At 41.0% G+C, this 72,089-nt stretch overlaps 4 protein-coding genes across 4 annotated transcripts; 2 read left to right on the top strand and 2 right to left on the bottom strand.

Annotated features, from left to right (window-relative positions):
* Positions 1 to 669: 669 nt before the first annotated feature.
* On the top strand, positions 670 to 8,474 carry bpifcl (BPI fold containing family C, like). Its single transcript, XM_034088009.1, has 16 exons — positions 670 to 767; positions 930 to 1,047; positions 1,219 to 1,318; positions 1,426 to 1,557; positions 2,946 to 3,101; positions 3,185 to 3,248; positions 3,380 to 3,440; positions 3,865 to 3,956; positions 4,061 to 4,234; positions 4,319 to 4,378; positions 4,928 to 5,095; positions 5,382 to 5,449; positions 5,533 to 5,575; positions 5,674 to 5,734; positions 7,893 to 7,969; positions 8,074 to 8,474. The coding sequence occupies exons 2-16, from the start codon at positions 948 to 950 to the stop codon at positions 8,125 to 8,127; spliced, it is 1,410 nt and encodes a 469-aa protein (XP_033943900.1). The 5' UTR covers positions 670 to 767; positions 930 to 947; the 3' UTR covers positions 8,128 to 8,474.
* A 10,851-nt stretch (positions 8,475 to 19,325) lies between these two features.
* On the bottom strand, positions 19,326 to 23,339 carry LOC117449755 (PRELI domain containing protein 3B-like). The gene is made up of 6 exons (XM_034087622.2): positions 23,229 to 23,339; positions 21,484 to 21,652; positions 20,766 to 20,855; positions 19,997 to 20,067; positions 19,714 to 19,816; positions 19,326 to 19,611 (listed from the first exon to the last, which is right to left on the bottom strand). Exons 1-6 carry the CDS (start codon positions 23,258 to 23,260, stop codon positions 19,495 to 19,497), a joined length of 582 nt encoding a protein of 193 aa, XP_033943513.1. The 5' UTR covers positions 23,261 to 23,339; the 3' UTR covers positions 19,326 to 19,494.
* A 583-nt stretch (positions 23,340 to 23,922) lies between these two features.
* atp5f1e (ATP synthase F1 subunit epsilon) lies at positions 23,923 to 25,870 on the top strand. The gene is made up of 3 exons (XM_034087454.2): positions 23,923 to 24,033; positions 24,391 to 24,515; positions 25,707 to 25,870. Coding segments are annotated over exons 1-3 (159 nt in total). The 5' UTR covers positions 23,923 to 24,001; the 3' UTR covers positions 25,709 to 25,870.
* Positions 25,871 to 26,547: 677 nt separating this feature from the next.
* On the bottom strand, positions 26,548 to 55,170 carry LOC117449821 (piezo-type mechanosensitive ion channel component 2). The gene is made up of 45 exons (XM_034087710.1): positions 55,150 to 55,170; positions 54,094 to 54,360; positions 53,045 to 53,147; positions 52,725 to 52,846; positions 52,557 to 52,616; positions 51,077 to 51,225; positions 50,799 to 50,963; positions 50,364 to 50,405; positions 50,031 to 50,063; positions 49,663 to 49,775; positions 49,227 to 49,402; positions 48,908 to 49,084; positions 48,666 to 48,830; positions 47,946 to 48,146; positions 47,656 to 47,860; positions 44,314 to 44,415; positions 44,045 to 44,210; positions 42,926 to 43,169; positions 42,716 to 42,812; positions 41,781 to 41,940; positions 41,151 to 41,240; positions 40,920 to 41,002; positions 40,732 to 40,797; positions 40,432 to 40,544; positions 40,165 to 40,285; positions 39,199 to 39,273; positions 38,889 to 39,055; positions 38,238 to 38,437; positions 37,965 to 38,126; positions 36,718 to 37,047; positions 36,342 to 36,600; positions 35,715 to 35,903; positions 35,377 to 35,584; positions 34,134 to 34,266; positions 33,876 to 34,023; positions 33,583 to 33,797; positions 31,441 to 31,599; positions 31,050 to 31,197; positions 30,603 to 30,791; positions 29,954 to 30,046; positions 29,201 to 29,370; positions 28,718 to 28,837; positions 28,465 to 28,544; positions 27,647 to 27,872; positions 26,548 to 26,840 (listed from the first exon to the last, which is right to left on the bottom strand). The coding sequence occupies exons 1-45, from the start codon at positions 55,153 to 55,155 to the stop codon at positions 26,585 to 26,587; spliced, it is 6,753 nt and encodes a 2,250-aa protein (XP_033943601.1). The 5' UTR covers positions 55,156 to 55,170; the 3' UTR covers positions 26,548 to 26,584.
* Between the last annotated feature and the right edge of the window lie 16,919 nt (positions 55,171 to 72,089).

A 72,089-nucleotide genomic window follows, 5' to 3' on the forward strand; every position in this document is an offset into this window, starting at 1 on the left:
AAAAAAAAAAAAACTATTAAAAGCTAGTAAAATAATGAAACTTAATACAAAATATATTCTTTTTAAATAAGGAAAAACTAGTAACACTAGTTTGATTGACATTCCCTTTAATGCACAAAATAAATAAAAAAACAGATATTACCTTTGCACATGAACCCTTCACATAGCACACTGCATGAAAACCTGGCACTGCTCTCTTTATTTGTATTCATCGTCCCAGGGGGATATTTGTTTCCACAGCTGGTAAACAACAGATATTGCAAAACAGCACACCAGGGATTACAGAACATGCAGACATCAACATATTTACAATTGATATCTGTTGATATATCATTGGAAATATTGAAGTCAGATGTGAATTCAGGATGTAATGTCAGCATAGAGAAGATCATTTTCACATCCTTTTTCATGATAGTCCACCATCTGATCACAAAAACAGATGGTGTTTCGGATCACAAAAACATTTACATCAATCTGCTTTTTAAAAAATGGTTATAATATTCTGCTTTTTTCAACATAAAAGCTGAATGATGTTGAGAATACAATATGCTTTTACACACTCAGAGCAGATTCAAAAATAGTTTCCTTTTCTTCACACAGAGACACACCCACACACACTCAAAATAAACAATTCAGCAGTTTGTCAGAGTCTACATGAGTGCAGTAAGTTTCACTTCTCGTGAACCAGGAAGCTGCAGTAGTTGAATCAATGCAGAGAAGCAGTGAAGACGCCTTTCAACTTGGTTAACCATTCTGCAGTAATTCAGGTATGCTACAAAATATAACTTTAACAGCTTGACTGAGGATACTAGTTTGACTTTATTCACATTGCACAGTAACATGTAAAAGTCTCAGTATAGTTCTTTGACTGTGAGGAGTTTTGTGATTACATTCATACTCACAAGTTGTATTTGGTAAATTGCTTGCAGCTCAGTAGACCCAGGAAGATGCTTCCCGCAGTGATTGTGGTGCTGATGCTCATTTCTTTTACCCGTGGTGAAAACCCTGCCATCCAAGTCATCCTGACTAGAAAAGGACTTCAGTACGGTAAGGCAAAATGAGGTGCCATTCACTCAGATGTTCAGTTTATTTAAACCTAAAATAACAGCTTCATGTGGCGTTAGTAGATTGCTTTGACTCTCTTTTTTATAAAGAACCCAATTAAATCGTAAGGAGAAATGTTTCATTCACAGTACACATGCATGCTGTTTGTCTCAGGAAAGCATTTAGGTGCAGGATGGGTTCAGGAGAAGCTGGAGCATATCACTCTCCCTGACTTCAGTGGTGAAGTCTTGGGCATACACTACATTCTAACAGGGTATGATTACATTCCTGAAGACCTCTACATACTTGATACATTTTATTTGACATCTTTACACCCCTAAGACCTGTGTCCTGTCTCTCCCCTCCCCATGTGCTACACAGCATCACCATAACGAAGTGTGACTTTCCAGAGCCGATTGTTGAGTTCAATCCGAACAACACAGGATTCACCACATCCATCTCAGGCCTCAGTGTGGCACTGACCGGCGGCTGGATGACACACTTTGGTTTAATGTGAGTTTCTGTTGCCAGTATACTGGAAGAAGTACCTGGATCTTTCAATTGAGTACACATATCAATACTACACTGCAGAACATTAAAGTCCTGCATTCAAAATCTTAAATTAAAGTGTACAAAAATATTAGCAAAGTATATCTAATCTAAAATACCTAAATCAAAAGTATAGTCATTATGCAAAATGTTCCATTTCAGAATAATGCACTTTAATATTGCAGCTGGTAAAGTTGAAGCTCTTTTAAATGACTTTAAACCTATGCTTTAAACACTGCCACACCTTAATCCATTGTATAATCTTGTAAATCATGTTGAAACATGTTGAAGTAGAAAGTATATTTTCCTCAAATATGTTGTGGAGTAGAAGTTTAAGGTAGATTGAAATGGAAATACGTAAAATGTTACTTAATTGCAGTACTTTATCAAATGTATTTAGTTGCTTTCCAACACGATGTTTGGCAGCTGCTCAGAAACCTGATATAATCTGATCATCCTCTTTACAACTATAGAAAAGTGAGGACAAACAAAGATAACAATTTAAATATATAAATAAAACACTTCTCTTCGCAAAATACATTTACATGAAGGCTAAATGAGGAAATGAGATTAAGATGAAAATTTCCCTTTGTCTGTTCCGTTTATCTGGGGTCAATTAGAAAAGGAAGTGTCTCCTTAAAGGCACCATGTCAATGTCTCAGCTATGGTCATTTTAAGATAATAAATCACGTGTTCACTTATGCTACATCGTCATTACTTTCAAAAATCCAGTACTTGATTCAAGACCAGTTGGACCAGTTAGGCTGTTAGCAGTGTTGATTCTTAAAATTGGCACACAAGTTTGTTGTGCCCATTCACCCAACCAAAAAAAAAAAAAAATCCAGTAAATTCTGTGACTTCCTGTTCCTTAACACCATGATGGCCCTGAGAGTTCATACTGTAATGTCATACATGTTGAATGTTTACTGCAAGCAACAGCCTACTGGGGATTATATAAGACCTTTTTTATCATGCAGTTTAATCAAAGCACATCATTGTTTTAGATAGTGGCCAAGGTCTAAGGACTGCAGAGCTGAGTCCATTCTTAAATTGGCATTTTAATCTGACTTCATACTTTTTCCTAACTCCATATTTACTATTTAGTCGCTTGGTTAAATTGATAGCAAAAAAGTGTAATCAACATGGCCAGGCGAGAAACAAATATTTTAATTTCTTAATTAAGTTAGATTTGCAATCAATACATACGTTCGAATATTGACAAGTCACTGAGGTCAGTCTGCTGATTTTATACATACATATTCACACATGTGTCAAATGGTTTCTGTGACTTTGGGGGAAATAATTCTCACTAACACCAATTTTAACTTACTTTTTTTATTGTATGTTTTAAGCCATGACGGAGGATCCTTCAAAATGGCTATCTTTGGTTTAGATGTGACCTCGGTGGTGGAGCTGGGGAAAGATTCTGACGGGCATCTGTCCGTCACCAGCGTCAGCTGTGATGCTCAGGTTGGAGACGTGGACATTCGATTTGAAGGTGGAGCGAGGTACAGTAGAACAGAGGTAGAGAGAGAGAAAAGGGAGATACATGATGTGGAGATGTAAATTCTGCATTTCCTTTTGTCAATAGTTGGATCTTCCAGCCTTTTGTGGAGCATTTCAAGGGGCGGATTATGGGTGAAATAAGGAGCAAAGTAAGAGTTTGTCTTTATCACATTGAACAGTGGTGGATTTGTCAATGCTGTTTCGTAATCAGATAATTCTCACTGAAAAGATGTTGGTGGTGAGCATGGCAGCACATTGGCCTTGTTTTTTCCCTTTATAGATCTGCCCTAATGTGGAGGAATCCATTGTGAGCTTGGACTACCACCTGCAGGCCATGGAAGGTATTACAGCCAGTTATCTCATAATAAACAGGTTTTAATAGTTTTTTTTTATATTTCCTTTGGGATCAACACCAAAAATATAAAAATATATTGCTCTGGAAAAGGTACAATGATTGTGTATTGTGTTGGTACAGAACTACTTTATATCTGAACTTACTCTTTAACCAAACCATGCATACATTTGGATAATTATATGTGAAATTATTCAATGTATTCCTTAAATCAGTTTGAAACCCTGGGGGGGCTTCCTCCGACTTTTAAAAACTCTGCCCCAATATATAGATGTACTCTTTTTTTGTTACACATTGATACTAGGTGCTTAGTGCAAATAAGACCTTTATTTTAAAGCAATTGTCAAATAAGAGTCAGGAATTTAAATGTATAATGAGATTATTCAGTAACAAATTATTTCTACTCTCATCAGTGTCCATTCAAGTGGATGACAACTTAGTACTCGACATCCCTCTGACTGGCGTACCCGTCATTCATGCATCAAGTATGATTCTGGGTCTTAAGGTAAGCAACACATCATTTATATTGGGTGCCAAAACTTATGAATATAAATAACAAAATGGTAAACAGTGCGGTAATCGGTCATTTTTCCAACGTTCTATTTAAAGGGAGAGTTCTACGATAGAACTCATGAAAGGCCTCCCTTTGAGGCCCAGAATTTCACTGTGCCTGAGCAGCCCGACTACATGCTGTCGATGGGCCTGTCTGAATTCACCGTGAACTCCGCCTCATACGCACTCTACTCTGGGGGATGGCTTCAGGTTCTCATCACTGACAGCATGGTAAGTGCACCTCAAATGTAAGAAGCATATACCCATTATTGACATAAAACATGACTGTTAACAAATGTTGTTTCATCATCTCAGATACCTCCTTACATCCATGTACGCCTCAACACCAGCTCAATGGGGCCTTACGTTCCTCAGGTAAGTGTAACTGAATCAACGTTAAAAGAACACTCAAGAGTTTCATTAATGCGGTCCATGAGCAGGACTGCATGATGATGTCATTGTGGTTCAATCATTATTATTGAAGGAATAACAATCCTTTAGTCGTTTAGTGAAACCACAGCTTGAACACTTAGTTCCGGAAGAAAGTGATTGCATGGACCAGTCACTCACTGTCATGATTTCAAACAAGAACAAATAAATAAAATATATAATTGACCAATTATTGAGAATCCTTAGTTGACATCTTACATTATGTATTTTCTTAAGAATATGTAAGAATATATTATTATTAGCTCTACGTCTACTCACTTAAAACTGGAGTTACCCAGGTCACAGTATCATATTCAATATTCATACAAAGAGGTTGAAAACGATCCTTACCTTAAGCAGTGGAGAAACACACACAGGCACACACACGCATGCACACCATCGGCAGAGAAGGGGGCCGCTGTAAGCTGTCTGTAAAGAAAACTGATGCTGATTATGTACTCTATTATCTCTCTCTCTCCCTCTCTCTCTCTGCAGCTTCCCAAGATGTTTCCTGGTCTTCTGATGAATCTGCAGGTTTATGCCAGTGAGGTGCCGATGTTTTCCTTCCAGCCTGGTGTTGTGAAACTCGACCTTGCGGGCGCAGTGAAGGCATCTGCCATCGAGCCCAACGGCACCCAGATCCCTCTGTTCAAACTCAATGTTGTGAGTACTTCTGCTCTCAGTCCTATGGATATGATGAGTACATTCATGCCACAAACAAACATTTTGCAAGCACATAAGAAATATTTTGTAAAAAAATCGTTATATCTCTAATAATAACTTGATTTGAGCAAACAAATACATGCAGGTGCTTGGACAAAGGGTCACTTTTTAATGTGGAATCGTTTAACCCACTGTGGATAAATTAATTAACAACAAAAAGAACAGATGGATTGATCGTAATAAAATAAATATTGGTTGTTTTGACAGCTGGCACCTTTTCTTTCAGGACTTACAATTTGACGGTAAAGTGTGGGTCGCTGCTGGAAGACTGAAGAGCTCCATGGGACTGCAGAAGTGAGCATCACCATGTCGTAAAACACACGCCTCAGCCTGCAGTTAACTAAAGCAAAGTCATGTTGTGTCTTTCTTTCAAACAGTTTAACACTGACGCTGGCGGGCAGTGAAGTGGGACACTTTGAGGTACATAACTACATCACATAATACGTTAGAGGCAAACTTACGTGTGCACTGAGGAGAATTAAACCCAGACAGTAATATATCACATGTTCTCTCTGCAGACGGATACATTGGAAAGCTTAGTGAAGATGGGAGTGATGGCTGGCCTTGCAAAACTGAACGGTAATCTTTTAAAGTCTTGCTTTGCTCAACAACATTTAAACTTGGCAATGAAAGACTTTTTTTATTTCTTCACTTTTTGTGAAGTTTATCTGGGGAAAATAAGCATAAAAGCTTTGTTATTTTCTATTGAATGTTGTGCCTTTTATCTATGTCTGTGTGCATGTGTATATGTTTTATTATGAATGTGTGTATATATATATATATATATATATATATATATATATATATACAGTGGGGCAAAAAAGTATTTAGTCAGCCACCAATTGTGCAAGTTCTCCCACTTAAAAAGATGAGAGAGGCCTGTAATTTTCATCCTAGGTACACTTCAACTATGAGAGACAGAATGGGGGGAAAGAATCCAGGAAATCACATTGTAGGATTTTTCATGAATTAATTGGTAAATTCCTCGGTAAAATAAGTATTTGGTCACCTACAAACAAACAAGATTTCTGGCTCTCACAGACCTGTAACTTCTTCTTTAAGAGCCTCCTCTGTCCTCCACTTGTTAACTGTATTAATGGCACCTGTTTGAACTCGTTATCAGTATAAAAGACACCTGTCCACAACCTCAAACAGTCACACTCCAAACTCCACTATGGCCAAGACCAAAGAGCTGTCAAAGGACACCAGAAACAAAATTGTAGACCTGCACCAGGCTGGGAAGACTGAATCTGCAATAGGTAAGCAGCTTGGTGTGAAGAAATCAACTGTGGGAGCAATTATTAGAAAATGGAAGACATACAAGACCACTGATAATCTCCCTCGATCTGGGGCTCCACGCAAGATCTCACCCGTGGGGTCAAAATTATCACAAGAACGGTGAGCAAAAATCCCAGAACCACACGGGGGGACCTAGTCAATGACCTGCAGAGAGCTGGGACCAAAGTAACAAAGGCTACCATCAGTAACACACTACGCCGCCAGGGACTCAAATCCTGCAGTGCCAGACGTGTCCCCCTGCTTAAGCCAGTACATGCCCAGGCCCGTCTGAAGTTTGCTAGAGAGCATTTAGATGATCCAGAAGAGGATTGGGAGAATGTCATATGGTCAGATGAAACCAAAATAGAACTTTTTGGCAAAAACTCAACTAGACGTGTTTGGAGGAGAAAGAATGCTGAGTTGCATCCAAAGAACACCATACCTACTGTGAAACATGGGGGTGGAAACATCATGCTTTGGGGCTGTTTTTCTGCAAAGGGACCAGGACGACTGATCCGTGTAAAGGAAAGAATGAATGGGGCCATGTATCATGAGATTTTGAGTGACAACCTCCTTCCATCAGCAAGGGCATCGAAGATGAAACGTGGCTGGGTCTTTCAGCATGACAATGATCCCAAACACACCACCCGGGCAACGAAGGAGTGGCTTCGTAAGAAGCATTTCAAGGTCCTGGAGTGGCATAGCCAGTCTCCAGATCTCAACCCCATAGAAAATCTTTGGAGGGATTTGAAAGTCCGTGTTGCCCAGCGACAGCCCCAAAACATCACTGCTCTAGAGGAGATCTGCATGGAGGAATGGGCCAAAATACAAGCAACAGTGTGTGAAAACCTTGTGAAGACTTACAGAAAACGTTTGACCTCTGTCATTGCCAACAAAGGGTATATAACAAAGTATTGAAATGAACTTTTGTTATTGACCAAATACTTATTTTCCACAATAATTTGCAAATAAATTCTTTCAAAATCAGACAATGTGATTTTCTGGATTTATTTTTTTCTCATTTTGTCTCGCATAGTTGAGGTATACCTAGGATGAAAATTACAGGCCTCTCATCTTTTTAAGTGGGAGAACTTGCACAATTGGTGGCTGACTAAATACTTTTTTGCCCCACTCTATATATATATATATATATATATAGGTGGGGGTACAGTATAATATTTCTTTTTTATTTTATTCCTCTGGATTGTGAGAAACAGCATTACAATCTCTCTTTCTGTGTCATACAAACAGTAGATTGACAATAAAGTTGCTGTTGACTAAATATTTATAATGAATTTAAACGTGAATAGTGCTGCATCTTTAACATCAAGGGAAACAATGCATTTAGTCCTACAGTTGAGAAAAAGCACATTCCATACTGTATTGATCCAACATACTGAACATAATGTATTCAAGTGTGGCTACGTTGTCTTTGTTTCTGTACTTTTATCTGTTTCAGTGGAACTGGGCAAAGGCGTTGTTTTACCCAGAATGAGGAACGTTCAGCTGGTCAACACAGTTCTGGGGGTGGAAGAGGTCAGTGTTAGCAAAGGATCACTGTTTTCTGAGGTTAATGTTTGGCATTTTGAATCAGGGGCAGAAATTGTTGTTGAGCTGACCATTGTCTTTATTTCTCACAGGGATTTATAGCCATGTGTTCAGACGCTGAGGTGTTTACAGACAGCTTCAACTGACATCAAACTGTCTGTTTACTTCATCAAACATGGACGTTCTTCATCTCAGCACACATTCTTTGCACCTGTAAACAAAATGGATTTGTGTCCATATTTAACGACATAAAGCACCTGTGTTTAAAAGGTAATGCCATGCTGATACACAGCATACCTACAAATGTATGCATTGCATTTACAACCGTCATGACATATCAACAATGATTTAGCCTGCAGTTGATTTCTATAAATGCTTCAGCCTGAAACCTCATCTTTTATGTATGTTTTAGCATTTTCTATTTTGTTAATAAGTGCATTCTGTTTCATATATACAAAAAAAAGATGTGGTGAGAATAAAATCATATTTTCTAGTTTGTTTCTATGTCACTGTTGCATCAAAGACATGATCATTGTATCTGTCATTATAACCATTATCATGTGTTGACTCAAGGCTTAAACCTGTTAAGCCCGAGAGACCCCGGTACCGGAGCACTGCGCAACATCTTGCAGGAAACAGTGTCTGAGGGCATGTTCATTTAATAAACTATGAATGTTTTATATCCATGTAACGGGAAGAAACTCATCTAACTGATCATTATTTATTTATTTTTCAAAATAAAACCCACAATGCTAATGCTGAGCCTCTGATTTAGCAACGACCGAAAAATGCTAACAGATTACTGCACCGAAATTCACTCACAAAACCTTATTCTTTATCTTTTGAGTGAGGTGACACAGAATCGAAGGGTACCCTCATTATCACTCAATTATATGAACTCGCGGAGATAATAATAAGAACAGACATCAAAACATGTGGCGTGAGGTAGCTAAAAACGCTAACATGTCGTAGTCTGGTCAAAAGTAGTCTTCAATGGCATTAAAACGATAAAAACGTTGTTGAAGTTAATCCATAGGTTAAAGGTGGGGTAGGTAAATTTCAGAAACCGGCTCGAGATACACTTTTTGTTATATTCCATGGAATGCTCTTAACATCCTGATAGCAATGAATATCTTAAGTGCTTTGACAAAAAATCCATAAAAAAATGTCATCTGTAGAAGCCGTAATACTGTAAAAAGTACAACCTACCTGCCTGTCAGCCTTCCATCGGGACACAAACCTATCTCGTGCCCTCATTGGTCATGTGCGCGTTCGTGTGTGTTGGAGGAGGGGCTCTATAAGGAAGTGGCAGATTTTTTTTCTCCGGTTGTGTATTTTCAAATTCTAGCGATCTCGAGCCGGTTTCTCAAATGTACCTACCCCACCTTTAATCCAATGTGTCTGTGTCCCTTTGAAATGATTTTTGATAATCCATAAGAAATAAACCTGTTTTTCCGTTTCCAGATGTCAGAGCTAGCGCTATAGCTCTATAGCAGAGGTGCCCACTGCCCAGTACGTCGACCGCGGTCGACCGGGCAATGCTGGTAGATCGCGAGTCATTCATAATAAAAAAAAAATCCAGCTCCGTTAAAATAGACCAAACAGGTTTTGATCCCTCCTCCCTTGGCCTCCCTGCCACTTAATTCAGGAGTTTACTTGATTGACAGAAAAAGCGACCTATCGCTTTCCAGTCTGTTAACCCAGAATGCAAAGCGATACAAAATCAGTCAAGTGCCGGGGAAACTCAAATTAAGTTAAAGAGACAAACAACAAAATGAGTGCGGGACCGAGCAAAAAGCTAAAGACATACCACTTCCACCCAGAATGGGAGGAAGAATATTTGTTTGTGATGTCACATTCAAAGGTTATTTGCCTTATTTGTAAAGCAAGCGTCCCTCTGCCAAAGAAAGGTAATGTGGAGAGGCATTATCGAAGTGTTCACAAGGCATATGACAGCGACTTCCCTCCGAGTAGCGAGTTGAGAAAGAGAAAGGTCATGTATTATTGCTACACAAACATTATCTCGCAGTCTTAGTGTCGCCAACTCGTTTCTAATATGCAAAAAGACAAAAAAAATGCGTTTCCAATCCAGACGATGATCTCTCTCTCCCGTCTGTGTGCGAGGGGGCGGGGCAGTTTACACACACGCGGCTGCTACATGCAGCAGCACACGGCGGGGATGGCAGAGAGAAGCGCTCCAAGGTGTGGTTAAACTTTACCCGTCTTGAGGTGGACAATGCTCGTTGCCAAGAGTGTTTAGCATGTAAGGGCGGTAACACGAGCAATTTGTCTAAACATTTAGCAAAAGTGCACCACATTCAGACGGAGGAATGCACCGGGTTCGACTGTCTTTCTCGTAGCTCTGTAGCCCCCCCATCCACGTCAGGTGTTATGTATGCTAGCAGCAACACACGGAGTTAACTCAATTATACAAACATGGGTTAATGATTAGAGGTAACTGAGTTATTTAGTTTGTTAAAGTTTCAGCTATTCTGTTTACAGTTCTGTCATCAGATTATTTAATACGATTTGTTAAAACATGTTGTTTCTTTTGATGTGAAATATTATTTATTTTATTTAAATAAAAAGCAATGTTAGTTTTGTTCAAAATGTGTTTAGTTAATTTAATAATGTGTATTTTTGAATCAAGTATTCATCTTTATTGTCTTCATTGTTAGTTTCCACATGCCTAAAACAACCTCAAGCTAAATCTAAAAATTGATGGCTAAATAAGAGCGTTTGAGAAATTGTGCAAGGCATAGTAATAGTCCGAATAGTCGATTAATCGTTTCATTAATCGATAGATTAATCGATTATCAAATTAGTCGTAAACGTAAAACGTGTTATTCAGCAACCCTTGCAATTTGGGATTTTATTTTTGGTTGGTAGAACTCGGTGAGCTGGTCATTTCAAAAGTAGCTCACCAGCCAAAAAAGTGTGGGCACCCCTGCTCTAGCTTCACTCTCATGCAAAACTGCGTCCGCGAAGCCCCCACCTTTTTGTTTTACCATGTGTGTGTGTGGGGAAATCTCCCTTCGATGCTATTGGCTCTAGTGGTCAGAAAGAGATGTCAATCAGCAAAATCAACAAAGCGTTGCATTCACAATACATACATAAAAAGAGAGAAATTCCACAGGCCAGCAGGCCACTTAACAGGCCAGGCCATCGGGAAACCTCCCGGTCCTCCCGATGGCCAGTCCGGGCCTGCCTAATGCCAAAGTAACTGGCAACTGAATATGTGTCGCCGTCTGACCTATGTCTGGACCGCTGTGTAAAAAGGAGGGTTTCTGCCCGTTACTTCTCCGCTGTTTTCTTGTCGCTCTTGTCTTGTCAGTTAGTTTCAGCCAGGCCCGGACTGGCCATCGGGAGGACCGGGAGGTTTCCCGATGGCCTGGCCTGTTAAGTGGCCTGCTGGCCTGTGGAATTTCTCTCTTTTTATGTATGTATTGTGAACGCAACGCTGCGCAAATGTGGGTCTGACTCTGCCTCACAGAGGGTGACTGACTGTCTACATGATGTGGCCTGCCGACATGGCCACTTTCATACAGATCATACATACACTAATGCCCTCGATTGGTCTCTGTGTGTCATTCAAGTTCGGGAGGGTGTGTGTAATGTGGCGCGAAGCGAGTGAGATAAAGCGCGCGCACCGGTTACGTGTATTGTTGTTGTTAGCATCTGGTGCTAGCTAGCTGCGCTAACGGATATAAGCAGCTTTTTCAACAACAAGGTGGAGGAGAGTCCTCTCCTGTCAGACTGAGAGACTGATAACTACAGCTCAGGTGAGGTAAAGGACTCTGAGTGTTTAGATAGTTAACTTAGTCTAAGTTCTCTGTGGGTCTCAAAGGGTTTGGTCACCATTTATGTAAACACATATTTCCATTTGAGGGGGGAGTGATTAGTAAAATATGCATGAATAATAAAAATAAAATGTTAACTAGGTGAAAAAAGGTAAGATAAACTTGTTGAGACCTAAAACTAGTCTTTGCTGCTGCCTCAAAGAGGAGCAGGAGGGAGAGGAGGGAGACAGGTGAGGCTGGTTCAGGAGTACAGACACACTCGCAACTATAAATGAACCAAAAACAAATAAATAAACAAGTTTCAATGTTTTTTCATATTGGATATGGTATGTTATTGATTATGGCCATGATTTTATGATTATTTAAATGTATACAGTTCTGTTTCATATGGGTGTAGTCTCTTTATTTCCCCCTCAAAATGCACCAGATGGATGCATTTAAGTCCAACATTTAAAAAAATCTTACCGGGGGAGCATGCCCCCGGACCCCCCTATAGGATTTGAGGTCCACCTCCACTTAAAATATGTTCACATAGGTTCCTAAATAGATTTGCACATTTTTTAAAATAGTAACCCATGTCCATATGTTTATTTTTGGGTAGTATATTTAGACGGCTATCACTATGGGCAGCAATGCTGTAAAAATTGACAAATAAATCCAGCAAAATGGCACAAAAAACTAGTAGTGGCCTGGCTGGGTGTATAATTCCCGGCCTGACTTATTGTCCCAGTCCGGCCCTGGTTTCAGCCAAACTGTATACAGTTAAATCGAACTGACTTCTTTGTGTAGATGTGAGCGTCCTTAACAACGGTCAATAAATCCTTGACAGCGGTCTGTCTGTTCTGGATTAAAAACGTGTCACGTGTTTTGAATTGACCAATCAGAATCGAGTATTCAACAAAGCCATGTAATAATGTTTTTTAACGGACGTTGTCTGATTATATAATCATATGCGCGGGCCGCTAGTGTCTGTTGATCTCCAGACAAACAGCAGCATGAGAATAACCTGCCGAAAGTGCCGATGCTCCATGGCGGAGGCTCCGCTAGAAATTGCCGGGATTTGCGTTTGTACCCCCTTAATGTCTGACCAATGGTTGAACAGCATTTCCGAGCACATGACTTGTGTTTAAAGTTTATAGTCCGTTTGAGTTTTGCCCGTGTGAACGCAAACCGAACCTTCTGGAAAATGAAACAATGTAACAAACTGTCATCTGGTGCGCACCAGAGAGCGGACTATTAGGTGTGAATGCACCCTGTCTTTGGGTGCGTTCACACCTGCCTTGTATAGTCCGGTTGAATCGAACCCTGGTGCAGGGCCGGCCCTGACCAATTTGCTGCCCGAGGCAAGATTTCAGCTGGCGCCCCCCCCCCCCCCCCAGATGCAGACACTCACCATGACTCGCGCGCATGTGCACGGTGTGGCATGACCACCAAAACAGAAAGATATGGACACAAGATTAATTTAGTTTCCTATCCATTTGAACATGATTTAAGTGGGGGGTGGACCTCACCTCCTCTAGGGGGGGTCCTCACCTCCTCTAGGGGGGTCCGGTGGGCATGCCCCCCTGGGAAGATTTATTTTTTAATATTGAAGTTGAAAGCATCAACCTGGTGCACTTTGAGAGCAACATGAAGAGATCTATGGAAACATCTCTCAACACCTAGATGAAACAGAACTGTAAGCAGATTTTCTTTTTTTTTATGGATATTTTACAAATCACTCCCCTTTCAAACTGTATTCTTGTTTATTAATAACAACTTTTTTGTACTGTCATATAGTATTTTATACTATAAGAGAATAGATGAAAATCTATTGTCTTATTTTTTTATAACTATAATGATCATATAAAGGTGCAGCCGCTTACACAGTCAATTCCAATGTTAATAGAAGCTGTGTACGTTTTTTGGAAGTTTGATTTATTTTAAATTAACACAAATACAAAAGTTAAACCTATAATTGCACACTAAAACCATTATTTCAAAAAAAGAACTATTTCACATAAACCTCTGGTTTTTACTGGGGCAGGTCAACTTGATTTGGGGGGGGGTGCGCCATAGGTTATGGGCGCTGTACGCAATATAGGCGTAGTTCTGTTAGTATAAGATAATAAGATGTACTTTGTTGATCCAAAATCGGGAAATTGTGTTATGAAAAAAATATATATATATATATTTCGAAGAGGTCGTGAAGTGGTGTGAGGCGCACAACCTGGTGTTAAATGTTAAAAAAACAAAGGAAATGATCTTTGACCCCAAGTCAGTAGGTGATCACAGCCCCGTCCTTATCAACAGGGAGGGAGTTGAGCAGGTTACACGTTTTAAATATTTGGGGATTTATTTTGATGCTCAGTTAGGCTGGGCCCATCAGGTGGATCAGGTATGCTCAAAGATAAGCCAGCGCCTGTATTTCCTGCGTCGGCTCAGGGTTCATGGAGTGGATAAATGCATCATGTTAATGTTCTACAGGGCAGCAATTGAGTCTATTATTCGTTATGGCATCACAACATGGTTTGGTAACTTGTCAGTTAAATCTAAATCACAACTCCAGAGCTTGATAAAAAGGGCTGGAAAAATAATTGGCATGCTTCCACCATCCTCTCTTCAGGAGATATTTGAAGAGATGGTGAGAAAGCAAGGCCGTAAAATCACATGCGACCCCAAACACATCCTGTATAGAGAGTTTGAGTTGCTGCCCTCGGGCAGAAGGTATAGATTACCAAACTCTAAATTGAACAGGTATAAGTTTTCCTTTGTTCCGCTGTCAATCAAGCTGCTGAACAGTCAGAAATAACTGTGATTATGCTGTTAGGAGTTGTTGGGAGGTGCAATGTTTACAGTGTAGTTTGTGCAATCGAGAAGGTTAAATAGGGGAAGTGCATTGTGTGTAAATATGGACACAATAGGGATATGTGCAATTTGACGGACACTATGCATAGGTGAAATAGGGAAAGTGCAATATTGATTTGTGTATGAATACAATAGGGGAAAGTGCAATATTTGATTTATGTATAAATACAATAGGGAAAAGTGCAATATTTGATTATGTACAGTATGAATGCAATAGGGAAAGTGCAATTTGATTATGTATGTGCAATAGGGAAAGTTCGGTACCTGTATGTTTCTTGTTGTTTCTTTGCCATGTGATATATGTGATCTCTGTTCTGTATCTATGACTGATTGACCTGAATGTTTTTTATGTGTATTATCTCGATGCCCAAGACAAATTTCTCCTAAGGGAGACAATAAAACTCTATCTAATATATTTATTTATTTTCGGCACCCCCCCATTGATTGATTCGCCCTTAGCATTCGCCTATACTGCCTGTGCCAAGGGCCGGCCCTGCCCTGGTGCGTTTAGCCACTTGATGCGGTTCATTTGGGTCGGTGTGAACGCGGTCCGAGACCTCTTAAGTGAACTAAACAACCGGACTCTGGTCCGCTAAAATAGGTGGTCTCGGAGCGCTTGCTTGCGAACTCTGGAGCGGTTCATTGCTGGTGTGAACGCAGTCCGCACCAAAACATAGGAAGCGCAGTATTTACGTGTCACAAGAACGTGGATATCTTCAAAAAATCTTTAGCGAAAGAGTCTTTCAAGACATCCGCGGTTGTTTAGTTAAAGAGTAAAGCAGAATTAAGTGTTGAACAGTGTCGTGTAAAGTAAAAATTATCCGTCAGCTACATAAAAGTAAGAACACCTGTCGTCGGTGAAACGCCCCTCCTCTGCAGAACGTCTCATGGATAAGCAGGAAAAGAACACCGACAGGCTGATCAGGAGCCCGACGCGAAGCGGAGGGATCTAGATCGGCATGAAGGTGTTCTTTTCCCCATAATGACCGCGCTGCTGCACATTATCGTAAAAAGGAGGGTTTCTGCCCGTTACTTCTCCGCTGTTTTCTTGTCGCTCTTGTCTTGTCAGTTCGTTTCAGCCAAACTGTATACAGTTAAATCGAACGGACTTCTTTGTGCAGATGTGAGCGTCCTTAACAACGGTCAATAAATCATTGACAGCGGTCTGTCTGTTCTGGATTAAAAACATGTCACGTGTTTTGAATTGACCAATCAGAATCGAGTATTCAACAAAGCCATGTAATAATGTTTTTTAACGGACGTTGTCTGATTATATAATCATATGTCTGTTGATCTCCAGACTAACAGCAGCATGAGAATAACCTGCCGAAAGTGCCGATGCTCCATGGCGGAGGCTCCGCTAGAAATTGCCGGGATTTGCGTTTGTACCCCCTTAATGTCTGACCAATGGTTGAACAGCATTTCCGAGCACATGACTTGTGTTTAAAGGTGACATGTCATGCTTTTCCGGTTATTACCTGTTCCCTTCTGTGTTATGAAGGTTTGTATGCATGTAAACGGTGTGCAGAGTCAAAACCCTCAAAGTACACCCTGTAGCGAGTAAAACTCTAACACAGAGAAGAACTCCCCAAAACGCCTCGTTGGTGAAACGTCATCATCCATTTGATTCTTCCGGGTACATCAGGACGTCATGTTGTAACCGGAACGAAATGGACCAATCCGTGGAGCCGTTACGTTAAGTCCGCGGAGCCGTGTTAAGCCCCCGCTGATTGGTCCAAATTGACCAACCCACGGACTTCCTCACACACACGCAGCTCAGCTGATGTCTCCTCCGGGCTGCTGCTGATAACAGACAGTTGGGATCAAAATTCTCTCTGCAGACCCATTCTCACAGCGTTTATCAACCTTTTTCTTCTCAATATCAAGCCACACTTATTTTTACTTCGGCTGAGACTGTGTGTGTGCTCAGGGTGAGTTTGGCTGTGTATCCTAAACAAGGAAATCACACCTCCACGGAGCTCAGCGCGATTCACAACGTGAAACAATCGGACGTTGTGAATCACCCCGAGCACACACAAAGTCTCAGCCGAAGTAAAAACAATAAGTGTGGCTTGATATTGAGAAGAAAAAGGTTGATAAACGCTGTGAGAATGGGTCTGCAGAGAGAATTTCGCCGCGATCGCAACTGTCTGTTATCAGCAGCAGCCCGGAGGAGACATCAGCTGAGCTGCGTGTGTGTGAGGAAGTCTGTGGATTGGTCAATCGGAGCACACTGGGCTCACAGGGAGGGGGGCAAGAGCTCCAACGAGCCGTTTAGTGGAGAGAGTGAATACACGTAGTTTACAGAGATGCTGTATGCGAAACAATGTGAGTTTGGAAGATTGCACAGTATTTTTCTATTGTAATATCCCTCAATGGTATTATGATCAGTAGAAAGGACCATGACATGTGACCTTTAAAGTTTATAGTCCGTTTGAGTTTTGCCCGTGTGAACCATGGTGTGAAAGCAAACCGAACCTTCTGAAAAATGAAACAATGTAACAAACTGTCGTCTGGTGCGCACCAGGATTAGGTGTGAATGCACCCAAATAATTTCTCTGTATGTATGTATGTATCTCTAAACCAATTTAGTGGTGCATTTTTTTTATTGAAGTAAAAAAAACACTGAGACACTACACGACAACAAGATACGAGGCAACAGACTGATGTGACCAACTGAACCTAATGCAAGAACTGGACAGGTGAAGTTAGATGGTAAAGGGATTTGTTTGGGGGGCGATACACCTCAAGAGTACAGGGTAAAAAAAAACATCACCACCAAATTCATGAAACAATGACATCTCTTTATTTTGAAACATTTCTTTAGATTCTGTTACATGTTCACATTCTTGGAATGTAACACCACCAAAATATAAATACAAGCCTATGTACAGCCACTATTCCTAAAATGTTCCCCGTTGAAACACATCACACTTCAGTAATGACACTGTGGAGGACTGGCTGATTCAACAGGAATTAGTGATGAAGAAGCTTTGAAAAAGAAGCTCAGCTGAAACAGAAGTAGGCGTGACAAAGAGACTGACCTACTGTGGATAAAAGGAGATTTAATGAAGTAATTGAGAGCGGGACATCGACTGACCTTTTGATGTAGAGCGCCATCAACAGACATGATAACATAACTTTTGTTTTAATTTTAGCTTTTGTAAAACTGTCCTTGTTAAAATGTCTAGAGGAGAAAAGGGAAGAACGCACAAAGAGTTACAAAGTTATTATGGCGCCTTCATCTCAGTGTGGCCCTTAGAGGAAGCAGGGAAACTGAACTCTGTAGCACCTGAGAGTCTGCTATGGGGTAAAGAGGGGAAGTGTATACAAATACGACAAGCTTTTAAAATCAAGTCAACACCCTTTGTCAATGTTCATTAATACAAATACTATAAATAACAGTATAGATGGTATGAAATGAATGGACGCAGCATACCGAGTGGGTTTGTTCACAGTTAAAGTGAATTTGGGTATTAAATGGGTAGAGTAATTGGAATCTGCACATATTATGTTGGCACACTCAGTGATCCTGAACGTAACCCTCCTTCTGAACGTTCGAAAACATTAAACACACTGCGGTCATTTTGATAAGCGCCCATACACTCCATTTTTTTTTTACAGCTCAGTACTTGCCGCTTCTTAAGTGTATTTAAGTACACATGCTGAAAATAAGTTAGACATTCAAGTACTCAAATATTTATACTGTAACACACAACATATCATCAGTGCAAGAGAAAATACTAACAAAGGCAGAAGAGAGTTTAAGAAATGTAGAGACCTTTAGCAAGAACAAGAGCAGAACATCTTAGGACCAGTCCACCATGCTGACAGCTCTAACAGATCTGCATCGAAATGAACACTCATTTCCTTTAAACTGCTGTGACAGTTTGACAAATAAACCTATAATACAGCACCATGCAAGTACACCCATAAACTGGGCACGTAACCTAAATGCAGATCTGGCTGTCCGACAACAGCTCTGCTTCCTCTGAGCTGCATCGACTCAAAAACATCTGTGACAACGTCCAGATGAGGCAAAAAAAGCTGTGTTACTTTTAACTTTGTTGTTAGACTGTTTTACTTTGGTGGCTTCTTGTTACCGAGATATTTTGGTCTGTTCTGCTGTACAAAGCAAGCTAAGCCATCCAGAAGAGCTAAAAAATGACTTCATGTCAGCGGTTACAAGTACTCAACCTGCTAGCAAGGATAAGGAAACAATAAAAAGAGAGAGAGAGAAGAAGAAGGGGAGGAAGACAGAAGAGAAATTGATGAGATGACATGGAGGCACAGTGTGATTTTTAAAGAGCTTTAACATTACAATAATAATTCCTATGAGCTTCAAGTGCAGTCCAACTCAACCCTGTTTCTTTTTTTTAACTGTCATCAGCTCAACTCTCCCCATCATTGCCCAAAGCAGCGAGTATCTAACTCGCCAACGCAGACTGCTGAGGAGGGAAGACCGACCCCACACACACACACACACACACACACACACACACACACACACACACACACACACACACACACACACACACACACACACACACACACACACACACACACACACACACACACACACACACACACACACACACACACACACACACACACACACACACACACACACACACACACACACACACACACACACACACACACACACACACACACACACACACACACACACACACACACACACACACACACACACACACACACACACACACACACACACACACACACACACACACACACACACACACACACAGGTTATCAGGCTGTGTTGGCAGGTTAGGAGAGAGTAACTGTCCGAGCGGTCCACCAGTTCATGATGGCGGGGGGGGAAAGCTGCGGGGGCTGCGATCATTTGTCTGTGACAGCAGCTGCCATTGGAGCACGTATAGAACTGCGAGCAGTCGCCGCCAACTCCTCGATTTCTGTGTTTAATCGCCTGATGACCCACTCCATGGCTTCCCGACCCTGAGACAGACACACAGTTAGAAACATAATGTGTAGTGGCAGAAAGGCAAATTATTCTGAAAATATATATGATGATAAGGAGATTTAAGTAGTTGGCATCACCTTGCCGGCGTTGACAGAGATGGTCTTGGCCATGAGACCCTCGAGGTAGCTGCTCAGACTGACACCTTTCACACTGATTAAAGCCTCCTGTGTCAGCACTGTCCTGAACACAACAGTCAACACAATGTTAAAGCTGTTGTATTTTCAGAAGAAGCCTTTTTGTTAATATTATTTTTAAAAATACATGACATTTTTGACAACAAAAGCCATTTATCATTCTTAGTAAAAAAACTTTCATTAATATTCATTACCAATAATAATAATCTATTAAAAAGTCACTTACTTTTCGGGGTCCTCTGGATGTGGCTTGTATGTCAACTTCTCATCCACAGATACAAGGTTAGTGAAGGAGATCTGAATGGACAAAATAAAGCAAGCATTAGTCTTTGTCTCTTGCACTCAAAATAAACTATATTCATCATTTTTCATAAAGCCCTGCACACTGATCTGCTAGCTGTAAAGAAACCGCTCACAGTGACCACGGTAAGGACACAGGTGTAACTGATAACACTAACGATAGCTGGTTTGGAGCAATTATACATGTAATGTATTTACACCTGTGTTTGGTATGTAATGTTTCCACTGTTAGACCTTTACAAAGACAATCACACAGCTTTATTTAACACCATGTTGGATTTGTGGTGAGGTTGCAAAAAAAGAGCATATCATGACTAGGTGTAAGAAACACATAACATGTCAGACGTATGTCAAACATCATTGTAAGTAAATGGATATCTAAATATACAAATGTCTAAAAGGTCCCTCCTAACATGACCTAAAACGATCTTCAACAAATGGGAAGTAATAAGTCTTACGAACTGTGGATGGTATGTTAATACATCCGAGAAAAGTTTTACAAAAACAAATAAATGCTGTCTTTCCAGATATAAAAAGTAACACTAGAAACAACACTTGAAGTCCACGTATAACTTGGTGTTATCAATTGCACAGAAGAGTCAATGTATTCGTTTTCTCTCCTACTAAATATTGGCACTAATACCACAAGTGTTATGTATAAAGTAATAACAATGATCCATGTCAGATCTACTTACATTTGTAGATTTCAACTCAAAGCTCTTTTCTTTGGGGTCCACCACAGAATGTTCCTCAACATAAGTGCATGACCTTGTTACCCCGAACATCTGCAGGAAAAGGACACAGCTCAGGATTAGTTCAAATCCTGACATTATATTGTTCGAGATGAGTCAGGCACCAATGTCTGCTAACACCAGGAATGCGAGGAGAATTATAATTAAATGTATCCAACAGTCTGAATATCTCAGATCAAGTTTGGCATCTCTCCACTAGTCCCATCTATTTAGCTAGCTCTGAGAGAATAATCTACATTCTGCATGACAAGACATAACAAACAAATCACTATAACACCTCTATCAGCTGACCCCAACAGGCAGGAATAAGGAGAAAAAGAGAGAGAGAGAGAGAGAGAGAGAGAGAGAGAGAGAGAGAGAGAGAGAAGCAGCTTCCCAAGGTCGCAGGCCTGTGCTCAGCGAGGGGAGTAGAAAGTGATAAACTGGGTCAAACTTATGGGCTTAGGAAAATATTTCTTCAACAATTAATGTATTTCCTCTTCGTGAGCATTTAAAATATTGCTTGAGAGGGACAGCTCGAGCAATGAAATCTGGGCAGAGGATTTACATAATGCGGAAAATTGAGGACGTCACAAATATAAACACTGTAATAAAAAAAAGTACGTTATCAATCAAAAATAAAGCTTCACTGCAGTTCTAGTGCTCTCATGATCTAACTTACAGTATTAGCCATGATGGGGAGGCCCCACTCTGTGCTGAGCAGTCGGTGGCTGTGCAACCGTCCCTCTGTGTCCACACTTCTGTTCAGGACATCTACACCGAACACACCGGGGTTCATGGGGTTGGGATACTTCTGCATCGCCGCCTTGGTCACCGTCTCCCATGGGTGGCTGTTCAAATCAAGATTACATTTATAATGTAATACATTTGGTGACATAATTATGGACTTACCAATACCACAAACTGCAAAGCTACTGTATCCGACAACATGTTGGAAATCAGATTTATTGATGATGTCATTCAGCCCATTTTCACCACTTAGTATGATGGGCAAAAAAAATAACTTTGAAGATCATCTAAGCTTAAAAGGGGACCTATCATGCTAAATCCACTTGTTCATGTCATTTATACATCAACATGTGTCCCCTCTGTGTAAAGAGATTCTGAAAGTTTCAGGAAAATAGATTCTCTCTTTTTGTCCTGGTCCATTTATATATAAAAACCTGTCTGAAAATGAGCTGATCAGATTTTGGCCACTTTATGATGTCATTTTTTTGGCTTGTGTAACCATTAGCCAATAACCAACCAAGGTAACCCCCCCATTACCTGAATCTCCTCCTAGAGCAACTTTGTGTTCTTTTTAACCAAATATCTCTCAGAGGGGTGGGGCTCATTTTCATCTAAAGTAACAGACTTACTTAACAGTAATCAGCACTTTTGAAACAGGGCTGAAACAGAGGGGATTATGGGATGCTACAATGATCTGTTTGGTATTTGGAGCCAAACACGTCAGAGACATGTTTTGTATATATCTGAGACCTATAATCTATTGATGAAAACCCGTATAATAGGGGACCATTAAAGCAAAGCTGCTCCCATTTGTTCAGCCTTATGCAAATACACTGTAAAAATAATCCTGAATAAGTCTTAAATATACGTACAAAAAGCAGTAACAACATGAACAACTGTTGTATTTACAAAGAGTGAACATAATCACAATCAAAATGGAGGAATAACCAAAGACTGAGCAGACAGGGGGAGGAACGCCCCCTAACCCAGCATAATCTTATTCATCAACATGGATTTCGCTGGAAACTTCTGGTAATGGACAGAAGCGTTTCGAGTATTGTTACACACTGAACGCCATATATAAACAGAAATATAAACAATAGACTATGTTGTATTTTGACCGCAGGCTGACTAGTCGACAGCAGCCTATCCCGTTATGCAACTGTATGACAGCGGTACATAATATCATACTCAGCGGCAGATAACTTCCTTGTGATTAATACGAAACTCAAGAAAACCACACGAATTATTTCACCATCAAAGTAACTTGAGCCTGAAACATTTTAATAACATGTATTATGACGCACACGGCTGAGCAACTACCGTTACAGCATCTGATAGCCAGCGTTAGCTTCAAGGCTAACAAAAGAAGCTAAACTAGTTAACTCTGCTAAAGCGGTTTACCTCTAGTGCACACACACCACCGAGATATGTGTTGAGGAAATGTAAAACAAAATGTCGAGTGAAGGTTACATTTATTAATAAAAAACGACAAACAGTTAGGTATTTCACGGCAGGTATTTGGAGTTTAAGTTACCCAACTTATGTACAACCTTAGCAGCTAAAAGGCTAGCAGGTGCCCGGTGAAGCCACACAAAACGTTATTATAAAAGAGGAAACCAGTTGCTAAACAGACACATAATTATAATACAGAACTACAGACACAAAACTACTCACTTGAAAACGTGCTCTGACGCCCAGATCTTCATTTTGTTAGGCTTTTCCGTCAAGGCTCGGGAGCCCGGGTCGCAGTGACAGCGTGACCGAGGTGAGGAAGGAAGGAGGAGCTGAAGGAGAAACCTTTAATGCACGACCCTGACAACCCTCCCCTGCAGGCCGGGACAAGAGCTGCACTATACACAACAAGCTACATAGACTGTATAACAGTCTCAGGGTCAGGATAAAAAACCCAAAAAAACAATAACAAATCAGGCCTTCAGCCTTCTCAACTCATAGACTCTTGAGTGTTTTACATACCAGCTGCTTGCACCTTTATCTGTACTAATGCATTATAAACATGGCTACCGGGGGACTACTACATATAAAATGTGTTATACTGTTTTTTGTATGCACGGTATGTTTAGGCTACAGTGCTATATTTTTACTTTTCGATTCCAGCAGTAGGCTATATATTCAATACCGTTGGATCCACTTGTGACTTCTTTGAACACATTCTTCTTTATAAATATACATGTACATATGTATATATATTTAAATATGTGTAAATGCGACTTGTATAGCTTACTATAGGATCATATTGAACATTAACAATCATAAAACAAACTTGTATATTAAACAATTACTGGGGGCAGGACAAGCCAAGGTCTAAGCTGTCAGTCGTGGTCAGGCACGGTTCTAATTGGGTGGGGATCGGTGGGGATAAACAACGTAGTTACATTACGTCATCACGCACAGATCCTAACTGTCCTTGAAGGTATAACATAGGCAAGATGGTCGCATATTGGAGACAGGCAGGCCTCAGGTAAAAAAATATATATAATATACATTTGCAGATTTCACTTTGTGCTGAGTGTTAACCACGTTATTCTATTTAAGGTTTTGGCTTGATAACGTGGTACTTTAAAAAGTCCCTGTAGCTATTCTGTCTATTATATAACTGAGCAGGCAACATAGCTAACAAACGATAGTAGCTTTAGCTAGCTTTAAATCCCATATGTTTAACTTAGGATGCTTACGTTAGCCGATAACCCTCCGAAATATGACTCTGCATCGTATAATGCATAGGATACATTACTTGTTTTTTAAGAAGCAGTTGTGTTTTTTGGAGGTCAGCAGTGTCCTTTAGCATGCGGCTAACAAATGTGTCCTCTCTCTGCAGCTACATCCGCTTCTCGTCTATCTGCGCCACCGCACTGCGGGCTGCGATGAAGCCGGAGCTCAAAGCCGAGGCGCTGAAGGCCGCGGAGTCCAGCGTCAAAGTCTACAAAGCTAAAGTAGCAGCATGTAAGTGCATTAAACAATAAGTAAACGACAACAGAGATGACAGCAAATACATGCACCATGGCCTCTAAATGTTTGAAGGAGAGGCAGCTGCCTGTGACATTGAATGTTGACCCAGGTTACTTGTGTGGAGGAAGTATGTATAGCATTGAGCTTATAGCAATCCACCATTCCAATTTACGAGAATTAGAAGCTACTATATCCTATGCAGTACAGTAGTGACGGTGTCCTTTCTTATTTGCTTAATAGCCCCTTTCAGAGAGGTGTATACGGATTAATACAATGGAGATATGTGAAATTGGAGTGGGACTCCCTTAACAGCTATATGAAACGTAGGGGTCCGAGACACTAAGCAAATAGTATACAACGCGTATAGATCTGAACAAAGTCTCACGAACTACATGACGCATACAGCTTATTAAACACATACTGGACTGAATTGAACTAAACATCAGTAAATAGGCAAGAAACAATCAATATAGGGATATGGAAATAAGTTTGATTTAAATGAATTTCAGAATAGATATTATGCTAGTTTATTTGTCACCAGCCGTTTAGAGTATTGAACATTTGTATTACAAACTACTGGCTTGCGCTCTCGGAAAACCAACAGGACATTTTCATACTGTAAAACACAATTCATACATGTGGACCTTTTCATAAGTTTGTATTGATATTGGAATAATATTGCTGCTCATAATTTCACTGTACCCAATGTATTTATATGCTATGAGTATTTCAACCTAAAACATATGTTCTGGATGCATTGTTTTGGAAACGGGCATATGTTTATTTATGCAAAATCACAACCTCAAATGAACTATTAATTGGACTGTTTGAATAAAACCTATAACACAGTCTTATCTCATGCTTAAGTCTTTACCAAGACAAGGTCATTGTTTCAGTGTACTTAACATTTTCGAATTATTTAAAAATCAATAGTGCATAAACCTTTATAATAACATCTTAAGTGATACCCAACCTACCTTACATTTAATGGTGTTACACCCATGGAAGTGTCTGCCAGACATTATTGCTCTCAACCCGTCTTTGCACCCCTACTTTGCAAGTAGATCAACTTCAAACCTTCAGTCACTGATATGAATGATGCCTTTGTTCTGTCTGGGATGCAAAATAATTTTCATGAGGACATATTTTCAGTAATGTTTCTGTACTTTCTTTGTTTCCCTCCAGGATTTGAGAATCCGATGTTGATAGTTTCCCCATGAGTTGTGAGGTCCTTTATTGTCCTGTCCTGCACACCGCAGAGAAGAAAGATGGATGACATCAAGATGACGTGGATGAAATTCCTCTTTCATTTGTAATTTAAATTGTATTAAAGATGAATATCGGAAATACATTTGGTTTCCTTGTATTCTTGCACTTCCAGAACTGCACAAAGAGACACTGGAACATTTGTCTATAAGAATCTTTATTTTGGTATAAATAAATCAGTGCAGTAGTTTACATGCTATTTACAGAGGTATGTGTGTGTGTTAACCATGAGTTTATCAATGGTATGTTGAGCTTTTGATGATCCTGCCAGAATCTGAGTTGGGGAATACTGTTCTAGTAAAAACCTGAATCCAAAATCATCAGAAATGCAAATGCATGCATTGCCATGTGGGCTGGAAGTAAAAAAACACTGGCACGCTTTCATTGTTTTACTGTAACCAAATGTAATTGGTGTTATATTTTAGTGACTTTAAAAGTATTCTGAAACATGTCATTGTTGATTTTCTGTATGATAGAAATGTACTCCTTTAGCTTTTTGCTAGGAATTGTAGTGTTGGTTAACTAACAGATCATTGTTTCAATTAGTGAAACTGATCACATGTGATAATTTTTTTTTTTTATAGAAGCGCTTTAAAAGATGCTCTGCTTTTTTTTTTACCCAAAGGTCATAATGGGACTCACAATCTCGCTCAGATATTCAGCAGATTGATTACAACTGGATCATTTATTACAGGTTCCACCTGCTGCTAATTTTAATACAAATAAAGGACATTACTGCACCAACGGTTATTTGCTCTAATACATCCATTTTGAGTGATGGGTGTGCAGGCGTGACCCTAGCGGTCTTTCTTTTCTCTGGTCATCTTGATCATGGTCTCCGGCGATCGGTAGAGGAAGATGAGTTTCTCAAACAGCGTCTCCTCCAGCTCCATCTCTCCCGTCTCCCGGACAACGAAGATGTCCGTGCAGAGCTTCAGGACCCGGTCCACACACGGCAGCTCCTCAAACATGATGGACCTGGAGATCCCGTTGAAGAACTCCCTGACAAACTTTCCGACGACCAGCACCACCGACATGTACAGACCCACGATGCTGTGAGGGAGGGGGGGCAGAGACAGGACATGTTCAATATGTTTATGTGAGAGATCTCACTGTGAAACCACAAGAGCCAATCTAACCAACAAAAGTTTTAATTTAAGGCAATTTATCAATATATGTTATGGGAACAAAACAAAGGGTGCATAACAGTCTAATCTACTTGTAATGTAGGCATCTTGTTGGGATAGGAGCGGCCGTACCTTTTGCTTTATTTGAAATGATTCAAAGGCTTTCACATGCAACAGCTACAGCGTAGTTGTTGGCAAAGAATATCTAAAGAACCAGACTTCCCCAACAAAACAACACACAATTATACTTGAGACATAATACAAAAGAAAATAAATAAAGCAACCAAAGGAAATGCAGGAATAATTAAAATATATACACAGACAATGGATTAAGTACATAAGTTATGAGTAACGTTTTACTGTCAAAATGCAGGTAATGCTTTAACCTCCTGATCAAAGTGTATTGAATGGTTCTGACCTGCACCTTAGTGTGCGTGCACACACACACACACACACACACACACACACACACACACGACCCCCCCCCCTTTGCTGTTTCATTTTATTATTATTATTATTTGTATGTACTTATCTTTTCATGTCTATTTCACTATTATTATTTTTATTGATCTCTTTTTGTACTTTATTACTATATTTTTTTCTTCTAGTGTTGGCTATGTAGATACAGCTAAATGAAAATGGAAAAACTGTTGACCAAAATGTGAACATGTATGTATAATGAAATCTGAAATAAAAACTAAGTTTAAAAAAAAAAAAAAGCAGGTGACGTACCCGTGTCCGGCCAGAAAGCCCAGACTGGAGGGGCTGACTTTATCGCTGATCACCACGATCTCTATGCTGTGGCACTTGTGGTGGGAGTATGCGACGACGGGGGAGCATTCCTCCACCACCCACCACTGGTCAGCCCCTTTCTCTGAGCCTGAGTGCACCTGCTCCAGCTTCACTGACATGGGTCTGAAGAAGGACAGCGCCTGCACCTCCGGGCGCTCCGAGTACCCTGAAGGGAAAACACGAGACGGATTAATTAAACTGTATGTTTTCAACAAGCTTTGATCAAATGAGCTTGCCTTTATCTAAGATGGATGCCTTTGGATATTATAAGTTTAATGCAGTAATAATTGATAAAGGATAAATATAAAATAGGCTGTCACAATGAGGTGGTTAAAATCAGAGCCATCCACCACTATATCGATAAAATAACACACTAAATATATATATAATATGGAAAGGTAATTTTACCTCCAAGTAAAGTAAAACAAAAATAGTCTATAGGATCAGACTCAAGTGGACTTGATTTATATAATTGTATCTAACAGCACACACTTTATTTGTATTTTTGTAATTTCCAAGGTGGAAGCGTCCCATGTTCATTTGTAAATAATTCAAGCTAATGTATAAATAGAAAATAATGTAGGAAGAGCCAGGCTGTAAAATGGTTCTCAAATGTACCGCTAATATTTTTGTTTTAATTGTGCACAATGCTATATGCTTTGAGTAATACCGATACAAAATAAAATAATAAATGTAAAAGGAATAGTTTCCCCCAAAACACCTGCAGGATGGTCTGTGCACAAAAAGCTGCAACTTACCCACTTTCATGCTTTTTGCCATTTTGGACTCGGCTCCTCTGTTACCTCTGATGAACTTCGGCAGCAGAGAATGAATGAGCCTACGGGACAGAAAAACACGTTAAACACTTTTCAGGACACATTCTGTGCCCCTCCATTTCAACAACTAGTCTATTCAGAGTAAATCTTAGTTAGAACGATTAACAGCATGATTGTTTGATTTAATTTCTCACATTATCATTTATAGTATGTAAAGTGTGTGCGTGCTACTCACACAGGTTTGCTGCTGCTGTTGCCTTGGAGCATGTGGATGATCCCTTCTCTCAAAGCTTGGTCCTCAAACTTCACAGTGTGTTCTCCCACCGTCTCTACAACCATTGAGATGGACGTGTTCCTGAAGGAAGGAGAGCAGCATTAAGGGCCAAAGTGTACACGCTGCAATGTGCATCTGTTCGAATTCCAGATGCTTGAGTACTCAAAGTACTTCCTATTCTGATATGTAAAACAATAAAGGGTTCACAAACTGACCAAAATCCAGAAAACACAGGAAGTAATAAATATAATTGAGGTTTACATTTTAGAAAAATATATTTAGTAAATATCCATACTTAGGAATTTATTTCAAACCAGTTAATGTACACATTTTATACAATGATTTGTATAACCATTAAAACCTACAACGAGATATACAAGCCCACTGGATCTGCAAATGCACGCGTGCACGAACACACACACACACACACACACACACACTGACCTGAGCAGCGACCAGCGTAAGGTCATGTATACGTGAGTGGAGTTGCTGAGCTCCTGTATCATGGCGGCTCGACTGGCCGGGCTGATGCTCCACAGCAGACTGGCATCGCTCTTGATCTTAGCCACGATGATGTCGTCTGCACCGTAGTTCATTATGAACTGCATCGCCGACTGGAAAGAGTGATATTATTTTAACAACAGTTCTATAATAATAATTTTAAATGAAAATTAGAAACTCAACCTAAACTTGATTACTTGTAGTTGTTTAGAAACTTTAGATGACAGAATGCATGTAAAGAAAATGTATGTTATTAATCTGATTGTGCTATTAGCAAAATACCATATTCATTGCAGCAAATTTGTGAAATAAAACCCCTGACGTTACTGTCTTCATATCCTACATAAAATCCTGCCTGGATACATTAAAATAATGCACGGACTATTCTGTTGTGAATGAATGCGAAAAATGCCTTGTTGAAAGATGCTTTACAATAAAGGTGTTGCTTATGCTACTTAACTATTTATCCACCAGGGGGAGCCACACTGTTACTTGTGTATGTCTCTGCATACAGCAGTGCCTTCTCCTGACCTTCAAATATTAATTACTTATTTTGAAAACACGTCTGCCTCCTGTGGCAACACAATCTGTCTCATTAAAAAATAATTAAAAACCCATATTTAAAGAAAAGATACCATAAGAGTGTACAATTTTAACATTTATTTTTCTGGTGTTTTAAAGTAAGTTAAATCTTACTGGATGGGTTGCGTAGACTTTGGTGAGTCGGTTGAATCCAGCTTCTGTGTACGGAACCAAGTTCTGCTCCTGGGCGGTCATGGTGAACAGAGGCTGTGGAAACACAATCAGACACACAGAGTAAAACATACACTCACACTGGAGATGGACAAGTACTGTCCCCTGACCCGCACAGATAGAGGACAAGTAAAAAACGTGATTGCTGGTATGAACCATATCTTGACAAATGATGGATTGCCAATGCAGATTTGTGCAGAAATTCATGGTTCACAGAGGAGGATGTACCTTACTATATTTGGTGATCCTCTGACTTTCTTTCTAGTGCCACCATGAGAGTGTAATTGGACAGAGACCATGTTACACTTGCTGAACATCGGCATTTTTACTTGTTAGCATTAAGCTCAAAACAGTAAAGACGTGTACACCACATTCATTGCTGTAGACTCAAGTGTTTGACTTTCACTCACAAGACACCACACTTGCATTATTTTGCTGTAGTCCTTAAAGCTAAAAGCAACTTTGCTGTTTAGAAAGAATCCCTAGCTGAACATAAGCAGCCAGCTAGGTTCAATGTTTTAGAATATAAGTACAACAACTCTAAAAGTTGAGAATTTAGCACACAGTTCGGTGTCCTCGTCTCCATGCTGACCTCGTATCCTGCGATGCTGAGCTGGATGGAGACCTCCACCGGGGGGTTGTTCACTCCGGCTGCCGACTGGACCAGCGACATGAAGAGGAGCGGGAACCAGATGATGCTGATGAGAGCGAAGATGATGAATCCTCCCATCCCGTATTTCACCACCTTCTTCTTCTTCTGACCCGGAGTGTGGGGGTATTTCTGGAAGAATAAAACATATTAATATTAGTTACTTCCTGTCATCTTAGACGTTTTTATACAGCATTTTTACATAAAGGATAAAGGATAACACTAAAATTAAATTTTAAATTAGAATATGGATGATAGTTTCTGTCTGAAAACAAGAGTACAGGAGTTAAATAAGGCAACAAGCCCTGCAGAAATTCATATTGTAAAATCATATTGTAATTTTAAAGCTTTAAAAGTCAGAGGTGCAGCGAGTAGTGCACTATCAATTACTTTCTCGGACTCCCTCCAGCACTTGAGGATGAAAATGTTTGCATAGATGTCTTCAACACAGATCCAGCTGGAGAGGGACAGAGTGGTGTCGGTCCAGACCCAGTCCATCACGGCCCTGAGCTCTGTCAGGAAGGGAACCAAACGGAACCTGGAGCAGGACCCGAGTAAAGGATTTTTTAAGGGAAATTAAGGATTTTATTCAGTTTATTTGGTCAAATTCACCATAAAAACTATCCTTAAGATTAAATGCCTAACAGAGAACAATTCAAATACACTCTGAAGACTCTATCAAGAGTATTTAAAGTTTTAAAATTGTGTCTCATTCAATACAATTACAATAACTGCATGCGTAACAGAGTTATTTGTATAAGGCCAGTAACCATTTTCTTACCCCTGGAAGAGGAAGAGGTTCAGGTAGTTGTAGTTTTTGGTGAGGAAGTTGCCCAGGATCTGGTTTGGGTAGCCACATTTGATCTGGTAGGCAGACAGGCCGAAGTAGATACACTTCACAAAGTACCAGAGCTGAGCAATAGAGTTCCTGTTGAACCTCCTGTGGGGCGAAAAAGACATGATGAGATACTGAAAGAAAAACACAGTGAATGTGCACTTTCATGTTTCATGAAAAAAAACACTGTCTGTTTAATTTGGTCACAATCCTATTTTATCTTATAATCAAAGCAATTAAAACACAATTTGAAAGAAAATGATTTCATTTATTTTTAGTTGTGTATCCCAGCTAGCAGGGAACATTCTCACAACTTTGGCTAACGTTACATACAGGTTCTAATAATGTTTTAAAGAAACGTTTTAATATTATGTTCAAAGAACCTTTTTAGGATGTTTATCATTTTAAATAATGTTCCTATAAGTTTTAAGGTTAACTAAGACATAACGTTGTAACTGCAACATCCAGAGGATGTTTTGAGGATGTTATTGAGGCCTGAGATGATAGAAAGTATTTTTATAAAACGTTGCTTTAATGTGATATGTTAACAAAGGTGGAACGTTTTGCCTGCAACATTCTAAGGATGTGTTTTGGACGTGGTTGGGGTAATATATTATAGATGTTCTTTTATAAAACGTTCCCTCAATGTTACATGATGATAACAAAAGAAGAACATTTTCAAAACAACATTCAGAAAATGTTTTCAGGTGGCCTGAGATGACAGAACGTTTTTTTTTTTTTTTTTTTTAATAGGTTTTCAGGAGGTTATTCTTTTTTTCTAAAACATTCCTGTGATGCGAAATATTAACACGGTCATCGTCAACGTCAGATTTATTTGTAGAGCGCTTTAAAAAACAAACCTGGTTTGTGCCAAAGTGCTTTACAACAAACAGAATTGAGCAGAAGTTGTCATAAAACACAAGTTGTTGCATTTGTTTGAAAAGGATGTTTTAAAAAATCTGATGTCACCACATTGTCCTTTTGAAAAAAACAAACAAGCACGTAATTCATAAGCTGTAAGCAGATATTGCATGTTTGCGATGGCATGTGTGAGTTCCCAGCTAGACATTTTTGGTTCTAAAAACATTCATTGTTCTAGGAATGTTTTCAGTGGGAAGTTTTATTTTGGTTCCTAGAATGTTCTTCTGAAAGGTAGGATAACGTTCTCTAAAAACATTCTTACATTTTTGGTGATAACTTTCTTAAGATGTTTTTGATAAGATTGTTCGAACATTATGCCCTACTATTCTTAAAATGTTTTCGTTGTTTATGCACATGTCTCTATTGTTATATTGATAGAATAACACTTAGAAAACCAATTAGGTTTATTTGTATCATGACAAAAGCCACTTTTAGTCGCCACGAGTACCGGCGATTAACGTTGGTAGAACTCTCCGGCAGCCGAGTTGGTGCATTTGCATAATGGAGTGCATTGAGACAATGAATAGGACGTATAAAAACGAATTTGCATGCCAATATTCACTCACATGCACTTATAATCACACTAAGGTATGTAGGTCCACAGTATTCATAATATCATATGTGTAAAATATCAAATAATAATCTTTTTAATAATTAATAATTTTTCTGACTATAAAGGTTGGGTCTCATATGTAGGTTCTAACTGTTAGATAAGCTATCTGGCCGTGTGTGGTTTGTGAGGGCTGCGTATAAACAGTGTCCGCTGTTTATGAATAGTGGATACAAATCGTTATTGCACTCTTTAGATTTGAGACCAACAGACATATAGAGGAACGGACCGACTGTCACTGTACGTCCCTGAAGCCCCTGTATGTGTTTGTTTCTACTGTGTATCTCTCTCCCTACCTAGAATGTTTTTAGAGAACGTTATCCTACCTTTCAGAAGAACATTCTGGGAACCAAACTAAAACTTCCCGCTGAAAACATTCCTAGAACAGTGAATGGTAACATTCTCAGAATGTTTTTAGAACCAAACATTTCTAGCTGGGATGACGCCTGCACACTTAGAAATAAGGACTCAGTCTCAATGTAAATATTATTATAATCATTCTTAAAATGAATAATCTAAAAGTCTAACAAATGAATGAACTGAATGAGCAGAATGACCTCTCAGTGACGCCCGGGAGGATGAAGAACATCCAGAAGTGTATGCCGAACACCAGCACCACCTGGAAAACACACTTTCCCAGCAGGGACTTCTTCAGGTAGAGGGCCCGGTCCACTATCATGGTACCAAACTGCATGAGCAGCATGACCAGGAAGGCCTCTGGCACCTGGTCCTCCGACAGAGACTCTGAGATGTCGGCCGCTGAAGAATATTTCTACAGAGACCAAGATCAGTGTGTTAGTGTCATACTATAACAGGCACTTTAAGTGTGTGTACTGAGGAAGACTCTTACTCCAAAAGCCGAGTATCCATATATCGTGACGATGAAGTTGACTACATCGATGAGGAACATGAGAGCGTAGACGTCACACACAGGACTGTAGTCTGGGTGGATGATGTCATAGAAGAACTGTCTTATGGGTAAGTAAATGTGAAGGGCGCTGTGGATGAAACATATGCAATGTTAAAACACACTTTTCTAAGCTGTAAAATTGATATGCTAGCTGTTAAAAGAAATGGTGACATATCTAAAATGTCACGAGGTGGTTACACTTCTATGATGGCAGCTTTGGCCTGCAGCATCCTCTCTTTGATCTGCTGTCGGATCCTCTGCTTCCTGGTCAGAGGAATCTTGTTTCGCTGTCCTCTCTTCTTCATGCTCCGCTGCTTTTTCGGCTTCCCCTCTCCAGTGAAAAAGAAAAGAGAAAGAAAGAAATGTAAGGAAGGTGAGGTAAAAAAATGTTTTTAGAAATCTCTATGTTTTAATCCCTGCAACCAGATGAGTAAAACCTGCCTTCCAAATCACAACATGTGCTTACAGAATACTTAATTTGGTTTATACTAAATACTAGATATAAGATCCTTGCATGAGTTTACTTATATAAAAAGTTTAAACTGCTAATGGAGTATTATTTTTAACATTGTAGTATTGTTAGTGGGAGGCTATGGCTCAGTGTGCTGGACTTCACTAATCAGGGGGTAGCAGTCAGCATGTCGTTGTGTCCCTGGGCAAGACACTTCACCCCAAATTGTTCCTGTGGGGATTGTCCACAGTACTGAATGTATGTAAGTCGCTTTGGATAAAAGCGTCTAACAAATGACATGTAATGTAAGTTTTACATGCACAGGGTTCTTTTAAATAAAGCGATACACATATGCATTATTAAGTACCGTAGGTAAATTAAGGAATATATAAATATTACAGCATGGCTACTGCATGCCAAAAATATAGAGAGTCCTAAATCAAAAAATATAGAAAACTAAATGCACTATATGGAAACAATATGGTCACTATAAAATAGAAACTCACTACACAGCACTATCGGATATATAACTCCCTGTAGGAAGATTACAGTACCGTATTGAATTAATATAAATGCCTAGTAGACAAGGAGAGTAGGTCACTAAATGTAAGCTGCTATTCAGTATCACTGACTCATTTGAATTTCCTTTTAGGCAATAATGATGTGACAGCAGATACAATTACACAAACAGTATCTGCTGTTGTTTATACATTACAAAACCCAATGGTTAACTGTGAAGAGAAAGGGTTTTGTTAACCATGGGACCATAGAAAAAAATACAATAAAAAAAGGAAACATTTTACAGTGGATTCTCTTAAACTGGTCAGATTTAGATTTAAGTTTAGTTCACCCTGAATTGCTCCTGTGGGTATTGTCCACAGTATTACATGTCTAACATGTGTTTTATGTAATGTAAACTATTTGAGCCCTTGCAAAAGCACTAAAATAAATACCATGAATTATTATTATTATTATTATTAAATATTTTACCATCAGATTCTGCTGAGTCGCCTTTCCTCCGTCTGCAGAACAGGGAGGTGGTGGAGGCCTGGATAGGGAGGAACTTCAGCCGGCGTTTAGATCTATCACTGCTGCCCGTCTTATCTCCTCCTGTCATCTTCTTCCTGTCCACTTTCTTCTTCATCTTCTTGAAAAAATCTGGCATCTCCACCTCTTTGTTGTCCCACAGCCCGTGGCACTGCGCAGTCATGGACACAACAATTATTTTAACCTGATAAACTAGCTGAATTAAAACAATGCTGATGGTCCCCTACTGGACATACAGCAGCATGCAGGTGGGTTTATTTGAATGAGCAGATCATGATTACCTTGAGAATGGAGCGGTGGAAGAACAGAGCGAGCAGCTGGATGAGGTCGAAGAGGACGTAGCCGTCTTTCTTCTCCACCCCGATGATGTTGGGCAGGGCGAAGGGCTGCTCTGCGTTGATGCCTCGGTACGCAGAGGTGGTCCAGGGGAAGAAACCAAACTGGAAGAAGTACTTCACCACAACAGTCAGCTGAGAGAAACACAAAAAGAGTTCTGCATCAGGAATCAGCTAGAAACTATCGATCAGATAATGTTTTCCCAAGAACAAAATGTAGTTTCTGTTTTCTGCACGTGACAATTAATCAGACTCGACTCAGCTCTTTCTGTAGCCATGTCTTAAGCTTTTTCCACCAAGTATGGGAGGGTCAACATGCACCTTTACACATATTTGCGTACATTTAATCTAAGAAAGAAGTCACAGTCTCATGTTTACTAAAACTATAATAAAATGCAGATAAGATGAATAATCAAGTTTAATTCAACAAAACTTAAGGCTTTTGATAATACATGTATTGGTGTCTGGTGTCAATTTGTTCTAAAAACAATATCCCACCAAATTATGACCCCTCACATTTGAATATTATGTCAAACACAGCACACAACAGAGTGTAATATTAACCTACTGTACCTCGGTGTAGATGATGGCGGTCATCCAGAAGCGCTTGGTGGGCCGGGGCACGGACAGCATGGCCCAGAGGAAGATGAGGATGGGCAGGATGAGCGAGAGGAAGGACGCCGTCACGATGTGGTTCAGGATGATGACAAAGTAGCACAGCATCTCTGACTTGGACACCATGGTGTTGTAGAGGGCGAACAGCAGCTTCAGCGGCCGCGGCAACGTCACGAAAAACTTATCCGACTCTGAGATCTCATCATTCTCAAACATACTACAGCCAGGAGGGGAGGGAAGGAAAGACAGAAATTATAATACTGCCATTAGTGATGCCACAAAGCAACTTGTTTCTCCTACCAAAGATTAAACATGCTTTCTCGTGTGTACTGACTTGTTGAGCAGCAGCTCGCTGGCGGTGAGGTTCCTGGTTTCACTCAGAGGTCGGGGGGATCCCAAGAGGTTGATGCTCTTCTCTCCATCACTCTCCCTTAAACTCAGTGAGGTGCATTCTGGGTAATCTGCACATTCATATACTTCTCTCAGAGACGTTTTCTCGTTCAGCTCTTCTCCCTCCACCTCATGGTCCACCTCTCGTGGTCCCTCTTCCTCCTCTTCCTCCATCTCTTCTTGTTCTCGCTCAAGTCTTGTCTCAGCCTCCATTTCCTCCTCATCTTCCTCGTCTTGTTTGTGCCCTTCTATTTTAGGGGCGCCATCTTCACAACTTTTGAGACAAGGAGAAACACAGGGACATTTAAGGTCAATAATCTAGGACATTATTTAGTGAAATGGTTTCTGCCAGGTTTGAAAGACTTTTAAGGAATTCTAGATTTACTATAAACAACGTTCTTGCATCTTTGCACCTATTATAACAACTAATTATTTCATATATGATTGAATTTGATAATTAAATGAATAATTTTGTTCGTAAAATGTCATAACAATTTTAAAAATGTCAAACACCGTTTGATTTCTTCAAATGTCTTGTTTTGCCAGTCCAAAACCCAAATATATTAGTTGAATACGATGTTAAACAGAGAAAATTGATGAAATCTCCATATTTAAAAGCCTGTAAAAAGCTATCTTTAATTTAACACAAGGTTTCATAATTCAATTAATACATTTAAAATTATACATACACATTATATATTACATTTTAGTCTAACAAATCAATAACTTTAAAAAACTGCAGTAAATGATATACTTGTTACGTCAAATTATCAAGGGGACACATGTAAATCAGGAACTTAAGTATTTTCTTTATGCTGACCGGGGTCCCGAGCTAAATAAAAGTGAATGACCTCTGCCGTCTAATCGTTGCAGCTCAAGTACATGTATGTACTCGCATGAATAATTTAAACCGAGAAAGAGGTGCTCAAACTGTGAAGCACACTTTCCAGACAATTATATTGATTACTTTTTTTAATCTTTATTTATTTATATATATGTTTAAAAGTGTATTTAACAGGGTTGCACATTAATAAACATTAGTGTAAATAAACAAAGTGGCTATTTTTCATCTGTAGAACCTGGACAGATGTTTAAAAGTCACCCTAATAGCAAATATAGGATAGGCCAGACTGGCCAGTTAAGAAAAACATTAAAAGCATACATATCAGTAAGTAAAGACTTCTCCCTGACCTTGGTGAAAGTTCAACAGTCTCAAAGGTGGTCAGGTCGATGTTGGCTGTCCTCAGGAGCCTGCGTCTGAGCTGGTCAGCAGCAGGAGACACAGCGGGGGGGTCGTCCAGCTCCTCCAGGGTCGGCTGCCGGGAGCCGAGCAGCGTCTCGTCCGTCATACAGCTGAGGAAGAGGAGCAGAGAGATAATAATAATAATAATATCTTATTCAGGTCTTTATTTTGCATATGTATACAGGAAAGAAAATGTGAAAGAGCGACTCTGTGTCCAGTACCTGGAGACGCTGCTGCCCCAGGACAGTTTGGAGGCTTGGTTCTTCAGCTTAGAATAGGCGTGGGGTGAGGATGGGACATCAGGCGGGGAGGAGGAGGGAGGCAGGTAGTCATCCAGGTCGTCTTGGGAAGAAAGCGTGTTCTGACGGGATATCCAGTTTTCATAAAACTGCTTCACGCTCTTCTGGCTCACCTCTTTACCCTGCAGCGAGGAAGCCACGTGAGTGAGTGAGAATGCACATTATGAGGTTAACATAAATGGGACGCAGCCATCACAATAAAGGGGATATATAAAAACTCAAAGGAAAAAAAATAGCTAGAAGAAATGTTTAGGCGATTTTGTAATTGCAGCACATTTTTAAACGGAAGATATGGAAATACAGATAAAGGAAGATTTTACATATTTAAAAAAATCTCACATAATGAGTGCACATATTTATTTTCAAATTCTGTAAATATTTGCATAAAACTGAGAAACAGACTCACTTTCTGTGTCACAGATGTTAGTCAGGTAAAAGTACCTTAAAGTCAGACCAAATTGTTACTTGGGGATAGAATTTAAAATGATAAAAAAATCTATGGATCGTGTTGAGGCTAAAACTCAAACCCAGTCTTGAATAAACCATCATCAGCTCTCCATCCTTTCCTCTCACCTTCTTCAGCTGCTGGTTGAGTAACGCACGCTCGAAGCGCAGCACCTTGGAAATGTCCAGGCCTTCTTTGCAGAAGGAGTTCAGGCCCTGCGTCAGGTCGTCCAGAAGAGACTTCACAAACACAACGCCGAACTTCAGGGTGCTGACGACACGCTGCAGGATGTTTTCTGTGATCACATGACAAATGTGTTTAGATGTAAGGCTTCCCAGCTTGTTCATATCACAGTTATAACAAATAGAAAGTCATTTAGTCATATTCATTTTACTTGTGGTATAATCCAGTTGAATGCAGGGACTTATGTCTGTTTACCTTTTTCCTCCTCTCCCTCTTCCTCCACAACGCTTTCATCCAGGTCATCCTCACTAGAGTCTGCTCTTTCAATGCCTGGAACAAAGAAAGTGTTATTGTTGAAATATTTCAGCAGGATGTCTGAACAACTTCATTGGTTCCCTCATGGTTCCCTCCTCAGGAGTCATGTGACCTCTTGACCTCTCCTCTGGCTCCAGAATCCCTTTTGAAGGTGTGGTTTACACCAAGGAACCAACACATCTGTCCAACCTGACCTTTTCTCAGGTGCCATATTGCCAACCTTTACACAAGATTATTATGTGATGGACAGAATGAAGCAAAGATGTATTTAATGGCCCTTTTATTTGGAACACTAAGGGCAGAAGAAAACTTTGGAAAAGAAAATGTTTTATCTTATCATCTACTGCATACAGAAAAATATAAGAATTGCTGGGCTTCATAAATTAAGTTATTAAGTTAGCAAAATCAATCAAATGTAGGTAAATTATTATTGATAATTGAATATGCTAAAAGAGCCTACATCACAGCTTTCCATTAACAGAGCTGCATTTATTTTGTAACAAAAAGTGTTGGCATCTCATTCCTCAAATCAGCCAAAAAACGTATGGAAATAAGTTATTGGGCTTTTTCTATCAACTAAGATTTGTCAGAGAATGTTTTCAACATGAATTGACTGTATTTATGTGAAAATCGGGCTAATTAATACATATTAATACTGTGTAGAATTTGGTAAGAAATATTTAAGAAGTACATTATGAGACAAGCACAAAATTCAGGTGTGGGCCATATTCAATTATACTTCAGAATTGGCTGAGGGCCAATTCAAAATGGACCACGGGCCGCCGCTTGGACACCCCTAATGTACTGCGTTTAAATTATCCATATATGTTCATACTACGCAGAGGGTAAACCTTATGATTTGAATAAATGAAGACTACAGGAGGGTTAGATGTGAGAGTCTCTCACCTTGCTCTCTCTGCAGCTCTCTCTTTGCTCTCTTCTTCTCATCTTTCTTTATCTTTTTTTTCTCCTTCTTCAGGTCCTTAAGAGCCGACTTAGAGCTGTTGACCCAGGCGTCGTACGCCAACTGGGAAAAACAAAGACACAAACACACCTCTCAACTAAGGATAACAAAGAAACATCCATCAGTGTTTAAGATCATTTAACATATGGAAAAAACGAAATGTATTCAGCATTCTTTTGTATGTACGCTGTGTTTTTGCTGGCTCTCACCTGGAAAGCAGATTTCTTCTTCGGTGGTGGTTTCTCTTCATTCTTCTCTGTAACGTCCTCCTCTTCCTCCTCACTGTCACTCTCAAACAGGTGGTAGCCACAGTTGTTTTCCACTGCATAAAAAGAGCGATGTCAGAAACTGCAGCACAATGCATACAATGATCCAAAGCTGCTCCAGTGCAGCTCAGAGGCTGAATTCACTGATTTACGGCATAGCCATAGAGTTAAAAACACGTGACAAATAATAGGAGATAGAATGATCAGAAACAGCTCGAAACAGTTTAACATGTTGCCTCTCACCTCCAGGCTGAGACACCCAGGGCTTCCACCATTTTCCGACGTCTTTCTTAGCCTTCTCATCGTCAGCTGGAAAACACAGATCGATCGGTTTAGTTATGTTAGATATAAGCAGGAGTTTTCCCTTTAAATGACAAAGACTCCATTGTTTAATAAACAGTAGAAACAGAAAATGTATTCGTTTTAGTTACCCAGTGTAACCTGCTCCTGATCAGCAGGAAGAGCTGGTTTGTCTGCTGGTCCACCCTTCTGTTTAGATTTGATCTTCTCCATCCTGCAGGAAGATGATAAAGTGGGATATTAAGAGGGGAAGTTGTGTTGGGAGACAGTAGAACGTGATGTTATTATTTCATTCACAGTCAGAACAGCTGAGTTGTTGTAAATGTAATTTACACTAAATGTTATGCTATTTAATGTCTTACTGTTTCTTCAGTGTCTGCATAGACTTCTTCTCCATCTCCAGCCTGGCTGCTACCTCCTTCTTCACTCTGGCCTCAAACAGCTCAGCGCCCCTTAGAGGAGTAGACAGGGCATATTGAAAAACAGCCTGGACGTTTCTCAATGTCGAGTAAACCTGCTGCAGAGCCACTATTTCAAGTATACTACGTCATCGAGTGGCGCCGAAGGACAGTTTAAATGCATGTTAAATGCCCAGCATTCTGCACCACTCTATGACGTAGTATAATTGAAATAGTGGCTCTGCAGCAGGTTTACTCGACATTGAGAAACGGCCCCTGTCTCTGTAAAAAATGATATTCTGGTTTCAGCTATAGTCAGAAATGTTACAACATTTTGTGTAAAGAATCAATTCTTGATTTTTGTAATAAGATGTTTCCTAGAAAAGTTCTTATGACTTCATTTCAAATGAATTATTTTATCATAGATAATCTTTTAGCAAGTCTGTAAAAAAAATTCTGTATAAAGAATAACGTTTTGAATACTAATGAAAAATGAATAATATCCACACACAATTTCTAGTTTCTAATTTGTATCCCCTCTGCCTTATTGTACAGTTCCTTTGCTGGTGCTATAAGTATGTTGGGGTCGCAGACCTGGAGGCCAGGATCTTGGAGGACTTGAGGTCCGACACCACGTAGAGGAAGTAGTAGCTGAGGAAGACCCTCCTCTGAGCCAGCAGGACCGTGAAACAGATGGCGTCCCAGACGATGCCGGCCTCACCCTCCGGCAGCTCGCACCCATCGTCAGGAGCAGCTGACGGGACGGGAGAAATATGTTAGACTCTGTTTATATAATGTGTAAGTTATAGTATGAAAGAGAGATTTTAGATTATACATCATACTCTCACACCAAGAGGCGTAAACCAAGACGTGTTCTCTCAAATGAAAAATGATGGTGTATCATGATGGTTTTTCAAATTAATTATAGACCGTGACACACAGGTTTGTAAATATGCATAATCATTTTATAATAAGAGAGGTCTCTGTTTTCTAACTGTGGTTTGATCTAGCTAAATATAATTGATTTATGTACGTGTTCAACAGCTCTTCTCATTTTCTCAAATTCGATGCAATAATTGTAAATGTGGTGGATTTATATTGTATTATATGGGATGAAGAATGTGATGCTTATAAAGAGGATGTATCTTTGAAATATAGAATTATGGCTTTGGTATGACTGCTTTTTCTTTATGCAATTGTTCAATGTACTTTAATGGATTGTTAATAGATAGTTTGTTTTGGAAAGTTGTATTACCCTGGACGTTGTGGAATGTGTGTCCATCCTTTAGGTTTGCTGACCTGACAAACGTTAATTTCACTTTTGGGGCATGGATTAAGTGTTCAGGCATTAACCCATTTAGGAACGTCAAATGCTCCTAAGTAGTTTAAGTAACCTCATTTCTGAATCCTCTTAAGATGTAACTCTGAAGTCTAACATTAACTGTATAATTGTATTATTTCTATTCAGCAAATATGATAACACCTATTTACTATACAATGAGAAGATTGTGCTGAGATGTATCACTCACGGACGTCGTAGCCTTCGATGGTGCAGAACAGGCTGAAGGCCTGAATAAACCAGCAGCCGCTCTTCAACAGGCTGTCCAGGTAGGCACAAGACCCCAGCTGACCACACACAAATAAACCACATAGAAGGCACAGTTGACTGTATGAAGTTTGAAATAAATGAAGTGCTAGGCGTCTTAAAAACTGCATGTGTTTTTGGTGTGTTGACTCACAGACAGCAGGTTCTTCATGGCGATGACGAAGCAGGTGTATCCGATGAGCCAGTCCCACAAGCGCAGGATGTATCTGACCGGCTGCAGCAACACGCTGCCTCCAAACAGCATGAAGTAGAAACAGGCCACCAGGTAGCCCAGGCAGAAGATGTTGATCCGCGTGGTGCCGGTGATGAAGATGAGGCAGAGCACCAGCCAGAAGAAATAGCTGAACACAAACACTTTGGCCATGTCGAGGTAGCACCTGAGAAGCAGACAGAGAGTGACGCTGAGAAAGAGAGGCATAAAGAAAAAACAACATGCTGCCAGAACAGATTTCAAGAGGGGAATTTAATGAAATACTGTGAACAATACATGAGAAACTGAGATTTTTGTATGCACAATCACCGGTCGGACTTAAAAGCCAGCTTCATGAGTTAATTAGAAACAATGCAGCTTCTTTACATTGTTACTGAAACTGTTAAAGGACCCCAGCTGATGTGGAATCAAGCCTATAAACTAAATCTGAGACGTCCATAGATGCTTATCCAGCAGTCTCAGTTTATTAGAACCGCTTTCATTAATTGAACATACAGAGCAGGAAGCTGTTTGAAGTAACTAAACAAGTCATGGAATATGTTATGAGTTTCCTGGCATATGTGAGGGTCTTTAAATAAAGACACTCAGGGCCATGTCGGGCAGAGAAAAAAATTCATTATACATCAAAAGAAAACACTTAAAGTATAGACTCCTCATTCCTGTTTGCAATCACTGTCTCTACCAATACTTTATATCATTTATTTTATTGTTTTATATATCTTACATTTTAACTTCTGCACTTTTTCACATCATACATTCTTTTTTTGTTATTATCTTAAAGTAAATATATATATATATACCAAATATAAAATATTTTGTATACAAAATATAAAACATATATATAAAATCGATATAATATATATGTTAGAAGGAGCTTTAGATCAAGATTTAGTTGGTTATGACATAACATAAAATAAACCTAAAAACTGACCAAAAGAAGTCTCTAATGTATTTGAAATGGAAGAAGGACTACCGTACTTTACTGATTAAAAATACTTAATGAAAAACTAAATGAAAAGAAGTGCTTGCTGTTTTCCTGACCTGCAGTGAAGGAAGTTATCGACAGGGATGAAGGAGTTGCAGGAAGAAGGGTCCAAACTACGACTGATCTCCACGTTGTCTCCAGCCAGCAGTCTCACAGCCGCTCGGTTCTCCTCCTCAAACACCTGCCACTGCAGAGAGGAGCAGAGCAGCAGGAGGTGGTCGTCTGCAGAGGGCAGGAGAGAGAGGAGGGGTCAACATCTGACACGAGGAAGAGATTGAAATCAGGAGAGGAGAGAAGAAAATAAAGATAGCTAAATTAAACTCACAGAATATGAATAAAGGATCGGGGCTCATGGCGAAGTCCGGCAGGTAAAACCACTTGATAATATTTGAGGTGAGAGGTCTAAGTGCCGTTCTCCAGGGGTAATCTGGTAAGAGAATACATTGGAATAGAAAAGCATACAATGATATAGCATGAAATATATGCAGCAGGGACATTTTTTATTTTGAGGTTGTGTGAAAGGAGAATTAATCATGAGGTGAAGTGACAGAACATTCATTACCAACTTGTCTCTATTTCTACCATTGTAGAATAACATTATATCACCCTATAATTTATGTTAGCTTACTTACCAAACCATTAATAGTTTATTAAAGTGACAGATCATTTGATGACATATTTCATGTGTTCTTTGCCTTGATATTTTGCACATGTTTCTTTAATCAATCTCCATCCATCCATCCATCCATCCATCTTCTCCCGCTTATCCGTGGTCGGGTCGCGGGGGTAGCAGTTCCAGCAGAGAGCCCCAAACTTTCTTTTCCCTGGCGACATCAACCAGCTCTGACTGGGGGATCCCAAGGCGCTCCCAGGCCAGCGAAGAGATATAATCCCTCCACCTGGTCCTAGGTCTACCCCTTGGTCTCTTCCCAGCTGGACGTGCCTGGAACACCTCCCTAGGGAGGCGCCCAGGTGGCATCCTAACTAGGTGCCCGAACCACCTCAACTGGCTCCTTTCGACGCGAAGGAGGAGCGGTTCAACTCCGAGTCCCTCCCGGATTACCGAACTTCTCCCCTTATCCCTAAGGGAGACACCAGCCACCCGGCGGAGGAAACCCATCTCGGCCGCTTGTATCCGCGATCTCGTTCTTTCGGTCATGACCCATCCTTCATGACCATAGGTGAGGGTAGGAACGAAAATGGCCCGGTAGACAGAGAGCTTTGCCTTCTGGCTCAGCTCCCTTTTCGTCACAACGGTGCGGTAAAGCGACTGCAGTACCGCTCCCGCTGCTCCGATTCTGCGGCCCATCTCACGCTCCATTGTTCCCTCACTCGAGAACAAGACCCCGAGATACTTGAACTCCTTCACTTGGGGTAAGAACTCATTCCCTACTTGGAGTGGACAGTCCATCGGTTTCCTGCTGAGAACCATGGCCTCAGATTTGGAGGTGCTGATCCTCATCCCAGCCGCTTCACACTCTGTTGCGAACCGATCCAGTGAGTGCTGAAGGTCGCAGACCGATGAAGCCATTAGAACCACATCATCTGCAAAAAGCAGTGGTGCAATCCTTAGTCCACCGAACTGCAGACCCCCTCCCCCACGACTACGCCTCGAAATCCGATCCATGTATATTACAAACAGGATTGGTGACAAAGCGCAGCCATGGCGGAGGCCAACCCTCACCGGAAATGGGTCCGACTTACTGCCGAGGACCCGGACACAGCTCTCGCTTTGGGAGTACAGAGATTGGATGGCCCTGAGTAGAGACCCCCTCACCCCATACTCCCGTAGCACCTCCCACAGTAACTCCCTGGGAACTCGGTCATACGCCTTCTCCAAGTCTACAAAACACATGTAGACCGGATAAGCATACTCCCAGGCCCCCTCCAGGATCCTTGCGAGAGTAAAAAGCTGATCCGTCGTTCCACGACCAGGAAGGAATCCGCATTGTTCCTCCTCAATCTGAGGTTCGACAATCGGCCTGACCCTCCTTTCGAGTACCTTGGAGTAAACTTTCCCGGGGAGGCTGAGTAGTGTGATGCCTCTGTAATTGGCACACACCCTCTGATCCCCCTTTTTAAAAAGGGGAACCACCAACCCGGTCTGCCACTCCTTCGGTACTGTTTCCGACTTCCACGCAACGTTGATGAGACGTGTCAACCATGACAGTCCCTCAACACCCAGAGCCTTCAGCATTTCCGGGCGGATCTCATCCACCCCCGGGGCTTTAACGACCTCAGTGACCTCCCCCCGGGAGATTGGTGTTGATCCCCCGTCATACTCCAGCTCTGCCTCTAACATAGAGGGCGGAGTTGTCGGGTTCAGGAGTTCCTCAAAGTGTTCCTTCCAACGTCCCAACACTCCATCAGTTGAGGTCAACAACGTCCCATCCTTACTGTACACAGCTTGGATGGTTCCCTGCTTCCCCCTCCTGAGGTGTCGGACAGTTTTCCAGAACAACTTTGGTGCCGCCCGAAAGTCCTTCTCCATGTCTTCTCCGAACTTCTCCCACACCCGCTGCTTTGCCTCGGCCACGGATGAGGCTGCTGCCCTTCGGGCCTGTCGGTACCTTGCAACTGCCTCCGGAGTCCCTCGGGATAAAAAATCCCTGAAGGCCTCCTTCTTCAGTCGGACGGCTTGCCTGACCACCGGTGTCCACCAGGAGGTTCGAGGGTTACAACCCCTTGAGGCACCTAGGACCTTGAGACCACAGCTCCCCGCCGCGGCTTCGGCAATAGAGGCTTTGAACACCGACCACTCTGGTTCAATGTCCCTAACCTCCACAGGAATGCCCGAAACGATAACGAAATCGATCATGGACCTTCTGCCTAGGGTGCTCTGGTACCACGTACACTTATGAGCATCCTTATGTTCGAACATGGTGTTTGTTATGGCCAATCCATGACTAGCACAGAAGTCCAGTAACAAACCACCACTCCGGTTCAGATCAGGGGGGCCGTTCCCCCCAATCACGCCCCTCCAAGTGTCTCCATCATTGCCCACATGTGCGTTGAAGTCTCCCAGCAAGATTAAATAGTCCCCTTCAGGAGCCCCATACAGGACTCTTTCCAGGGTCTCCAAGAAGGCCGTATACACTGAACTGCTGTTGGGTGCATAAGCACACACACAACAGTCAGAGTTTTCCCCCCCATAACCCGCAGGCATAGGGAGGCGACCCTCTCGTCCACTGGGGTAAACTCCAACAACGAAGCACCCAACCGGGGACTTGTGAGTATCCCCACACCCGCCCGGCGCCTCACACCTTGAGCAACTCCGGAGAAGAATAGAGTCCAACCCCTATCCAGAAGTAAGGTTCCAGAGCCGACGCTGTGCGTAGAGGTGAGCCCAACCAGATCCAACTGGTAATGCTCCACCTCCTGCACAAGCTCCGGCTCCTTCCCCCCCAGAGTGGTGACGTTCCATCTCTTGTTCATCAATTTGTGTAGATCATACTATAGCCTCTTCATCCCTAGAGTTTAAACTTCTTTATCACTACTCAAGTTCCTCATCGATATATTTAAATCAAACTGCTTAAGACTCTTTTTAGAAATATTCTTTCTGCGAGCTGGTGACCATACAACGACAGGGTATTTAAAAAAGGGACCTGAATTTATAATTATATCAATATTATATTTGCATAAAAATCTGAATTACAAGCGTCCATACCAACACAGACGGCAGGAGGGATGCCGATGCAGAGCAGGTACTGCAGCACCATGAGCCCCGCAGTGAAGCAGCAGTATTTAGGCCACACCTCCCCGATGGCCTTCCTGCGTCTCCGAGACACAACAGCCAATAGAGCGCAGGAATGCAGCAGGGCATAGAAATCCATCCTCTGACCAATCACATTGACCGCCACGATTAAACTGATCTAAGAAGAAGTGAGGGTATGTTATTAAGTCAAAGTCAAACACAGTTTCGATGCACAGACCCACACTCCAGTTCCTGATAGGTACCTCCAATCCAAATTTGTAGTAGAAGAAGTTGATGAAGTACTTGATGCAGGGCAGGACGCCGTGATCAAGGTGCTGCCTCGTGATGCCCTGGAAGATGATGCTGAAGGGCGGGGTCTTCAGGTTGTTATGGAGACGGAAGTAGAGTTGGTGCCGATGGACGGTTGCCTCGAACACCAGCAGCCCGAGCACCAACAGCTGGTTCTACAACACAAAAGTTAAAGGTTTAACATTCACACTGCTACATCTTTGATACATCTGACAGTCCAACTAAAGATGAGACATACCTCGTTTAGATCTGGCTGATGACACATAAAAAGGCCATTACTAAATATAGTCTTCAGAAAAACTGAATGCCAGCCTATTTGTCAATGATGTTAAACACCTAAATCTACTTTATAAGACTCCACAAAGAATTTATAAATAAACCGCGGGAAAGAGACAAACCTCTTATAATTATTGTATGTACTGCAATATTGTTCTTTAAATGTATTGTTCATCCAATGGCCTCGTTATTGCTTGCTTTTGTTGCTTTTTAACTTAAAAAAGGAGAAAAAAAGGTATTTATAAATGCTATTTCACCTACAATAAATGCACAGCCGGGTCCCACTCTTGATTTAATGTACTTGATCTTTAATAATGGATTTCAAGAGCAGCTTTGTATGATTGTTGGGATTAAGAAAGATACAATGTTTTTAGACTTCGGCAGGCGTGTCACCGTACCCTGAGACAGGGGAGGATCCTGCCCTCACATTTGAGCAGCGCTCCGCACCAGTACACTGGGTCCACAGGCTCGATGTAGAGTATAGACCTGGTGAGCAGCTCCACCATGTTCCCCCTCAGCTTCGCCCCGTCATCCAGGCCCGAGCTGTTGGACGGCACCAGCCCCTGAGATACAAACAAGGTTAACGCCCACTGACAGGGGATGCAGCTGTTAGAAACACACATGCTGTAAGGATACTCACAACTGTGCAGTTAGAGGAGTAATCGAGCGGTTTTATAACTTTGAGCTGGTAAAACATCTTGCACACCACCATGACGCAGGCCCACACCGCTGAGATGCTGGAGACCGCAGGTCGTAACCTTGAGAACGGGAGCGCAAACACCCACAGAACCAGGAAGAGCGAGTTCATCAGAGAAACCTGTGAAAAATGAAGAGGTATCACTTAACATTTAAGTACATGACTGCGCAAAGAACACCACATTTGAACTGGGGCAAATAAAATGTTAGTGACAAATATTTTATTCCAAGAAAGCACAGACCCCAACGTTTATTTACCCCACCTCTTGCAGTGACACCCAGATGATGCCGGAGGACACAATTTTGAGGCTGTGGAGCTCCAGCAGCCTCCAGCTCTGCTCCTGCAGCTTCTGGAGTCTTGACAGAGCCTGAATGAGCAGCAGGCTCGCCCGGTCCACGATCACAATCCACTTATCCTCCAGACTGCTGGGCACAGCTTCTGGGAGGAGAAGACATCATTTGAACAACTCTCATATGGCTCAAACAGCAAAGATGTCTGTTGTAATGCACTACTTTAACTTGACACCATAACTCACAAGCACTTTAACATTATTGCCAATTGTATGTATAAAAAGAATCAATGAAACTAAAAACAAACTTGTTGTAAGCACATTGTTCAATTAGTCCCAGACCTAATTGGCCTAATGGAGGCTGAGGAGTCATATTTGGGTATTAAGCATGGTATTAAGCTGTAGTTACCCTCCTCTGTCTTCTCTTCCTGATCCTCCGCTCCTTTCTCTGAGGAGGTTTGTAATCCAACGCTGTCCAAAGTCTCCTGACTCTTCCCATTTCCCATTTGCTCCTTCACAAGTCTTGAGGAATGGAGAAAATGTCTTGAATATTAAGTATTGGAAAACTATATTAAGAGAAACTTACAAAACTGAGAAGATTCTGCACCAAGGAGAGGTTTTATCAGTTATTATGTGTCCACACATTAGTTGACACTAAGACTTTGATTTATTGGGTAGCCCACCTTGTGTATTTCATACAAAGGTAGAGGCACTGTAGATGCTGATCTGTAACCTTTGATCTGAACAAAATAACCAAGATTCGAACAACAGCCTTACCTTTTCTGGATCTTTTCAATGTTTTCTTTGATGCTATAAATTAAATCAAAAAGAGTCACATGACAATTATGATATTTATGTTACTGTGATGAACACTAAAATAAGTCAATCATTCTTTCCATGTCACTTTTGATTACCTTTCACACAACGTAAGCAGAAACTAATGTTTCCTAGTAATACATTTACACCACCTATAGCTAGCGTACTGACTAAATATTGATTACTGTATATCTACAGGCAATACATCAACTGTGTGAGATATGATCATTGTGATGGGCCATCTGAAATGTGAGGGCCTCAAAACATTTATGTAGGAATAAATGTATCTCTTACTTCTCAGATATCACATTCACTGAAATCCTGAGCTCTTCTTCTCTGGGAGGAGGAAAGGAGACAATCAAATACAAATGAGACAAGCAGTTATATATGTTTTGCTGTCAATTAAATACAAAAACAACAGAAAGTGTTTGTTTTAGCATTCAAGAAAGAATGGTATAAATAGTAACGTTCATGAAGCAGGCTCAGGAATTAATTTCTTTATTTGTACTATTTTTTAAATAAATAAAAATAAAGGATCAGTAGAAAATGCTCCACATTACTGTCTAATAATGACCAGATATAAATAACTCTGACAAACTGATTTTGTGCTTTTCCTATAGAAACTCTTAATATAAGTGATCTTATTTCTGCTTGCCACATTTATTTAGTGACACTTTTATTTCTTTAGGGCATTCTTTTCTGTGCCTGCGCATATTATTGCCTTCTCACCTGGGAGCCTCTCTGATGGGGACGTTGTCAAGGTCAGTGAGAGTCAGGAAGTCTGAGTTGAAGTAGTGCAGCTGGAGTATACAGGCCAATAGGAACACAGCAGGAAGCAGGATACGTGCAAACAGCTCCACTGTGTCGTAACGCTCCAAACCAATGTCACGAAGACTGAGAAGAAACAGATGTATTGACATTATAACAAACAAGAAAGGTCTGCTGTCTGATGAATCATGAATTTTCTTGCTTCATTCTCAAAAAGACTATTAAAAAAAGAAGCTCACCCTTCCTCAGACATGCCCATGATCTGTTTGAACAGCCCGGACACACTTCTGAACTGGTACATGTAGATGGCGATCAACACCACCATGGAGTACCCGACCACCACCGCCCAGAACGTCTTCAGCACCCGCCGCCACACGTCGTAACGGATCTGAGAGAAAACAGACAGAGTGATACAATACCTTATCGCTGCATTTACAGATTTTAATTCATTATTTTTCAACTTATTCTAGAGTCCAGTTTGTAATGTAATGTTACACTCATTGTAATGTAATAATTACTGCTTGAGTTAATTAACAATGAATTTAACAGTAGAATACATTGATATTAGTTAGTTAAATAGGTAAAATGCAAAATAAAAAATAGTGCTTTTTATCATCTGGCTCATTTTTGTTAGTTGCAGTCGGTTCTACTACTTCTATTACTATATTGTTGGCAAATGCAGTTTTGTAGAAAGAAAATATGTCCTAAATTAAACTGTCCTCAACATCTTGAGTAACTGGGTGAGGATTTCTGAAAAGACTCCTTGCTGTTACATTCTTTTAATGTTTTTTTCGCTGCAAGCCGAGTGCGATCTATTGTAGTTCCATTATATTGGAGAAAAGACAGACATCTCTACAACCAAAATCTCCAACTATCTCTGCAACTTACATTAAAACAATGTAGATTGACAAATAGCACTGAAGGTAAGATAATAAAAATGTAGTTTTGAACTGTCCCTTTAACCTCATTATTGAACTACAGCTTATTTTACTGCTACAGTCATTGTAATTTAGTTCTCCTTTTCGTATTCAACAACAACCAAAGTTACTCAATCAGAACTCAAGCTAAATGTTTCCGTCTCCTAAACATCAACATAACAACAGTGTTTCCTATATCCCTTTCATCCCACTCTGCAGTATTTAAAACACCAGGGTGTTGCTGATGTTGTCCGAACAGATACATGATGTTGTTATGTCTTACGTCGCCTAAACAGCCATTAGGCCTTCCTGTAAGTGCCGACGTGATTCTAAAAGGTCAGCAGAAACATAAGATGTGGGAGGAAAAAAACTGGAAAATAGAAGCAAAAAAGACTGTGTACGTGTTTATAAGTCATAATCAATACTTTTAACTGTAAAATAGCATCCATGAGCGGCACAGAGTTTATATAAGGGCAATTCAGGATCCAACACATTACAGTGTAAGCTGACAGTGATAGTGGCTTTGTGTGTTACGCAACAATGTCTCGGCAATAAAAGCAGATTTCCTCTCCATTTATTGAGGCCTGCCATCTCAATATCAAATTTACACCCCCTTTTAGTCCGAGAATAAATGCATTTACACACGAAGGTCTAACATACAGGTCATTGCTATACGAGATGTTCAATGAGTTATAGCTTCACTGCAATATCTTGATGACTAAAGTCACTTTACGTCATTACAAAAAACAGACAGATTAAATGTTGGCTGTGTATTAGCAGCCAAATTACTGAAATCACTTACATGGTAGAGGACAACACAGAAGAGGAAGAGGACAATGTAGAGGATCTTGTAGACAACCACCTAAGCAAGTGAAACAGGGTCATAATTAGGTGAATTTAAATACAATAACAAAATTAATAAAAGAGAGGACATCCTGCATTCTCAGGGTTTAAGTTTGTCAGTAAATACCTTTCCAGAGAAGCTGATCACAAAGAACATGGAGCAGCAGAAGAGGATCCAGTATTTCACTAGCATCCCTTTTACTCCTGAGATCAGCATTGCTGCCAGAGGTGATGGTGGACTTTCCTCCTCTGATAAAAAGAAAATAAGGATGAGCAGGGACAGGAAATAATTAACCAACAGGAAGAGAATGAGAAAAAGTGAGAACATTTTTTTATTTTAGTCAAATTGAATTCAGTCTCAAACATTTCAAGAGACTGAAGACTCCAAATGAAATATTATTTTCTAAAATTCAAGCCGATAATCAAAGCAGTTCAAAAATATATTACCTGACACGACTTGATCAAGAGATTCGGCCTTTAAGCTCTGCTCCTCCTGTCTCTCCTTTAGCTGCTGACGAAACATCAACCAGAAGCTGAAACTGTAAAAGACCTGCAGCACCAAAAGTGTATCATGAGTACAAAACACACAGTTTTACAATTTGCTTTTGTAAACATAGTTATGTTATAAACAGTTGTTGTGTTACTATCAAGAAATGGGTTACAGATATAAATCTAAGACTGCTTGGTGATTTAAAAAAAAAAGCTTGATGACAAAGACAGATTAGGTTGAACTACATTAACTGGTGGAAAATGTGTCAGACGTGTTAAGGGCTGATCGATTTGCGTAGATGCTAAGAAGATGAAATGATGCCTTCATGTGTCATCTTCTTTAATGATCCTGAGTAGGCCTACCCATTTTCTCAAACCGCTTCCTATAAGCGATAAGATTAAACCATGCTGGTTAACTCCACATGGGAGATTTCGTTTTTTTCTGTATCCTTAGTGTTCTTGGGAAGACATGGCAGCATTATTACAAGAACCAATCTTATTTTTAAGTAACATTTTGTTAGAGATGTATCAGATACCAATTGATGATAATATTATTCTAGATTAAGCTATGCAGCAGTAAAACAAATTATGTTGAAATTGATGAACACATGAATCCTATAAAAATCACAATGAACTAACATAATATTATTGTGAAACAGGTCATTAAGCATAATAAGTACTTTTAATATTGATACTTGAGTATATTTTGTTAATACTTTTGTACTTTAACTAAGAGTTTGAAATTATGATTACACTGTACTGAATGTACATCTGAGTAACTTACTACCATATAAAACGTACAATATTGATTGACAAAAGTAATGAAGTAGCCTACAAGTTTAAAGAAGGATACAACAGAAACACAAAATTACCTTTGCTCGAAATTTAACCTATTTGTTACAACAACAACAACTTAAGTTGTAAAAAAAATCACGAGAAAGCTTTCGTTATACATATCTCCATGATCTCATAACGTTTTCAATTAAGTTAATGGTATTTTATTGTACCTTTGCTCCAAGGTGGACACAGGGCGCAGGATGGTAGCTGTTCAGGTCGAAGTCGGTGATGACGGCCTTCGGCAGGCCGGGGTACAGCTCGGCCCGGCTGAGCCGCAGGCCGCTGAGGAAGCCCAGAAGCAGCAGTGCGGTGCCGTACACCGCCAGGAAGGGCGCCGACAGCATGGCGTAGCGCCGGCGGTCCCGCATCATCCAGATAATACAGGACCACACCAGCAGGGCGAAGGTCAGCCAGCTGTTGTAGGTGATACTCCACACCTGAACATACACGTGTTTGATAATGTGACATTGTTCCATTGAAAAAGCTTTTCAAATATATATGCCTTTCTTATATTTTATGTTAGCTTGTTCAGGTGGCAGTTAACTGCAGCTAACTTTAGCTAGCTACTAAGCTAATTGTACCTTTCTTGCTAAACATACGATTCTAACGTTAAAGACCATATTTGCGATGTATTCGTCGGTTTTTGTCTCGAAAAAGCAAGATGGTAAGCAAACAACATGACAATATCAGTTATATTGTTTGTTTTAAATCCTTTGAATTAATGCTAGCTATCACAGCTAATGCTATCATGGTGTGCTAACTTAATTAGCCCAATAAGGTACTAAGCAAGCTAATCTTTACTCACTCAAAAGGTAAATCAATCACTCAAGGAAAATGAATAACCAACTATTATATAATACCTTAATTGTTTAAGTAATTTTTCAATATGATAATACATTTTACCTTTGTTTGGGATTTGGGAAAACAAAACATTTGAAGAAATTAACTTTGGCTTTGGGAAATGTTCTTTCACTACAATCAATTAATTTAAAAAGAATTGTGGGATCAATCAATAGTGTAAAGAAAATCAAATGTACTACACATTTAAGTTGCAGGGGTCTTTTGTAATATATTTTATAACATGTTATACTTATCTGTACCAACTTCTTTGGTCAATCCCTTTTACTACTCTAACATATGAATCCTCCTTATTTTATGTTATCTCCACATTACTGAGCCAACCTATTCTAGAAAAAATATTGCCTTTTTTAGATAAGGTGGTTTACCATCATGATAATGAGTGCGCTGACATAGCTGTGTTTTTGCACCAGGCGTCCAAAGATGACCAGACCACTCGGGCCTGAGGGGGGAGGCAAGGTCTCTGTTTGGGTTTTCAAGTCCATTTCAGACTTCTCCTCCATTTCTCCCTCTCCTTCTGTCTCTGGCACAAGAGAGGTAAAAGTAAAGAAATAAAGAGATTAGTAAACAGATTAAGCAAACTAATACATATATTGATAAGGTTTTTATGGGATTTAAGTGATTACCATGTGACGGGGAGCCTTTGCCTTCATACTGTGGTGGAGGGTAACAGTTTGTGTACCCTGCCACGTCTAACAGAGAGCAGAGATCATTTCTATGGACATCTTGCCAGGAACTCCCTGGTATTAAAATAATTGGCTGCAGAAAGAGAGCACATCATACTGTACATTTAGTCCAATATTCACATGGCCCACCTTATAATCAGTCAAAAACACGATAAACCTTGAACTCTAGGGTTACAAATAAAATGACTAACCTCATCAGGAAGATAGGTTTCCTCGTCCGTGCTACTCAAAAGCTGAAAATTCAGAAAATCTTAGAGTGGTTTTATATTGATTGTATAATGGCAATTTTGAAATGCTGACTTGTGTTTCAGCACGAAGTGAAATAGTAGTAAAATTATGACTTCTGTCACAATGTGTAGCTGATACTATCCAGAACACCTAAAAATGTGGACAACGGTAGAATACTGATCACTGAAATAATAAAACAGATCAATTTTTGTGGGTTACCTCCTGCTTATCTCCTGTGATGTAGATGACCCGGGAGAAGCTGGGAGGATCCTCTGGACTTCCTGCTGGACTTTCACACTCCTCATCATCCACAGCATCCTGAGAAACACAACTCTATTTGATAAGCCTGTCACGTCAGGTAAAATTGTCTCAGTGCTTGTATGTGCCTCTATGTTTAACGCTAAACAGAACTTTTGTAACATTTCCAGTAGTAGCCGTGGCAATAGTAGGAGTAGTAGTATTCTGTATTGTCAACCCTCCAGCATTAGCCTTTCAAAGTTGGAGGTGGGCCAAACAGTTTCCAGGGATGCTTGATAAATGGATGATAGAATAGCTTTAATGTGTATGTTTTGGTTAAAGAGATAATTCACAGTAGTAGATTTCTTTTTTTTTACGTTTTCCCACTTAAACCAGAGTCTGAAACAAACAAGTGCCTCAGGAACACCAACGTCACACTCACACACAATATAACAAAACATCATTCCCGCAAATACCACTTGTACAAACCTCCTCTGTGATGTGAACCCATTTGTGCAGCAGAGCCACCAGAGTGTAGTAGAGCAGCAGCAGAACCAAAGGGTTGATAAAGTCGGGCCAGCTGACATGTGGGTGCAGACCGAGTATGTGCGGGTCAGAACTGTTGGTTCGGATCACTCCTGTCATACCAAACAACCTGCCACAGGTAGAGTGGGACAATTGCAGGATAGAGAGGGAGAGATAGAGGGAGAAATACTTAGTGGTTATACAAATATATTTTAGTCAAACTTTAAGGAGAATGCTAACCTGGAGGTAAACCAACCAGGAAGAAGGTAAAGGGCAATTTAAATAAAGCCATTAAATAAAGGTCTAGATCTGAATAATTTTTGCCTGGCAACAATATTTGCTTTTTTCTCATCTCCCCACGCAATAAAATATCGCAAAATATATCAAAATTGAGTTCTGGATTAAGTCGTGGACTTCGGGTCGTGGCTGAACCTGTCTCCGCGGTCCTGCCTTGGGTCTCGTCATGCTGCTTCCCTGATGGCTTCCACAGGATTGTAGCTGACATCCTCGTGGATTCATCTTCTTATTACAGACACATGCATTTCCTAACATTCGGTCTATATGCTGTAAAATGTATTATCTCTTCGATTTACACACGGCATCTATTGCAAGTCTGTCCGTCCTGGGAGAGGGATCCCTCCTCTGTTGCTCTCCCTGAGGTTTCTCTCATTTTTCCCTTTAAACTGTGGGTTTTCTCTGGAAGTTTTTCCTTGTATGATGTGAGGGTCTAAGGATAGAGGGTGTCGTTTTTCTCATACTGATATTCTGTCTCTACTGTAGGCTATTTTTATTATATGTACAGCACTTTGGCTCGACCAAAAATCGTTTATAAATGTGCTATATAAATAAAACTTGATTTGATTTGAAAATTGATAAACAGATGACCTGATTCTGATGTAGATGCACCTTCCATTGAAATATTTACCTGACTAATTCCCAGAAAACCTTGAAGCATATTTTGTTTATTTATTAGTTTATAGTTTATTTATTTAATAATAAAAGCAGTCCAATATACATCAGTTTAATCCTACTCTTTTATCCCTACTGTACCTGGCATAGACGTCCTTTGGGGGGATCAGCTGCTGGGACAGAGGCAGCTGGTAGAGGTAGAGAGCCAGCAGGTGTCCTCCGCTGAAGATGGCCAACATCACACACAGAGAGCTGAAGAGCAGCATGCTGATGGAGCGGCTGAACACCCACCACCAAACCAGCCCCAGAAACACTCCGAAATACACCCCTGAGGTGAGGGATGGTAGCATGATACCTGAACACACACACACACACACACACACACACACACACACACACACACACACACACACACACACACACACACACACACACACACACACACACACACACACACACACACACACACACACACACACACACACACACACACACACACACACACACACAGTGTATGTCAAGCCAAGTAAAACAAAAAAAAATAGACAAAACATCCTAAGACACTTCAGGCAACAGCATTTTTTCATTCTATATGTTTATATTTCCTTATTAATGGAGTGATACAAAGATATAACCAACATTCCCTCTGCATAAACCTTTCACTCTAATATGTCAACAAAATAAAAAAATTACCCTGGCTTTATCCAACACCAGTATTTCAGTTTTTGCAAATTCGTAGTTACTTAATAAGATTATACCTCATGAATATTTAAAAAATATCAGCAATGTTTAATTCAAATAAATAAATACAAATAAAATGATTTCTTCATGTAAGTAATCAAGTGAGTAAGTTTCTTGGTAATATCTATTAGTTAAAGTGTTAACCTGATTCAGCTGTAGTGTCTCCCCTGAATACTACCATACACCTGCATGCTCACACAAGCTGCTGTAATGTACCTGCCAGTCCGAGCAGTAAAGTCACCACCACTTTCCCCGCCGTGTTCATGATCGCTGACAGCAGCAGCCTTAGTGCGGCTGCAAACACTATCAGCTTCTGGACAAACTGGGGCGGCCCCGTCTGAACCGGCACCGTAGTCTCATCTGAGCTGTCGAAGGACGAGCCCGCCGTGTCACTTCCATCCTCAGACTCTGATTCAGAGGTTTCCACTTCCTGCCAGAGCCACGAAACAATCAGATTTATATCAATGTGCTTTCTAACGCATTGTGGAGTTAAAACAATTGATGAGTTTGAACGATTACCTCAGGGTTTGACGGCGGTATTCCGTTCTCATGCAGACTGACTTGGGGCAAAGAGCGTAGAAGTTTTCTGCATAGCCTCAATATGAAGAGGGAAGAGAAGAGGAGGCCCAGGTCCGGGGCCAAGAGACGCACAATGTTCCCAGCATCCACCGAGCTGAACCTGAAAACACACAAGCATTATCATAGGTTTCTTCATAAATCTCCATTCAACAGAACGGTTTGAATGGAGATGTGATTACTTAGTTACACAGTTGTCCTGTAGTTCTAGTTTTAAGAGTTACCTTAGTGGTACTGCTATACCATATAACAATAGCCGTGTTTCCATTCAATTGTCAGACACATTTTAAGAGACTTTTTGCAATGTTGCAAAAGATACTTATTGGGAACATATGAATGCATTCTAAAAAATGCTTTAAAGTAATGTGAAGTAAATGTTATTCGAAGTCTTCTGCATAGTTAAAACTGCATAAACAATGATATGATCACTGAAAATATGAAGGTCAAGTGTGTTTCCATACCTTATAATGCCCAAATGGTAGAGGACATCTTCCCAGTGGCCACTAACTGTTAAAAAAATGGTCATCATTATTTTCAACTAGTCTTCTTGTTCCTTAATGTTGACATTCTTACATAACAAGGGGGAATGTTTCAGTTTATTAATCTCTTTGTTCTTTTTTCAACCTAATATACTTGAAGTCCTCTCACAGGACTTGTAAAAATGTAATCTGTGAAGATTCCCGAGTTTGTTTTTTTACCTTGCGGGGGGATATAGGCGAAGGGGATCTGCATGAAGCACTGCAGGGTCAGGAGGGTCAAACTAGTGCAGATGATCAGCCGCAAGAACTGACCCGTTTTACCTGAATAATTAAGCAAAGGAAAGAAACCAGGACGAAACAAAAGCCAATTTAGAGCAAGTTATACAGAGTTAGTTTAGTCTTCAGCTACTTGTATCTCTTTATCTTGTGAAATTTCTTTCCTATTTCCTAGAAATTATATTTATTCTCTTGCCTAAATGGTACACGCATGCACATTAATTGATGGACCCTGTACTTATTTTCAAGACATTTTTTATAAAAATATTTCTCAAACACTTGGCAGTATTTTAAATTGAACCAGTCCTGTCTTTTGAGCACTTTTACGATCAATAAGCCAGCTAAAGGGAGAGATGTGAGTCTGGGTAAGCGTTATTGAGGTGAAATATTAAAGCAGATGTTTCTTACAAATTATCTTTTTAAGGCTTAGTCATAAAAAAACACTGCCGTAAGTGCAGGAAACTGGACCACAGCCCTGTTACCCTCTACCTTAATGATTTGGTGGATTTTATCATTGATCCTGTAGTGGAAAAAAAACTCCTGGTTTCATATTTGGCTTGGCCCCAAACAACTGTTGTTTTGTTATTGTAAGTTATTTTGAAGTTGGCAATGCTACAGTGACTTCCTATTACATAGGTGATTGCTTCTGAATGAACTGCGCTTGACATTTTGAAACAACACCTTTAGACATTACCAGGGGCGGATCTACCGGGGTGGCAACTGCCACCCTAAAAAATAGCCTTGCAACCCCAGTGTTAAGCTCAAAGAGCGCTTACAGGCTGAACCCTCAATACAAGCACGGAAGAGAGACGTGAGTATGGAAGTAAAATGATTTATTTCCAATTCAAAACTCAAGTAAGGTTTGTGATGCTTTCAGTCATGGAAAGATTTCTTTCCACCAAAACTTGGATTAACCGTTCATGTTGGCCAAGAAGATTTCCCTGATGAGACAGAGCCTGCTGAACAGTGGAGGGATCCGATCCAGTGCTTGAGGGGTTCATAGTGACCAGTTCGTACTGTTAAGCTCAAAGAGCGCTTACAGGCTGAACCCTCAATACAAGCACGGAAGAGAGACGTGAGTATGGAAGTAAAATGATTTATTTCCAATTCAAAACTCACACCATACTGCTGGGGAATTACTAATCCGGATCTGGGAATTACTAGGGGGGGGAGAGTGGAGGTCCGTAGTTGATGATCCGGAGGGTGTCGGAGAGAGCAGGCTGGAGCCGGGGTTCGGAGATTTGCAGCGGAACACGGGTGAGATGAGCCGGGGAATCAGAGTTCAATAGAGTGAGCAGGCTGGAGCTGGTAGTGATAATAATCCGAGGTTCCGACGGATTCTGGGCAGAGAAATGCAGGTTTTAGTATAAAACCTTGACTTGGAAACTAGGTTTAGTTTTCTAGAAATCACTACGTGTTACCAGTGTATCTTTCACGATGAACTGGTGAATACTGGATGAGGAAGCCGGGTATTTAAGCAGGTGTGGGTGAGTAGATAATCTGGAAGATGAGTAGCAGCTGCGGAGGTGAATTGACGGGAACTGAAAGTAGGTCAGCCACGCCCAGCCAGGAAGACAGACAGATACAAACAAACTGTGAACTGGCTTGATTTGTGAAACATGAAAAGTGGGATGGATCCTGATGATCCTGGGGAGCTTCAGGCGGACAGCAGCGGGGTTGATTATGCGCTCAATGGGGAAGGGGCCAATAAACCGGGGAGACAGCTTCTTGGACTCTGTAAGGAGGGGAATATTCTTGGAGGACAACCAAACCGATTGTCCAGGGGTGTAAAGGGGAGCAACAAGTCTGCGGCGGTTGGCTGATTGCTGGGTCTTGGCGGAAGTTCGGAGGAGGACAGATCGAGTGTCTCTCCAGATCTTACGGCACTGACGAACATGATGCTGGACAGATGGAACAGCCAACTCAATCTCCTCTTCGGGAAACAAGGGTGGCTGGTACCCTAGAGAGGCTTCGAAAGGAGAGAGTCCTGTAGCTGATGACGTCAGGGAATTGTGAGAATATTCCACCCAAGGCAGATGAGAGCTCCAGATCTTCTGATTCCGGTTTACAACACAGCGGAGGGCAGATTCCAGGTCCTGATTGGCCCTTTCGGTTTGACCATTAGACTGGGGGTGGTACCCGGAAGTTAAACTGACCGACGCACCAAGTGAACGACAAAAGGTCTTCCAAACTTGGGAGGTGAACTGAGGTCCACGGTCGGAGACGATGTCAGCCGGGATTCAATGTAGGCGGACAACATGCTGGGTGAGAAGTTGGGAGGTTTCCAGGGCTGAGGGGAGCTTGGGTAGAGCAACAAAATGAGCACACTTAGAGAAGCGGTCAACAACAGTTAGGATTGTCGTATTACCATGAGAGGGGGGCAGACCGGTGACAAAGTCCAGAGCAATATGTGACCAGGGTCGACTAGGGATAGGAAGGGGTTGGAGCAAACCTGCAGGTTTCTGATGAGAGGCCTTACTCCTGGCACATATTGTACAGGCTGAGACGAATTCCCTTGTATCCTTGTCGACTGTTGGCCACCAGAAATGACTTTTGAGAAGGGAAAGTGTGCGGTTAGCACCGGGATGGTTGGAGAAACGGGAGCTGTGAACCCACTGCAGGACTTGGGAACGGACTGAGTTTGGGACAAACAGACGGTTAGGCGGACCACAACCAGGGTCTGGTTGTTCCAACAGTGCCTCCTGGATAGCGTTACTGATCTCCCAGGTGACGACTCCCACAACACATCTCTGGGGAAGAATAGAGTCCGAAGTAGAGACTGGCCCCTCAGACGTGAATGATCTGGACAGGGCATCGGGCTTAGTATTCCTGGAACCTGGGCGATAGGTGAGAGAGAAGTTGAAGCGTCCAAAGAAGAGAGCCCACCTGGCTTGTCGAGAATTTAGCCGCTTGGCTGACTGAATGTACTCAAGGTTCTTATGGTCAGTCCACACCAGGAATGGCTGCTCGCTGCCCTCGAAGCCAGTGCCACCACTCATCCAATGCCATCTTAACTGCCAGCAGCTCCCTGTTGCCCACATCATAGTTTCTCTCAGCTGGGGAGAGACGGCGAGAGAAGAAAGCACAAGGATGAAGCTTGTTGCTTGGCCCGGAAGTCTGAGACAGAACAGCACCAACTCCGATGTCAGAGGCGTCAACTTCGACCACAAATTGTCTGCTTGAGTCAGGCTGGATGAGAATGTGGGCTGAAGTGAACAGGGACTTAAGTCTAAGAAAAGCATTGTTAGCTTCAGGGGTCCAGGAGAACTTAATCTTGATAGAGGTGAGAGTGGAGCAGCAACCTTGCTATAATCCTTGATGAACCGGCGATAGAAGTTGGCAAACCCCAGGAACCTTTGCAACTCCTTCCGAGAAGTGGGGACTGGCCACTCTGAGACTGCGAGAATCTTCCCTGGATCCGCCTCCAACCTGCCTTGCCGGATGATGTATCCAAGAAAACTGATCCGTTCCTGGTGAAACTCACACTTCTCTGCCTTGACGAAGAGCTTGTTCTCAAGCAGCCTCTGAAGAACCAGTCTGACGTGTCTTTGGTGTTCCTCCAGGCTCTTGGAGAAGATCAGAATATCGTCGATGTACATAAAGACAAACTGGTTGAGATAATCACGCAAGACATCATTTACCAGGGACTGAAAAACTGCTGGGGCATTGGAGAGTCCAAAGGGCATGACGAGATACTCAAAGTGGCCAAGGGGGGTGTTAAAGGCAGTCTTCCACTCATCACCTTGGCGGATACGAACCAAGTGATAGGCATTTCTGAGCTCAAGCTTTGAGAAGATGGTGGCACCTTGAAGTGGCTCAAAAGCAGAGTTGATCAGGGGAAGTGGGTACTTATTCTTAACTGTGATGTTATTTAACCCACGGAAGTCAATATAGGGTCGAAGAGTTTTATCCTTCTTGTCCACAAAGAAAAACCCTGCACCCAGAGGGGAGGAAGAAGGACGAATTATTCCAGAAGCCAGGGAATCACTGATTTATTTCTCCATGGCCTCTCTCTCAGGCCGGGACAGATTATAGAGCTTGCTGGTGGGTAACGGAGCCCCAGGAAGCAAAACAATGGGACAGTCATATGGACGGTGAGGAGGGAGAGAGAGAGCCCTATCCTTGCTGAAGACCTCACCCAGGTTGTGGTAAACGTTAGGAACGTCGGATAAATCTACATCTGGAGAGACACATGAAGCAGGTAACGGGTTAACAGGAACTGGAGGCACAGCTGACTGTAGACAGTTAAGGTGACACTTCTGATTCCATTCAATGATCCTTCCTCTAGCCCAATCAATATGAGGATTGTGGGTGCGAAGCCAAGGGTAACCAAGTACCAAAGGAGTAGTTGGAGAGGAAATAACCTTAAGCTGGATTTGTTCTCTGTGATTTCCTGAAATAATCAGAGTAACAGGTTGTGACTGCTGAGTTACTCTAGAGATGCGTTGACCGTTTAAGGCATAAGCAGTCAAAGGATCCTGTAATAATTCCAACTTAAGTCCCAACTGGTTGGCAAGTTCTAGGTCTACAAAACTATCTTCAGCGCCTGAGTCAATGAGGGCAGAGAGGGGCAAGGTCTGAGAGCTTGTACAGAGTCTGGCAGGAATGAGAAATCGGCGCAGGGTTGGGGCAACAATAGATGGGGAAAGTGAGCTCGTCAGGACTCCCAAACTTACTGACGAGCTTCTGCATTTGGGCGAACAGGACAACCAGCAACGAGATGGCCAAACTTGCCACAATACAGGCACTCACCCAACCTCATACGTCGAAGGCGTTCCTCTGGAGATAGTCCGGTACGTCCCAACTGCATCGGTTCCTCCCTAGCCAAAGGAGGCACGCGAGGTGAAGAGGTGAATCCAGAGGGTGTGGAAACAGAAGGAGCAAATCTGGGTGAGTAGCTTGGTTTACTTGGAAAAGCAAAAGGAGAATGTTGCGCTTTCTCCGCACGGCGCTCCCGCAACCGGCTGTCGAGGCGAGACACCAGGGTAATTAAGGCTTGGAGGTCTGCAGGCACGTCTCGTGCAGCCAACTCATCCTTTAGTTGATTCTTCAACCCCTTAACAAAAACTGCCCTTAGAGCCGCCTTCAGCCCAGTCTAATGCTCTGCCACGAATCAAATTCAAAACATAATTAATCTTGGTTACATCTGAAGGAAAGGACAAGAAACGCTGACGAAATACCTTATTGCATTGAAAAATGAATCCCTTGCATTTCTCCACCTCTCCATGAAAAGGATCTGGGTCGGTGATGTGGAAATCCCAGCATGGAGTGGATACAGGAGGAGGACTTGAGGTGACAGGGAGTATAGCAGAATATGTCAGGGTTGAGATCTGGGCAGTAAGGTTTGTGATGCTTTCAGTCATGGAAAGATTTCTTTCCACCAAAACTTGGATTAACCGTTCATGTTGGCCAAGAAGATTTCCCTGATGAGACAGAGCCTGCTGAACAGTGGAGGGATCCGATCCAGTGCTTGAGGGGTTCATAGTGACCAGTTCGTACTGTTAAGCTCAAAGAGCGCTTACAGGCTGAACCCTCAATACAAGCACGGAAGAGAGACGTGAGTATGGAAGTAAAATGATTTATTTCCAATTCAAAACTCACACCATACTGCTGGGGAATTACTAATCCGGATCTGGGAATTACTAGGGGGGGGAGAGTGGAGGTCCGTAGTTGATGATCCGGAGGGTGTCGGAGAGAGCAGGCTGGAGCCGGGGTTCGGAGATTTGCAGCGGAACACGGGTGAGATGAGCCGGGGAATCAGAGTTCAATAGAGTGAGCAGGCTGGAGCTGGTAGTGATAATAATCCGAGGTTCGCTGACGGGGTGGTGTTGGCTGGACGTGGCAGGCAGAGTAGTTGACGGATTCTGGGCAGAGAAATACAGGTTTTAGTATAAAACCTTGACTTGGAAACTAGGTTTAGTTTTCTAGAAATCACTACGTGTTACCAGTGTATCTTTCACGACAAACTGGTGAATACTGGATGAGGAAGCCGGGTATTTAAGCAGGTGTGGGTGAGTAGATAATCTGGAAGATGAGTAGCAGCTGCGGAGGTGAATTGACGGGAACTGAAAGTAGGTCAGCCACGCCCAGCCAGGAAGACAGACAGATACAAACAAACATGAAACAAAAAGAGAAGCAGAAGAAGGGAAAACTGCACATCCTTACACCCAGTTGGCATCTTTGTTTTGAAAAAAACGTTGTAGCTCATCAGACATTTATGAGAGAAAATCTCTAATTTCCGAGTGCAAGTGAATGCAGCACAAGACGCAAGCCTTGTAACCCCTCCCCCGGCCCTGGCGCGAGCTTGGAAATATGATTGGCGGCGATTTCATTTGAACGGGACGGCGCAAAACAAGAAGCATTCGGACCCAAGTAGACGGAAGGAATGAGGTATTTGCGGTCTACAATGACAGAGAAGAGACTGTCAAGTTTGGCTGCACTCAGCATTTAATCAAAACGCACTAAAACTTTAGATCTTAATACGTTTGTGAGGCGTTTTGCTGAACAAGATGGTAATCGCGGAACTACCATTCAGCTGAAATAGGCATGCCAACTTGATGCTCTGCTCACGGATGACTCGATGAGCATAAAAAACTGTTAAGATGATGACCTTGTATGTGTGTATATATTTTTTTCTTTGTGGGGATCTGCCCCCAAAAAACAGTTTCAACTCCTGAGAAAGTAAAATAAGACGGTGCATAAAACTACACTGCCCAGCCAAAAAAAAGTAACCACTTTGATTTAACTAGGCCAGTAGATAAGGACTTTCCACTGGATAATAACTGCAGCGATGTATATGTTTTTGAATACACATTTTTTAACCCTAACTGATGCAGTTAGTCACTTCTTTAGGCTGCGGCCCCACGAGGACGAATTCGGTCGTTTGCGTTACTGTTTAGTGTCATATAGACCGTTCAGCCACACGAGGACGACCGAATACGGCACTAAACGACTGAGGAAACGACAACGGGTCCCAAGGTGGATAGAAATGCATACGCCACTCTCTGGGGGGTCAAACGGCTCCGTGTGTGCGCCCTATACGGACATTTTCAGATCACTGATAGTGATTGCGCAATAGCCCCGCCTCTCCCCACCTCTTCTGCTCACCTCCGCTTACCCCGCGCCATTGCTGAAGTGTTTCGCCACCAACAACAACAACAATGGCGGATCGCAGAGTTGCTATCGTGCTCCGGGCGCTATTGACCATGCTACAGTTGTTTGTGCAACATCTACAGCAATAATGATGAGGCAATAGCCCCGCCTCTCCCCACCTCTGCTGCTCACCCCCACGTCAAAGTAAACTGCATCCTGAATTCAGATTATTTATCTTTCTCTCGCGAGTGAAGTCTAATCTGACAGGACGGAGACACGCAGCTCTGCTCACCTGCAGCTCCTCCCGCTGCAGCAAAACACACACTTCAAGTCAGATCATCACCCTTAGCTATTTTAATTACCTCTCAAACTCCCTAAACTAGTTATAAATATGTTTATTTTTACAGTCGGCCGGGTCACTCATTACTGGATCAGCTGCTGCATGAAACAGACACTGTCTGAAGAGAGGGAGGAAAAAGAGAGGCTCCGTGTATTTTATTATTATATTATATAGAGTCGTTATTAATTTGTTTTAAAGCTCAATAAATAACAAAGAAGACCTTTGACCGGCACTTTTATAATTGTGTCCGGAAGATTTCAACTTTAATACACGCTGACTGGCGAAAAACTCTGCCCGGTTCCCTCGGCCCCCACCGCAGAGAATAAACAGAAGGGCAACCATGACAACCATGCTTCTTCGCTGCTTTTGTGGAGGAAGTTACAGCGCCACGTAGAGGCTCCTGCATATGTACTGCAGCTTCTCCAGCGGTTGGAGCTAAACGGAGCGGTCTCGTGTGGGCAGACACTATCCGGATAATTATTGCATGTGGACGGAAGCCGTTTGCGATTGCGTTTGCGTTAATCCTATGCGTTTAGCCGTTTTCGTCCTCGTGGGGCCGCAGCCTTAATGTGTGTTCTTTCTGATGTAAAGTTAAGGTTGTAACTGTTTGCAGTAAAGTCGTGGGGCGCTGAACTGTTCCTTTGAATCTTTTGAATTTTGATACATGATAGTAATGACTTGTTTTTCAAATTTGAAGGAGGGTGGGCAAGCATCTTGAGGGAACATTCATCATTAACTCCTCCAAGAAATATAGTTTATTCAATAATAAATGAATATGTGAATCATAAAAGTGATTGACAGCTGATAGGAATAATATGATTGTTAATAGTATCGTATTCATACAGACAAACATCGATGAGACAGTTAATGAATGTACTTATATATATTATAAAATATATATATTATAAAATATACCAATAAAATGCTGTAAATGGGTAGCTTTTTGTTTGTTTTCATTTCATAGTCTGGAGTCTGACGCTTGTATTCAAATGTCGGACATATAGAAGCAGAGATGGCTGATGTGGCTCGATATTAGCTGAGCCTGCAAATGTGCTGTTGATGTTCTGTTTTTTTTTTTACTAAAAGCCTCGTTTCACTTAAACCCTCTGCTTCCCAATAAGGACACACATGCACTCTCCCAAGTATAGGTGGATGTTCAAAAAAAAACTCATGAAACAAATGCACGCAGGATGTACAGTACACACACACACACACACACACACACACACACACACACACACACACACACTTGACCACTTAGCTCAAGGAGAGCAGATCATATCAGGAAGATGAAGATAACTGGGGGAGCTTTCAAAGTCAATCTGAAAGGCAAACAGTTTTTCGATGGAGGGACGGAAAGGGAAAGATAGATAAAAAATGCTGTCAAAATGCTGACATCACATCTTTTAATTCCTCACTGTAATTACCAGGCTATGTATAATTGATTTGACCGTTCCGACCGCATCCCCTTTACAAAGTACTTTGAGGGAGGGGTACAGATACTTTAATTCACCAGAATGCAGGGATCAATACAGAGAAAACACACACACACACACACACACACACACACACACACACACACACACACACACACACACACACACACACACACACACACACACACACACACACACTCTCTTACTCAATATAATCACTAATGCTTTATCTGCGCTCTGCCTCTTTGTTTTTCTCTACATCAAACTTTGACGGAACAATTACGAGTTAACTCATCATTTAAGAGTTTACAGTTCAGCAGTTCAGCGATGTTACCAAATCCATTTTTTTATTACCAAAATGTTTGTTATTTTGTATTATATTCCAGATAATCACTACATAATAAATGACAGAAAAACATATACAAACCTAAAACAATATATAACCTACACTGTGAAGTAACATGTTGAGTTTGTTTTTTATAGACTCAGGTCCTTGTCTGGCATTAAAAACATGTATATGCAGAACAGACAGTGCGGTACGAAAATATACACAACCTTGAAATTATTAAAGTGTATCACTAGACATTTTAAATACTTAAAACTGGCTTATTAGTAGACAAAGGAACATAACAATAATTTGTAACATGGTGAATTGATCTAATTTTCATTTGATCGTCTTAAATTGCAGATACAAGGGACCAAAACCTTAAGAGACCGTAAATTAATTTGAATTAGATGTATGCATTAAGACTTTCTTAGTGATTCAGAGCAAAAACCTGTGAGATCACTTTAATAATGCGTATGGAACATACAGTAATTAGTTTAGATCACTTGAATTGAAATGCATTTTCATCACGTTTCTTTTCCACGTCTTACACACCAAATGTCCATAATAGTGATGGTATTGGTCTCTGTAGCCGCTCTCACCTTTCATAGTGACCAGGCTGGGGTTCGGCAGCAGGGGCAAGGTGAGGAGAAACAGAAAATACACCACCGACAGACCATTGTAGCGGAACGAAGACGCTGAGGGGCAGAGGAAAGAGCACAAACACTTCATCTGTTTAATACAGGGGTGGGGAACCTTTTTCCTCTCAAGGGCCATTTCAATTTTTTCAACATCCTCCGAGGGCCGTACAAATGATTGACCTCTGCTTAAAAAACTAAAATTACAGCCCATTCCTTTGGCCTTTCTTTCATGCTGTGCAAACAAAAAGCAACCTCTTAGTCCAGATATCTTACCATGACTCGCGTATGCATGCACGTGCACGGTTGTGGCATGACCACTAAACAGAAAGATATGGACACAAGATATGTGCAAATGTATTTAGTTTCATATCCATGTGGAAATGATTTAAGTGGTGGGGGACCTAACCTCCTCTAGGGGGGGATTTTTAAATGTTGAAGTTAAAAGCATCAATCTGGTGCACTTTGAGAGCAACATTAGGAGCTCTATGGATACATCTCTCCACACCCAGATGAAATAGATCTGCAAACAGATTTCTTTTTCTTTATGGATATTTTACAAATCACTCCCCTTTTAAACTGTATTTTTATTTTTATTTTTTTACTGTCGTATAGCATTTTATATAGTAGTTTACTTTATTCTCTTATTTTTTTATAACTATAATGATCATATAAAGATGTGCCTTTACCTCACTGGTTGTAGAAAAAGCTTCTTATATTCGTTAGCATAGCTAGCTAACCAGATGCTAATGATAACAACACAGTTATTGACTGTCTGATCAGTGTGACAGATGAGCAGATCGCCACTGGGCTTTCAACTAAAGACACAGACACGCAGAAACTGCAGCATGTGTACGGCTCCTTATGGGTTCTGCAATTTTTGAAGTGCCGGAGCCGCGTTCTGGTGCTCCCCGTCAGAACTACACCCCTGTCAGACGAGACATATACCTCCGTGATGACACGTGTTTATAAATTACCTCGAGGGCCGTACCAAATTGTCTCGCGGACCGTATACGGCCCGGGGGCCGGAGGTTCCCCACCCCTGGTTTAATAGAACTGGTTTTAGTTACTGTACTTCAATTTTTGTATTCTTCTAAACGGGTCACATTAACCATCAAAACTAGAAAACAAAGCGGCAAATGTGATTGCAACCTGCTTCATGCCTAATTTGTAATGTTTGAACCAATACAAATGTATTCTTAAATGAAATAGCCACAGCTCATCTGAACCATGAATTGCTAAAAAAAAAAAACTGGAATACAGAAACCAGTGCCAATTGAGATTTTTAACAATTACCAAAAATTACACATCTTAATTTATTTTTATATTTCATGTTTTATTATTAATCTGGATCTGTTAAGTAGCTTGTAATTTAGGTTATTAAATACATTTAATTTAAATGAAAAGTAGAATATCTGCCTGTGGTGAAAAGTACATCAATGTACATTACATTACATGTTACTTGTTAGACGCTTTTATCCAAAGCGACCTACATACTCAATACTGTGGACAATACCCACAGGAGCCATTTGGGGTGAAGTGTCTTGCCCAGGGACACAACAACATGCTGACTGCAGTGGGGTTTGAACCTGTGACCCTCTGATCCCACCACCAAGGCTCCACCACTGCGCCACACGCCTCCACGTATATAAATCAAGAGTAAATGTACATAGTTGCTTTCTACCTCTGGATTTTCAGATTGTTCTCATTATGAAATAATAAGCTTTGTCAGTCTCTGTGTGACTCTTTGTCTGGTAAATAAGACACTGGGTTAAACAAGTGTATATGAAATAATAATTTGTGAAATTGCCTTATATCCCTATTTTTTATGCAATTTCACTTTGCAAGATACCCATTTAAGTTATGTTTTATTTTGCTCTGTATCACATATTTCCTGTTATTCACTAATGAAAGAAGACATTCACGGCAGTAGCATATAACTTGTCTGACGGCTGAAAAACATTTTGACCATCAGCAGATAAAATTTAAATCTTAAATGTGTGAATTCATCACACATTTTGTGAGGTTAAGCATCAACTTTGCTGCACATAGCGGCATGCTTTTTTCTCATACTGATATTCTGAACAATCTGTGCTGTTGTATTTGCTGTAAAGTGTCTCTACTGTAGGCTATTTTTATTATGTGTACAGCACTTTGGCTCGACCAAAAATCGTTTATAAATGTGCTATATAAATAAAACTTGATTTGATTTGATGCTTGATTTCATAGATTACCACAAATAGAGCCTGGAAAACAGTAATCCCTAAAACTGAATCATTTTTTTCCCCGTTTCACTTCCCTTAGAACTGGACAAACAAAAGGTCAACCATCTGCAACAATAAGCACACATTTACTTGCTTTACTACAATAACTCGTACTGATCTATATGCTGCCTTTAATACAACCCGTTTCCACTAAAGTAAAGAATAGAATTCTAAACAGTATATGAAAATACTATTAAGAAATAATATCCACCACAAAAAGCAGCTTAGTTTGCATTTCATCCCTTGAAACCTAACGATAACTCTAACTGGATCTCAGGACCAGAAATGGCAGCAGACTTACCATTTTGTAGACTTTAGCCTAAAATGACCTATTTCCCCCTAGCTAAAATCTGAATAGGGACTAGAAGACAAGAAATGCATTTTTTTCAGTTTACATGCACGTGAATAAAACAGACTCACCAGCCAGAAGGAGTAGTGGCAGTAATAAGTTATAGAGCATCCCCACCACGAGGTCCCCTGCCATGTCTCTTCCTTTGTGTCAGAGACACAGCTCCTTCAAGTACGATTAGCAATGTGGAGGGAAACTCCAACCTTC

The sequence above is a fragment of the Pseudochaenichthys georgianus genome, chromosome 7 (assembly GCF_902827115.2).
Source record: "Pseudochaenichthys georgianus chromosome 7, fPseGeo1.2, whole genome shotgun sequence".
NCBI classification, from domain to species: Eukaryota; Metazoa; Chordata; class Actinopteri; order Perciformes; family Channichthyidae; genus Pseudochaenichthys; species Pseudochaenichthys georgianus.

Bases quoted from the DNA above. Each gene is read 5' to 3' on its own strand.
- LOC117449755 (XM_034087622.2), bottom strand. From the start codon at position 23,260: ATGAAGATCTGGGCGTCAGAGCACGTTTTCAA. The intron at 19,817-19,996 runs GTAAGTGACTTT...TGTTGTGTTCAG, and splicing joins CATCCAGAGGACCCCGAAAA to GACAGTGCTGACACAGGAGG. The intron at 19,612-19,713 runs GTGATGCCAACT...TGTCTGTCTCAG, and splicing joins TCTCTGTCAACGCCGGCAAG to GGTCGGGAAGCCATGGAGTG.
- atp5f1e (XM_034087454.2), top strand. From the start codon at position 24,002: ATGGTCGCATATTGGAGACAGGCAGGCCTCAG. The intron at 24,034-24,390 runs GTAAAAAAATAT...CTCTCTCTGCAG, and splicing joins TGGAGACAGGCAGGCCTCAG to CTACATCCGCTTCTCGTCTA.
- bpifcl (XM_034088009.1), top strand. From the start codon at position 948: ATGCTTCCCGCAGTGATTGTGGTGCTGATGCTCATTTCTTTTACCCGT. The intron at 5,735-7,892 runs GTAATCTTTTAA...TATCTGTTTCAG, and splicing joins TGGCCTTGCAAAACTGAACG to TGGAACTGGGCAAAGGCGTT. The intron at 7,970-8,073 runs GTCAGTGTTAGC...TATTTCTCACAG, and splicing joins CAGTTCTGGGGGTGGAAGAG to GGATTTATAGCCATGTGTTC.
- LOC117449821 (XM_034087710.1), bottom strand. The intron at 47,861-47,945 runs GTACCTATCAGG...ACTTCTTCTTAG, and splicing joins ACTACAAATTTGGATTGGAG to ATCAGTTTAATCGTGGCGGT. The intron at 28,838-29,200 runs GTCAGTGTGTGT...TCCTTCCTTCAG, and splicing joins TTACGCTGGTCGCTGCTCAG to GAACACGTCCATCTCAATGG.